Here is a 72,089-nt window from a genome sequence, read left to right as displayed (position 1 = left end):
TTCATCCATCTCATGCTCATCAAAAGGAATCCACTAACAAGGTTGATCAAGTCTTGTTAACAAACTCATTCCGAATAACATGGAACCGGAGAAATTTCGAATAACACTATGTTACCTCAACGGGGATATGCACATCCCCAATAATAAGAATATCATATTTATTTTTGACAGTAGGAAGAAGAAATTCAAAACCTCCAAAAATAATCGATGGAATTTTTCCAATAGAGTTGATACTGTGGACTTAAGGTTGTTTCCTCGGAAAGTGTACCATATGCTCATTACCATTAACATGAAAAGTGACATTGCCTTTGTTGCAATCAATAACAGCCCCTGCAGTATTCAAAAAAGGTCTTCCAAGAATAATAGACATACTATCGTCCTCGGGAATATCAAGAATAACAAAGTCCGTTAAAATAGTAACGCTTGCAACCACAACAGGCACATCCTCACAAATACCGACAGGTATAGCAGTTGATTTATCAGCCATTTGCAAAGATATTTCAGTAGGTGTCAACTTATTCAAATCAAGTCTACGATATAAAGAGAGAGGCATAACACTAACACCGGCTCCAAGATCACATAAAGCAATTCTAACATAATTTCTTTTAATGGAGCATGGTATAGTAGGTACTCCTAGATCTCCAAGTTTCTTTGGTATTCCACCCTTAAAAGTATAATTAGCAAGCATGGTGGAAATTTCAGCTTCCGGTATCTTTCTTTTATTAGTAACAATTTCTTTCATATACTTAGCATAAGGATTCATTTTGAGCATATCGGTTAATCACATACACAAAAAGATAGGTCTAATCATTTCAGCAAAGCGCTCAAAATCCTCATCGTCCTTTTTCTTGGATGGTTTGGGAGGAAAAGGCATGGGTTTCTGAACCGATGGTTCTCTTTCTTTACCATGCTTCCTAGCAACAAAGTCTCTCTTATCATAACATTGATTCTTTGATTGTGGGTTATCAAGATCAACAGCAGGTTCAATTTCTACATCATTATCATTGCTAGGTTGAGCATCAACATGAACATCATCATTAACATTATCACTAGGTTCATGTTCATTACCGGATTGTGTTTCAGCATCAGAAATAGAAATATCATTAGGATTCTCAGGTGTGTCTACAACAGGTTCACTAGAAGCATGCAAAGTCCTATCATTTTTCTTTTTCTTCTTTTTAGAAGGACTAGGTGCATCAATATTATTTCTCTGAGAATCCTGCTCAATTCTCTTAGGGTGGCCTTCAGGGTACAAAGGTTCCTGAGTCATTTTACCAGTTCTAGTAGCCACTCTAACAGCATAGTCATTATTCTTACTATTTAATTCATTAAGCAAATCATTTTGAGCTTTAAGTACTTGTTCTACTTGAGTGCTGACCATAGAAGCATGTTTACTAATGAGTTTAAGTTCTCCTTTAACTCTAGACATATAATCACCCAAGTGTTCAATCAAATAAGCATTTTGTTTTAATTGTCTACCAACATAAGCATTGAAGTTTTCTTGTTTGACAATAAAATTATCAAACTCATCTAAGCATTGGCTAGCAGACTTATAACAAGGAATATCACCTTCATCAAATCTATAGAGAGAATTTACCTTTACTACCTGTGTCGAGTTATCAAGACCATGAGTTTCTTCAATATGTAATGGATTAGGATCATATATTTCTTCAACAGGCGGTAAATTAAGACCATGTATTTCTTCAATAGGAGGTAAATTCTTAACATCTTCAGCTTTAATACCCTTTTCTTTCATAGATTTCTTTGCTTCTTGCATATCTTCAGGACTGAGAAATAGAACACCCCTTTTCTTCGGAGTTGGCTTAGGAATAGGCTCAGGAAGTGTCCAATTATTTTCATTGGTCAACATATTATTCAATAGAATTTCAGCTTCATCCGGTGTTCTTTCCCTGAAAACAGAACCAGCACAACTATCCAGGTGGTCTCTGGAAGCATCGGTTAGTCCATTATAAAAGATATCAAGTATTTCATTTTTCTTGAGAGGATGATCAGGCAAAGCATTAAGTAATTGGAGAAGCCTCCCCCAAGCTTGTGGGAGACTCTCTTTTTCAATTTGCACAAAATTATATATATCCCTAAAAGCAGCTTGTTTCTTATGAGCAGGGAAATATTTAGCAGAGAAGTAATAAATCATATCCTGGGGACTACGCACACAACCAGGATCAAGAGAATTAAACCATATCTTAGCATCACCCTTTAATGAGAATGGAAATATCTTAAGGATATAAAAGTAGCGAGTTCTCTCATCATTAGTGAACAGGGTGGCTATATCATTTAATTTAGTAAGATGTGCCACAACAGTTTCAGATTCATAGCCATAGAAAGGATCAGACTCAACCAAAGTAATTATATCAGGATCAATAGAGAATTCATAATCCTTATCAGTAACAAAGATAGGTGAAGTAGCATAAGCAGGATCATATTTCATTCTAGCATTCAGGGTTTTTTGTTTAAGCTTAGCTAATAATTTCTTAAGATCACTTCTATCATTGCAAGCAAGAAAGTCTCTAGCAGTTTCTTCATCCATAACATAGCCCTCAGGCACAACAGGCAATTCATATTTATTAGGAGAATCTTCATCATCACTTTCATCAATATTATCAGTTTCAATAATTTCATTCTCTCTAGCCCTAGCAAGTTGTTCATCAAGAAATTCACCAAGTGGCACAATAGTATCAAGCATAGAAGTAGTTTCATCATAAGTATCATGCATAGTAGAAGTAGCATCATCAATAACATGCGACATATCAGAATTAATAGCAGAAGCAGGTTTAGGTGTCGCAAGCTTACTCAAAACAGAAGGTGAATCAAGTGCAGAGCTAGATGGCAGTTCCTTACCTCCCCTCGTAGTCGAGGGATAAATTTTAGTTTTCGCGTCTTTCAAGTTCTTCAAAGTGACCAGCAGATATAAATCCCAAGTGACTCAAAGAATAGAGCTATGCTCCCCGGCAACGGCGCCAGAAAATAGTCTTGATAACCCACAAGTATAGGGGATCGCAACAATTTTCGAGGGTAGAGTATTCAACCCAAATTTATTGATTTGACATAAGGGGAGCCAAAGAATATTCTCAAGTATTAGCAGTTGAGTTGTCAATTCAACCACACCTTGATAACTTAGTATCTGCAGCAAAGTATTTAGTAGTAAAGTAGTATGGAAGTAACGGTAACGATAGCAAAGTAATATTTTTGGGTTTTGTAGTGATTGTAACAATAGCAACGGAAAAGTAAATAAACGAAGAACAATATGTGAAAAGATCGTAGGCATTGGATCGGTGATGGAGAATTATGCCGGATGCGGTTCATCATGTAACATTCATAACATAGGGTGACACAGAACTAGCTCCAATTCACCAATGTAATGTAGGCATGTATTCCGAATATAGTCATACGTGCTTATGGAAAAGAACTTGCATGACATCTTTTGTCCTACCCTCCCGTGGCAGCGGGGTCCTAGCGGAAACTAAGGGATATTAAGGCCTCCTTTTAATAGAGTACCGGACCAAAGCATTAACACACAATGAATACATGAACTCCTCAAACTATGGTCATCACCGGGAGTGGTCCCGATTATTGTCACTTCGGGGTTGCCGGATCATAACACATAGTAGGTGACTATAGCTTGCAAGATAGGATCAAGAACTCACATATATATTCATGAAAACATAATAGGTTCAGATCTGAAATCATGGCACTCGGGCCCTGGTGACAAGCATTAAGCATAGCAAAGTCATAGCAACATCAATCTAAGAACATAGTGGATACTAGGGATCAAACCCTAACAAATCTAACTCGATTACGTGATAAATCTCATCCAACCCATCACCGTCCAGCAAGCCTACAATGGAATTACTCACGCACAACGGTGAGCATCATGAAATTGGTGATGGAGGATGGTTGATGATGACGATGGCGACGGATTCCCCTCTCCGGAGCCCCGAACGTACTCCAGATCAGCCCTCCCGAGAGAGTTTAGGGCTTGGCGGCGGCTCCGTATCGTAAAACACGATGAATCTTTCTCTCTGATTTTTTTCTCCCCGAACACGAATATATGGAGTTGGAGTTGAGGTCGGTGGAGCTCCAGGGGGCCCACGAGGCAGGGGGCGCGCCCAGGGGGGCAGGCGCGCCCCCACCCTCGTGGCAAGGGTGTGGGCCCCCTGGCCTTGATTCTTTCGCCAGTATTTTTTATTATTTCCAAAAATAATCTCCGTGGAGTTTCAGGTCATTCCGAGAACTTTTGTTTTCTGCACAAAGATAACACCATGGCAATTCTGCTGAAAACAGCGTCAGTCCGGGTTAGTTCCATTCGAATCATGCAAGTTAGAGTCCAAAACAAGGGCAAAAGTGTTTGGAAAAGTGGATACGACGGAGCCACCGCCGCCCGCGGCCGGCCGGCGCCGCCACGCCGCCCCGCCCGCCCCGAAACCACTCCTCACCGCCGGTCCGCCGCCGCACCAGCCATCCCTCTAGCCCCCCCCCCCCCCGCGCCGAGCTTTTTCTCCGGCGATCCCCACCCCACCGCCCAATCAATGCGCCCTCCCCTCCGCCGGCGAATGCCTACCAGAGGTCTCACGACTTCGAGTACCCACCGCCACTAATTTATTACCATTTCTGTCCTTCATATATGCGCTGACGGGTGGGCCCTATGGTAATGTGCGCTGCTGAATGTGGACCGTTTGAGTGGTCAATTGATCGTGTCATCAACAAATTACGGAGCTGTATGGTGAGCCAGTGACCGTATGATCACCCTAACATGTACTCCGTATTTTATTAACACAGTACAGACTCAAACTACCATTTCTTTCTTTCATATATGGGCTGATAGGTGGGCCCCACGGTTACGCGCCCCGATGGTGCAACACTAGTTGCGCCACGTGGAACGTTTGACTGGTCAATTGATTGTGTCATCAACAAAATATGGAGTTGTACGGGTGAGCCAGTGACCGTATAATCATGACATGTATTTTTTAACACTGTACAGACGCAAGGGCTCATATATACGCGCAGGCACTCACTGCTATAATAGCACACACGCAGACCCTACCACTATGAGCACCTTCGAGAGAGTGGGCCAACATATGATCTTGAGATTTTACGAAGTCACCATAGGTGCCTCGTAGTCGAGTGGAACCTCTCCTCCCACTGAACGCACATCGCCGGAAAATACTGAAATTAACCCAGGATAAATGCGAGCACCTGGACTTTAACCCTGGTGGGCTCGAGAAACCACTGTCCTCCTAACCATCCAACCACATGTTGGTTAGCACGACAAAATGTATGTGGTGACCGGTTTGAGCTTATTCTGAAGTCCAGTGACCATATCGTGCTTTCGCTTCAAATACAATGACCGTAAGTGTCGTCAACAAAATACGGAGCACGCATCAAATGCAAAGTCCGTCAGTGTCATCAAGGAAATACGGAGACGTATCATGAGCTAGATACCGTATGATCACCACGAGAATGTATACGGTGACCGTAATGAGCATATTCTGAACTCCAGTGACCGTATAGTGCTTTAGCTTGAAATACAGTGACCGTCATGCGTGAATGTGTCATGGGCATGCATACTTTCAGAGGGCCGAGAGATAGTTTGTGTGCGTACGTGAAAGTGGTGTAGAAAGAGGGGACGTCCGGTGGAGACAAGGAGAGATATTCCCTTCGTTTCTCTTTCCCGTGACTAATATTTTAGGAGAATATATAAACATTCACAATGCAATGCACCATGCAATTAAATTTCATGTATAACATTGTACTATTGTATATGCTTATTTTCCTAGTGGCCGATTGCGTGTGTGGTGTGGTGGGCACATCATTTCTAGTTGTGGTGGGTCAACATGAGGACTCATGGGTCGGTTCCATCCTGCGCCACATAGGTTCGATCGAGACGCGTTATACGAAGACCCATGTGGAGGACTTGGCGTACAACACGAAGCTAGCTACCAGAGTCGCGGAGGACTCTATCCCCACTGGTGATAAGCAGACTATATATGATTTGTAACCCTAGGCCCCCAGTATGTTATAGAAGCTTGGGGGCTAGTTCGTCGATAGTATACACACACGCACAATGCCTGGTATTCACGTGTACTTTGTACACACCCCTATCACTAATATACAGTACCAGGAGTAGGCTTTTTCCTCAACTGCAAGGCTTCGAACTAGGGTAAAACTTTGCCTCGTATTACCATCCAGCCTAACAGTCAGGGATATCCTACACAATGATATGATGGAATCATATCTGCCATCTACTAAGAGAGAGGTGTGTCTGGGGGGGCAATGTGTGCGAGAGAGGCCTAAAGATAATGTGCGTGCGGGAGACACGTAGGCACATATATGTGCGTATAGAGGGCTAGTAGAGACCGTGCGTGTGTATATATGCATGTGAGAGAAATAGTATTTTCCAACTGAGATTAGTGAAAAGAGTGTACATAGTAGTCAGAAAGGGAGAGAGAGATACAGAGAGAGCATGTGCGTGAGACTCCCCGACACCCCGAGAGAGATTGTGAGCATGTGTGAAAGAGAAATGCCGATGCATATAAAGTGTGTGCACTTATGCGGTAGATAGAGAGATATATAGCGTGTTTTTGAGAACGGGCCGAGGCATAGTGCATCTACGTGTAAAAGGCGGTTCTACGCAATAAATTAAAATATAAATGGCATCAATATTTTTGGATGAGATCATGAATTTTGCAAATTGCGTATGGACGAAAATTGGTCTATCAGACACCCATACTCTATTGAATTCTAGCATGTGCATGTGTTTATTTCATACTTATCCATAGAGTGAGAGCGGTTTGAAATACATGCAATGGATGCTTTTGCAATTCATATATAAACATTAATTAGTGCACTCCATGTTGTTAGTGTGAAGCACTTTATACATTTGTCACTTGCATGGATACATTCCAAATTGCTAGCTACGAAATAGAATACATGTCGAATTCAACATAAAGGGGGTTTCAAAGATTCGAATTCATAGGAAGTGCATTCATCTATTTGAACCCGAGATAATGGCATTTGTAAATCAGATGTAAAAGGGGGCATCAATCTTTGTTGTGCGTTTGAACATGCTATATATGTTCATACGCATGTCTAACTTTTTTTTGCAACCAAGGAGATTATATCTGGAACCATGCATGAACTGAGGTAAGTTGCATATTTTTTAATATATACTCGTGTACAATGTATATTCAAATGTACCACCTCCATTCCAAAATAATCGTAGCTTTAGGATTTTCAAGAGTAAAGATTTGTGAAGTTTGACAAATCTTGAATGTTCAATTCAAGAGAACCGAAAACGTTAATGCTTCTGCTCCCAAATATTGAACGAAGCGCCAAATAGGCCTCTGGTCACCCGAAACCGCGCGAGACTAATGTTTGGTGGTAGGAAATTACTATCCTGACTCTGGCCCGTGTAGCCTATCGGCCCGATCTTCAAAGGTCTAAACCGGGGTAGGTTTGTAACTTCACCAAGACGCCAGTCTCAACTGCCTCCGAGAAGCATTCATACGCCGCGGGCGCCTAAACACCCATGCGCTCGGCCGAAATCTATCCCGCCCACATTTGGGACACCTGAGATTACTGTCCTACCCCCAACCCACAATATGTCCAAAATTTTAGATGGGGGCAAAGTTTGTAACTTTCCCCAAATTTCAAACAAGCGCGTCCCAAACCGAAACATTGTTCCCCCTTAGTTCCCCGCCTCCCTCCGTTTCCCCATTCATACTCCGTGGGCGCCAAAACGCCCTCTCCACCAGCCGCGAAACCCCAGCCTCCTCCGTCCTCCACCCCATAGCGCCCAATCCACCGCCGCCCTCCTCCATCACGCGGAGCCGGTACCCCGACGTCGTCTTCCAACGCAACCGCAACTGCAACACCCTCAAGGACTTAGCAGCTGAAGACGATGTAGAGCTGCCTCCACGATGCCGACGCCGACGTGCGCCGTACCAGAACTACTCCGACCATGCCGTCCTGCGCCTCACTGTTGCCGCTCCACTGTCGCGACCGTCCACCGCACCGGAGCTGTTCCCGCTACGCCGTCATTCGCCGCCTCGGATCTGCTTCCCCGCCGCCGACAGACGGCCACCGCACCACACTCAACAACTTGGCCATGGGTTCTTCCAAGGCTTCACCATCCTCCACAACTTCTCGTTTCCAGTGAACCACAAGAAGATCATTGGAAAAACAGAAGGAGGACACAGCAGTGCCAGCAGAAAGAGGTACTCCTCTTCCCTTATTCGTGCAAACCTTACGTCTCTGCTCACACCGTATTCATCCCACGAAAGAAACTAGTTGAGCGCTTCTTACTGCATCTTCTTCGTGATACTAAATGCACAAGGTTTCCTCCCTTTACTATTTCACCTTTGCTAGAGGTCAGTGGCCCGCCTGGATTTCAATTCAGGGTCAGTCGAACCGCAATTAAAAGAAGCAGCACCCGCTTAGGCGCGCGGAGCACCTAGTCCGCCTGTTCGCCAGGGAAGCGGCGCATCGGTGTCTATCATAGGGGTGTGGGGCGCAGGAGCTGCTTGCGCCCGATCTGGAGGTCGGTGGGGCTTGAATGGATTGCCGGGGGCGGTGCCAAGCACGGCGGTGCGGTGAGGTCGAGGGGAGGGCGCAGGCAGGGGACTGGGCCGGTGGTCGCTGCCGTTTCAAGGAAGATCGTCAACACTGACTGGCTGGAGGTAGATGAAGGCGATCTGCCCGTTCTTTGTACATCGGACGGTGCAGAAAAAATGGACTGACCTATTTGTTTTCAGTCGAATGTTATTTTCATAGAATCATGTAGTAATATAGTGTGCAATGCATGTTGTAGAGCTATCATATGTCTCCCATCATTTATTTCTCACCGACCTGCTATCTGCTACCTTTACACTGTACTAATTGCGCACACACTTCACCCATACTCACACTATTTTTTTTATGCATGGGTATTTCAGACTCTAACGCAGTGTTGATGAATGCTGAAAAGAAAAGACAGAAGTCGCTCCAGTGTAATTCGAAGATAAGCACTAAGCGTTTCAGCGCTCTAAAGGATGCAGTGTCAGCAGTTGGAGACAGTAAACATAGCTCTACAGTTGATGATCTCAATTGCCACACACAACCATCACAGGTGCTTGCTTTAACTTCGCGCTGTCAAATGTGGTTGCATGTTGCATATGGTGTCTAGCTTGTATTGCTTCCAATTTGGTTAAATTGCATCTGCTTACTTTACACATTATACCCTTGATAATGACATGCCTTCCTATTTTTGATACATACTACATATGTCTATTAACCATGTTCGTACATCAAACTAATGCTTTTTTGTATCCCTCGTCAATCACTTATGATGAGACAGTCACCCGGGTGGGTCACTGTGAGACGCCATACTCGTTTAAAGAGTGCAGTGTCATCCTCCCCACATGATTCTCAAGAAATAGCAAGGCTAAATGAAGATAGTCAACGTAGCTCTCTAGTTGATGACCGCAATTCCCCCACACCACCATCACAGGTGCTTGCTCTAACTTCGCAGTGTGATAAGTGGTTGCATGTTGCATACGGTACCAAAAATAGGACCGCAATTTGTTGAAGTGCCTTCTGCTTAGTTACCACATCATAGGTGTGAATATGTCAAGCCGTCCATTTTTTCGTACATATTCCATCCTCGTATCATGACTTTGCCTTTCATCAGAGTAGTGTTCGTTAGTATCATGCATGAATGAGTTCTGAAGAGCGAATTATATTCCTTTTTCTTGTCGGTTTGACCTCATAATGCAAAATCAATAAAGCTGAAGGAAATTGGCAAGGCATTGGATGATGGTGGTCCTTCCGAGCAACTGAAACGGAGGTTCTTGTTGCGGAACATAGTAATTTCAAAAAAATTCCTACGCACACGCAAGATCATGGTGATGCATAGCAACGAGAGGGGAGAGTGTTGTTCACGTACCCTCGTAGACCGAAAGCAGAAGCGCTAGCACAATGCGGTTGATGTAGTCGTATGTCTTCACGATCCGACCGATCAAGTGCCGAACGCACGACACCTCCGAGTTCAGCACACGTTCAGCCTGATGACGTCCCTCGAACTTCGATCCAGCCTAGTGTTGAGGGAGAGTTTCGTTAGCACGACGGCGTGGTGACGATGATGATGTTCTACCGACGCAGGGCTTCGCCTAAGCACTGCTACAGTATTATCGAGGTGGACTATGGTGGAGGGGGCACCGCACACGGCTAAAAGATCAAACGATTAATTGTTGTGTCTCTAGGGTGCCCCCTGCCCCCGTATATAAAGGAGCAAGGGGGAGAGGTGCGTCCGGCCAGAAGGGGCGCGCCAGGAGGAGTCCTACTCCCACCGGGAGTAGGACTCCCTCCCTTTTCCTTGTTGGACTAGGAGTGGAGGGGGAAAGAGGAAGGAGAGAGGAAGGAAAGGGGGGGGGGGCACCGCCCCCCTCTCCTTGTCCTATTCGGACTAGGGGGAGGGGCGCGCGGCCCTACCCTGGCTGCCTCTCCTCTCTTCCACTAAGGCCCACTATGGCCCATTAAGCCCCCGGGGGGTTCCGGTAACCTCCCGGTACTCCGGTAAAATTCCAATTTCACCCGGAACACTTCCGATATCCAAACATAGCCTTCCAATATATCAATCTTCATGTCTCGACCATTTCGAGACTCCTCGTCATGTCCGTGATCACATCCAGGACTCCGAACAACCTTCGGTACATCAAAACATATAAACTCATAATATAACTGTCATCGAAACTTTAAGCGTGCGGACCCTACGGGTTCGAGAACTATGTAGACATGACCGAGACACGTCTCCGGTCAATAACCAATAGCGGAACCTGGATGCTCATATTGGCACCCACATATTCTACGAATATCTTTATCGGTCAGACCGCATAACAACATACGTTGTTCCCTTTGTCATCGGTATGTTACTTGCCCGAGATTCGTTCGTCGGTATCTCAATACCTAGTTCAATCTCGTTACCGGCAAGTCTCTTTACTCGTTCCGTAATACATCATCCTGCAACAAACTCATTAGTTGCAATGCTTGCAAGGCTTAAGTGATGTGCATTACCGAGAGGGCCCAGAGATACCTCTCCGACAATCGGAGTGACAAATCCTAATCTCGAAATACGCCAACCCAACAAGTACCTTCGGAGACACCTGTAAAGCACCTTTATAATCACCCAGTTACGTTGTGACGTTTGGTAGCACACAAAGTGTTCCTCCGGTAAACGGGAGTTGCATAATCTCATAGTCATAGGAACATGTATAAGTCATGAAGAAAGCAATAGCAACATACTAAACGATCGAGTGCTAAGCTAACAGAATGGGTCAAGTCAATCACATCATTCTCCTAATGATGTGATCCCGTTAATCAAATGACAACTCATGTCAATGGCTAGGAAACATAACCATCTTTGATCAATGAGCTAGTCAAGTAGAGGCGTACTAGTGACACTTTGTTTGTCTAGGTGTTCACACAAGTATTATGTTTCCGGTTAATACAATTCTAGCATGAATAATAAACATTTATCATGAAATAAGGAAATAAATAATAACTTTATTATTGCCTCTAGGGCATATTTCCTTCAGTCTCCCACTTGCACTAGAGTCAATAATCTAGTTCACATCGCCATGTGATTTAACATCAATAGTTCACATCACCATGTGATTAACACCCATAGTTCACATCGTCATGTGACCAACACCCAAAGGGTTTACTAGAGTCAATAATCTAGTTCACATCGCTATGTGATTAACACCCAAAGAGTACTAAGGTGTGATCATGTTTTGCTTGTGAGATAATTTTAGTCAACGGGTCTGTCACATTCAGATCCGTTAGTATTTTGCAAATTTCTATGTCTACAATGCTCTGCACGGAGCTACTCTAGCTAATTGCTCCCACTTTCAATATGTATCTAGACCGATACTTAGAGTCATCTAGATTAGTGTCAAAACTTGCATCGACGTAACCCTTTACGACGAACCTTTTGTCACTTCCATAATCGAGAAACATATCCTTATTCCACTAAGGATAATTTTGACCGCTGTCCAGTGATCTACTCCTAGATCACTATTGTACTCCCTTGCCAAAATCAGTGTAGGGTATACAATAGATCTGGTACACAGCATGGCATACTTTATAGAACCTATGGCCGAGGCATAGGGAATGACTTTCATTCTCTTTCTATCTTTTGCCGTGGTCGGGCTTTGAGTCTTACTCAATTTCACACCTTGTAACACAGGCAAGAACTCTTTCTTTGACTGTTCCATTTTGAACTACTTCAAAATCTTGTCAAGGTATGTACTCATTGAAAAAACTTATCAAGCGTTTTGATCTATCTCTATAGATCTTGATGCTCAATATGTAAGCAGCTTCACCGAGGTCTTTCTTTGAAAAACTCCTTTCAAACACTCCTTTATGCTTTGCAGAATAATTATACATTATTTCCGATCAACAATATGTCATTCACATATACTTATTATCAGAAATGTTGTAGTGCTCCCACTCACTTTCTTGTAAATATAGGCTTCACCGCAAGTCTGTATAAAACTATATGCTTTGATCAACTCATCAAAGCGTATATTCCAACTCCGAGATGCTTGCAGCAGTCCATAGATGGATCGCTGGAGCTTGCACATTTTGTTAACACCTTTAGGATCGACAAAACCTTCTGGTTGCATCATATACAACTCTTCTTTAAGAAATCCATTAAGGAACGTAGTTTTGACATCCATTTGCCAGATTTCATAAAATTTGGCAATTTTCTAACATGATACGGACAGACTCAAGCATCGCTACGACTGAGAAAATCTCATCGTAGTCAACACCTTGAACTTTGTCAAAAACCTTTTTTCGACAAGTCTAGCTTTGTAGATAGTAATACTACTATCAGCGTCCGTCTTCCTCTTGAAGATCCATTTATTTTCTATGGCTTGCCGATCATCGGGCAAGTCAACTAAAGTCCACACTTTGTTCTCATACATGGATCCCATCTCAGATTTCATGGCCTCAAGCCATTTTTGCAGAATCTGGGCTCATCATCGCTTCCTCATAGTTCGTAGGTTCGTCATGGTCAAGTAACATGATCTCCAGAACAGGATTACCGTACCACTCTGGTGCGGATCTCACTCTGGTTTACCTACGAGGTTCGGTAGTAACTTGATCTGAAGTTACATGATCATCATCATTAGCTTCCTCACTAGTTGGTATAGTAGTCACAGGAACAGATTTCTGTGATGAACTATTTTCCCATAAGGGAGCAGGTACAGTTAGCTCATCAAGTTCTACTTTCCTCCCACTCACTTCTTTCGAGAGAAACTCCTTCTCTAGAAAGGATCCATTCTTAGCAACGAATATCTTGCCTTCGGATCTGTGATAGAAGGTGTACCCAACTGTCTCCTTTGGGTATCCTATGAAGACACATTTCTCTGATTTGGGTTTTAGCTTATCAGGATGAAACCTTTTCTTATAAGCATCGCAACCCCAAACTTTAAGAAACAACAACTTTGGTTTCTTGCCAAACCAAAGTTCATACGGTGTCGTCTCAACGGATTTAGATGGTGCCCTTTTTAACGTGAATGCAGCTGTCTCTAATGCATAACCCCAAAACTATAGTGGTAAATCAGTAAGAAACATCATAGATTGCACTATATCCAATAAAGTACGGTTATGACGTTCGGACACACCATTACGCTGTGGTGTTCCAGATGGCGTGAGTTGCGAATCTATTCCATATTGTTTCAAATGAAGACCAAACTCGTAACTCAAATACTCTTCTCCACGATCAGATCGTAGAAACTTTATTTTCTTGTTACGATGATTTTCCACTTCACTCTGAAATTATATGAACTTTTCAAATGTTTCAGACTTTATGTTTCATCAAGTAGATATACCCATATCTGCTCAAAACATGTGTGAAGGTCTGAAAAATAACGATACCTGCCGCGAGCCTCAATATTCATTGGACCACATACATCAGTATGTATGATTTCCAACAAATCTGTTGCTCGCTCCATTGTTCCGGAGAACAGAGTCTTGGTCATCTTGCCCATGAGGCATGGTTCGCAAGCATCAAGTGATTCATAAACAAGTGATTCCAAAAACACATCAGCATGGAGTTTCTTCATGCGCTTTACACCAATATGACCTAAACGGCAGTGCCACAAATAAATTGCACTATCATTATTAACTTTGCATCTTTTGGCTTCAATATTCTGAATGTGTGTATCACTACGATCGAGATCCAACAAACCATTTTCGTTGGTGTGTATGACCATAGAAGGTTTTATTCATGTAAACAGAACAACAATTGTTCTCTAACTTAAATGAATAACCGTATTGCAATAAACATGATCAAATCATATTCATGCTCAACGCAAACACCAAATAACACTTATTTAGGTTCAACACTAATCCCGAAAGTATAGGGAGTGTGCGATGATGATCATATCAATCTTGGAACTACTTCCAAAACACATCATCACTTCACCCTTAACTAGTCTCTATTTATTCTGCAACTCCCGTTTCAAGTTACTAATCTTAGCAATTGAACTAGTATCAAATACTAGGGGGTTGCTATAAACACTAGAAAAGTACACATCAATAACATGTATATCAAATATACCTTTGTTCACTTTGCGATCCTTCTTATCCACCAAATACTTGGGGCAGTTTCGCTTCCAGTGACCAGTCCCTTTGCAGTAGAAGCACTTAGTCTCAGGCTTAGGTCCAGACTTGGGTTTCTTCACTTGAGCAGCAACTTGCTTGCCGTTCTTCTTTGAAGTTCCCCTTCTTCCCTTTGCCCTTTTCTTGAAACTAGTGGTCTTGTCAACCATCAACACTTGATGCTTTTCTTGATTTCTACCTTCGTCGATTTCAGCATCACGAAGAGCTTGGGAATTGTTTCCGTTATCCCTTGCATATTATAGTTCATCACGAAGTTCTACTAACTTGGTGATGGTGACTAGAGAATTCTGTCAATCACTATTTTATCTGGAAGATTAACTCCCACTTGATTCAAGCGATTGTAGTACCCAGACAATCTGAGCACATGCTCACTGCTTGAGCTATTCTCCTCCATCTTTTAGCTATAGAACTTGTTGGAGACTTCATATCTCTCAACTCGGGTATTTGCTTGAAATATTAACTTCAACTCCTGGAACATCTCATATGGTCCATGACGTTCAAAACGTCTTTCAAGTCCCGGTTCTAAGCCGTTAAGCATGGTGCACTAAACTATCAAGTAGTCATCATATTGAGCTAGCCAAACGTTCAAAACGTCTGTATCTGCTCCTGCAATAGGTCTGTCACCTAGCGGTGCATCAAGGACATAATTCTTCTGTGCAGCAATGAGGATAAACCTCAGATCACGGACCCAGTCCGCATCATTGCTACTATCATCTTTCAACTTAGTTTTCTCTAGGAACATATATAAAACATAGGGAAGCAACAACGCGAGCTATTGATCTACAACATAGATATGCTAATACTACCAGGACTAAGTTCATGATAAATTAAAGTTCAATTAATCATATTACTTCAGAACTCCCACTTAGATAGACATCCCTCTAATCTTCTAAGTGATCACGTGATCCATATCAACTAAACCATGTCCGATCATCACGTGAGATGGAGTAGTTTCAATGGTGAACATCACTATGTTGATCATATCTACTATATGATTCACGCTCGACCTTTCGGTCTTAGTGTTCCGAGGCCATATCTGTTATATGCTAGGCTCGTCAAGCTTAACCTGAGTATTCTGCGTGTGCAACTGTTTTGCACCCGTTGTATTTGAACGTAGAGCCTATCACACCCGATCATCACGTGGTGTCTCAGCACAAAGAACTTTCGCAACGGTGCATACTTAGGGAGAACACTTATACTTTGATAATTTAGTGAAGGATCATCTTATAATGCTACCGTCAATCAAAGCAAGATAAGATGCATAAAAGATAAACATCACATGCAATCAATATAAGTGATATGATATGGCCATCATCATCTTGTGCTTGTGATCTCCATCTCCGAAGCACTGTCATGATCACCATCATCATTGGTGCAACACCTTGATCTCCATCGTAGCATCGTTGTCGTCTCGCCAATCTTATGCTTCTACAACTATCGCTACTGCTTAGTGATAAAGTAAAGCATTACAGGGTGATTGCATTGCATACAATAAAGCGACAACCATATGGCTCCTGCCAGTTGCCGATAACTCGGTTAAAAAACATGATCATCTCATACAATAAAATTTAGCATCATGTCTTGACCATATCACATCACAACATGCCCTGCAAAAACAAGTTAGACGTCCTCTACTTTGTTGTTGCAAGTTTTACGTGGCTGCTACGGGCTTAGCAAGAACCGTTCTCAACTACGCATCAAAACCACAACGACAGTTTGTCAAGTTGGTGATGTTTTAACCTTCGCAAGAACCGGGCATAGCCACACTTGGTTCAACTAAAGTTGGAGAAACTGACACCTGCCAGCCACCTCTGTGCAAAGCACGTCGGTAGAACCAGTCTCGCGTAAGCGTACGCGTAATGTCGGTCCAGGCTGCTTCATCCAACAATACCGCCGAACCAAAGTATGACATGCTGGTAAGCAGTATGACTTATATCGCCCACAACTCACTTGTGTTCTACTCGTGCATATAACATCAACGCATAAAACCTGGCTCGGATACCACTGTTGGGGAACGTAGTAATTTCAAAAAAATTCCTACGCACATGCAAGATCATGGTGATGCATAGCAACCAGAGGGGAGTGTGTTGTCCACGTACCCTCGTAGACCGAAAGCGGAAGCGTTAGCACAACGTGGTTGATGTAGTCGTACGTCTTCATGATCCGACTGATCAAGTACCGAACGCACGGCACCTCCGAGTTCAGCACACGTTCAGCCCGATGACGTCCCTCAAACTCCGATCCAGCCGAGTGTTGAGGGAGAGTTTTGTCAGCACGACGGCGTGGTGATGATGATGATGTTCTACCGACGCAGGGCTTTGCCTAAGCACCGCTACAGTATTATCGAGGTGGACTATGGTGGAGGGGGGCACCGCACACGGCTAAAAGATCAAACGATCAATTGTTGTGTCTCTAGGGTGCCCCCTGCCCCCGTATATAAAGGAGCAAAGGGGAGAGGTGCGTCCGGCCAGAAGGGGCGCGCCAGGAGGAGTCCTACTCCCACCGGGAGTAGGACTCCCTCCCTTTTCCTTGTTCGACTAGGAGTGGAGGGGGAACGAGGAGGGAGAGAGGAAGGAAAGGGGGGCGCCGCCCCCCTCTCCTTGTCCTATTCGGACTAGGGGGAGGGGCGTGCGGCCCTGCCCTGGCTGCCTCTCCTCTCTTCCACTAAGGCCCACTATGGCCCATTAAGCCCCCGGGGGGTTCGGGTAACCTCCCGGTACTCCGGTAAAATTCAGATTTCACCCGGAACACTTCCGATATCCAAACATAGGCTTCCAATATATCAATCTTCATATCTCGACCATTTCGAGACTCCTTGTCATGTCCGTGATCACATCCGGGACTCCGAACAACCTTCGGTATATCAAAACATATAAACTCATAATATAACTGTCATCGAAACTTTAAGCGTGCGGACCCTACGGGTTCGAGAACTATGTAGACATGACCGAGACACGTCTCCGGTCAATAACCAATAGTGGAACCTGGATGCTCATATTGGCTCCCACATATTCTACGAAGATCTTTATCGGTCAGACCGCATAACAACATACGTTGTTCCCTTTGTCGTCGGTATGTTACTTGCCCGAGATTCGATCGTCGGTATCTCGATACCTAGTTCGATATCGTTACCGGCAAGTCTCTTTACTCGTTCCGTAATACATCATCCCGCAACAAACTCATTAGTTGCAATGCTTGCACGGCTTAAGTGATGTGCATTACCGAGAGGGCCTAGAGATACCTCTCCGACAATCGGAGTGACAAATCCTAATCTCGAAATACGCCAACCCAACAAGTACCTTCAGAGACACTTGTAGAGCACCTTTATAATCACCAAGTTACGTTGTGACGTTTGGTAGCACACAAAGTGTTCCTCCGGTAAACGGGAGTTGCATAATCTCATAGTCATAGGAACATGTATAAGTCATGAAGAAAGCAATAGCAACATACTAAACGATCGAGTGCTAAGCTAACGGAATGGGTCAAGTCAATCACATCATTCTCCTAATGATGTGATCCCGTTAATCAAATGACAACTCATGTCAATGGCTAGGAAACATAACCATCTTTGATCAACGAGCTAGTCAAGTAGAGGCATACTCGTGACACTTTGTTTGTCTATGTATTCACACAAGTATTATGTTTCCGGTTAATACAATTCTAGCATGAATAATAAACATTTATCATGAAATAAGGAAATAAATAATAACTTTATTATTGTCTCTAGGGCATATTTCCTTCAGTTCTCTACAGATTCTACTCCGCCATCCTCCCAACAAGATTCGCAAGACAACGCAAGGCTAGACAGTCAACGTAGCTGTGTAGATGATGAGCACATCTCCCCTACTCCACCATCATAGGTGCTTGCTCTAACTTGGCACTATTATATGTGGTTGCATCTTGCGTATGATGTCTAGCTTGTATTGCTTCTAACTTTGTTGAATTGCATCTGCTTACTTTACACATAATGCCTGTGAATATGACACGTGTTCCTGTTTCTAGAACATACGTGTACATGATGAGCACATCTCCCCTACTCCACCATCACAGGTGCTTGCTCTAACTTGGAACTGTTATATGTGGTTGCGTTTTCCGTATGATGTCTAGTTTGTATTGCTTCTGATTATGTTGAATTGCATCTGCGTAGCTTACAACTTATACCTGCAACGACCACTTACCCATAAGACACATTTAACTTGGGACTGTGATGTAGGTTGCATCTTGCATTGTCTTCTAGCTTGTACTGCTTCTAATTTCTTGAAATGGCACTTACGACGAGACACTTTTTACCTGATAGAGTGATATTGGTTGCATGTTCATATGGTGCCTAGCTTTCATTTCTTCTAATTTTGTTGAAATGCCTTCCGCTTACTGTTTTTTCATACATATTCCATCCTCCTATCGTACGTGTGAATATGAAACACTGTCTTTTTTTGTATATATTCCATCCTCCTATCCCGCGCTTGCCTTACATCAAAGTAGTGTTCGTCTGTATCATGCATCAACCAGTTATGCAGAGCTAATTTTATTCATCTTCTTGTGGTTTTGACTTCATAAGGCAATATCAGAAAATAGGAAGGAAAAGAGTAAGTTAGGGGATGTTGGTGGTCCTCCGCACCGACGCAAACAGAGACTCTCTAGATTTGCCACTGCTACTGCTAATGAAGTTGAAGTCCCAAGTCTACATGATGAGTTCATCTCCCGTACTCCATCGCAGGTGCTTGCTCTAAGTTGACAGTGTGATAATTGGTTTCATGTTGCATATGTTGTCTAGCCTGTATTTCTTCTATTTTGATTAAATTGCACCTGCTGAGTTCATACGTTATACATGTGCATATGACATGGCGTTCTGTGTCTAGAATACACTTCATCTATCTATCATACCATGTTCTTACATCAAAGTACTGCTGTTGTGTATCCCGCATCAGTCACTCATGATTGGACACTTTTAACATGGCAGTTTGATTGTGGTTGCATCTTGCATTGATTTCTATGTTGTACTGCTTCTAATTTTTCGAATTGCCACTAATGACAAGACACTTTTAACTTGGCAGAGTAATATTGGTTGCATCTTTCATATGGTGTCTAGCTTGCATCACTTCTATTTTCTTGAACATCCTTCTGCTTAGTTTACACATCGTAGCTGTGAATATGTCATGCCGTCCTATTTTCCTTACATATTCCATCCTCATACAGTTGTCTTACATCAAAGTATTGCTTGTTTGTATCATGCATCAATGAGTTCTGAAGAGCGATTTTATTCTTTTGTGTTGTGGGTACGGCTTGACATGGCAAATTAAAAAAAGAGCAAGGAAAATAATATAGTAGGGAGTGGTGTTACTCGTCGGGTGAAACGGAAAAGGATCGGCCGTCCAGATTCTGCTGGTACTTATAGTGCAGTAGAAGGTCCAAGTCCACCGGCTAAATCTACAAACACAGTATCACCTGCTCCACTAGTTGCAGCATCCGCTTCAACTGTACCAGCATCTCAACGAGTTACTCGTTCGTTTGCTCCGGAACTGGCCAGTTCCCAAGCTGCCTTCACACCTAATACTACTTCCGAAGCACTGCTGACACAACAGGACTTGGCAAGATCAGATGAACCTCATGAGCATCAACACCAAGACGGTACTTGACCGAGTCAAGTTGCTGTTGCATGCTCCTTTATATGTACTCTCACAGTTTGATGTACACTAACACTTTCCATATTCGTTGTTGAACTAGCACCACGACGCAAGCGGAAACAGACATCAGGGATAATGCTTGACAGATTAACAAAATCTAAAGGAGGAAGAATGGAGATCCATTTTGAGGCAGGTTTAAAAAGGCCACATGATGCTACAGAGTCAGCCAAGTTAGTATCAGAGGCAGCCGTTGTCGTTAGGTGTCATGCACGTATCCTCCCAACGTGGATCCAGTACAGGAATGAGAAAGACAATACCCAGTTTAACACCTTCCTTGACCATTTATCCGTAAGTAATGTTATTCATCGCAATTAGTAATATTGTCTTGCTCTGTCCCATACTTTCTAGCTTCCTCCTAATAAGACTCACATTCTTTTTTCAACAGATGAGGTTCAAGTTGGATCTGAAAGATGATGCAACTAAACAAGCATGCACTCATGTTTTTCAGTCTGCTCTGCGACAGTATCGGTACCACCTTAGAAAATCTCACTTTGAAGGCAAGGCTAACAATGAAATCGCCCAAACATCTCAAGTGGAATATATTACAGATGAAGACTGGACAGCCCCTCGTTAAACACTGGTCTGATCCAAAGTATCAGGTAGGCTATATGTATTTGATCAAACCACATATTGAACTTGTATTTATGTATGTGCCTTACAAGTGTATCTTTTTCTAGGCTAACTGTTTGAAGAACAAGACCAACCGTTCTAAAGTGAAATTCCAACAGACCACAGGATCTCGTAGCTATATTGCACACTGTGAGGCTCTTGTAAATAGCTGCTACTTCCTTCTTTTTTCTGTGCCATATTATCGTATCTATATTGACTTGTTCCAGATACAGAGGAAAGCCTGTGCGGACCAAAAAGAACCTGAACCGAATGCAGTGCAAATCTTCAAGGATTGCCACACCAGCAAGATGAAGGGCATGAGCACACCAGTTCAAGCCGCTGTTGTAAGTCCTTACTCCTCCTGCCTTTGAACTGATTGGTACTGTGATGTGTTCATTTAACTACTTGGTTTGCAGCCAATGTCAGTTACTCTGTTCACTTTTATACACAGTTGTCTTAACGTATCATTTCACCTTACATGGTTTAAAAGAGATGAAGGATAGTTGTTATGTTCACGTGCGCACACAATGATAAAATAGCCTGTTTGTTTTATATCTATTTGCCCATGATATGAATGATGTCATACTATGTTCATCCTACTTTAAACCATGTCTCTTTATCCTTAGATGTCAACGAGTGTGAGGAAATAGACAATACAGTAGGCATGCTACATGGACATATGTTCCGAAAGTGATTTTATTATGTAGTTGGCACTACAATACATGCTAATGTATTACAGTAGTTCACCAAAATAAGTTATGTATAAACGTGTAACCTACTTTGTTTGTTTTTGTCTCATTAGTAACTTATCTGATACACTAATCTACAATTTCAAACTTTCAGGAAGCTATGGAAAAAATGATTGAACAGCCACAACCACCTGAAGGTGATGAGGCTACCACAGGCACAATGTCACCTCTTGCTGCAGTGCGTCAGTACCTCTCCACTAACAGTGCAAAAAGCACCTTCCTGCGTAATTCTGGGTTGGTTGTCAAGGTAACCTCGTCCAAATCGCCTAATGAACAAAATCTTCCTGCTAGACAGAGTGATATATCTGTGCTCCAGACACAAGTCCAATCCCTAATGGACGTCGTTTTGGAAACAAGAATAGTGGTTGACAAATGTCGTCAAGATATGAATGGTTTTGAAACCAGACTATCAGACATTCGCTTCGTTGTTCAAGAGCAATGGCGGAAAAAAGGTGAAGATCGTGCTGCTCCATCAGATTCTACAGCCTGAAACATTAGCACTTAGGTCAAATGATCTGTGCTTCTATACATCTGATGGTGCTTTTATCTGCAAGGACTATAAACTTTATGCCAACAGGCCTTTTGTTGTGATACAACATTTATGCTGCTGCCAAAGGTTGCAATAATTACGACGCTATTTTTGTATAGTGTAGGTTTATCTTAGTAATGTATTCGGCCGAAAGCTTCGTTGGAGCCCAACATGCCAACATTCGTCGGGCCCATTCCAATTGGGCTAAAAACGATTATGGGCCGAAATTTTCATGTAGCCCACTAAAAATATCTGGGCCTAAATCAGCATAAGATTTCATATTTTTCTGGTAGGCCTGTGCCCATAGTGGGCCTTTAACAGATCTAAACATAATTTGGGCCCTCAGTAACAATAGGCCGTTTACAGGTGTAAATATCTCGAGCCCATAAAAAACATGGGCCTTTAAAAGACCGAAAGTGAGATTGGGCCCATTTACGATGCAGATCTTTCACAGACCGAAATTCGGACGGGCCATAAATGCGCCGACCTAATACACGGGCCTTTAACAGGCCGGAAGTTCGGTCGAGCTAAATTATCCTCATTTTTATATGGGCCGTTAATGGGCCCGATGTGACGTTGGGCCACATATGGCCCATGGATTTCGTCCGGCGTTAACAGGCCGAAAGTGGCCCAAATCTATAGTGGGCCGCTAACAGGCCGAATGTCAGATATGGCCGAATATGACCCAAATCCTTCACGGTCGTTTATGGGCCGAAAGTTTCAATGGCCTGTAAATGGGCCCAAATGAAGCAGGACCTTTAACAGGCCGGAAATACACCGGGCCGTAATTCGGCCCATATACTTAGCGGACTGTTAACGGGCCAGAAGTGATCATGGGCCGCGATGATGACAAGTTTAGGACAGGCCGTTGACGGGCCGATTTGACACTAGCCGTACGGGCCTTAACTGAGAATGTTGGGCCTTTATCTGGGCCGGCCCATTATGGTCCGCAAAATCTCGCGGGCCTTTAGCTGGGCTGGCCCATTATGGCCCGCAAAATCTCGTGGGCCTTTAGCTGGGCCAGCCCATTATGATACGAAAAATCTTGTGGGCCTTTTGCTGGTGGCCCATTATGGACCGCAAAATCTTATGGGCCTTTAGTTGGGCCGGCCCATTTAAACTTTGTGGGCCACTTTTGGGTCGGTCCACGTGTCAGCATATCATAGGCGCATCTCGCCCATTGGATGAGTGACACCTGTGCCAACGCAGAGCTGACACGTGTTTCCGTCAGCCAATCAAAATTTTACACGTGGAAAATCCCCATTGGTCCGGGCTGTTAACGGGTTATTGGATCCAAAACCAGACCCGATAGCTTAACGGCGTTCCGTTATAGTGGATGCCACGTGTCGGTCACCCTTGACGAAAGCACTTCTGTGACGCGTGATTTATCGTCATGGAAGTGGACACTTCCGTGATGATAATTTTGGTAATGTCATGGAACACTTCTATGACAGCACAGGTATGACTATCTTGATTTTGTCATAAATTTGTCATGGATGTACGTGCATGACAGAAAATGTGACCTACTGTGACAAACACGTATCATCACGGAAGTGTATTTTTTTGTAGTGCCAGCATCCGCGCCCGCCACCCGCCACAAGGCAATGCCTGCCCACCATGGACGAGGCCGCCGCCTCGGATACGTGAGTCACTCCTAGCATGCTACCACCGGTAGCATGCCACAAGCACGCAACCGGCCAGCCCAGCTCTGGCGCCGTTGCAACTCCATCTTCAACCCACCTCCTGCACAGAGCCCCTAGCCATGGCCGTGACCCGCACACAAGCAAGACCCCCTATACCAGATCTGGACGGTCCGAACACAGCTTCAGATCCGGCATCAAGACGTCGAGGATGAAGCTAAATCTGTGCAGGGCTGGGTCGATGTCATGGTTCATACTATTCGAGGAATCACATATTTGATTTTCAAATATGCTTCTTTGTTGTTCCCGTTATTGTATATAGAAATAGACCAGCAAGCTGGCATAATATGGATGTCAATTTGCTCTCTTATTGATAGTCCAATTCATGAAAGAAAATGTGTCCTATTGAGATGATATCCAATATTTCTAACATTTTAGCACAACATATATTTCTAATTTCTTAAGCTACTACCTAGAGAATATGTTTCAATACAAATGTATTTTCAGAGAAAGCCCGTGCAGCCGCACGGGTTGACGGCTAGAGCTGGATTTTGAATATTGTATTATTGAAGTACCATCGCATTTTAGTGTCTGTATGTACCCGTGTGACAATCTTTATAGAAGTTAGAAAGAGTTTATCTTGAAAACTGAATGCACGTTCATCTCTCGCTAGACATCTGGTAGCTCTTTTTATTATATTTATGAGAGATGGCTAACCGGATTTCGACAAGACACTTAGTACTATCATGCAAGGTGGAGCCTGAGGAAGAAGACACGGAGGAGAAAGGACCGTGGAAGGAAGTAGAGTGCCACGTGGTCGCCGAGAAGAGAGGGGGGGGGGGGGGGGGCGAGGACAATGATGAGGAGATGCGTTTATCTACCACTTCAGGACCATGAGATATCATCCCATGTGATTAGTCTATGACTCTCATGTCATATGACATTTTCCTTTGTACACATATTTTGTTAGCCCGTGGCAACGCATGGGCATTATACTAGTCAGACCTAGCGTAGTAGTATATCACGCGGCAAGGGTGATCACCAATCTACAAATCAAACCTGACGTCGCCACCGTAACTCCGGCATGGCACCTGACACGCCGACGGCGGCCAAGAGAAGCAAGCAAGCGCCATGCACCGCGGCCAGCCTGCCGGAAGAGATCCTGTCCGAGATCCTGCTGCTTCTCCCGTCCAGGTCCATCCTCCGGTTTCGCGCCGTCTGCCGCTCATGGGCCGCCCTGCTCTCCTCCCCGGCCTTCAGGGACGTCTACGCTGTCAAGGCCCATGCCCGTGCCCGGCGCATGGACAAGTTCGTCGTCTTCGCACCATCACCCAACGCAAACGGGTCCATGGCGGTTTACTCCTGCGCCCAAGGCGCCTCCGACGCAGATCCTCTCCTTACCGTCGACCGTGTGCACGTCGACTTCATGTGCTTGTCGAGCAAGCCCTGCCATGGCACCATGCTCTTCTCGGACACACTCTCGGACTTCACGCCGGAGAGTGTGTCCCCTTGCCAAAGCAGCGCCGTGGCTTGATGCAATCGAGCGCCGGCCTGGTGTACGATGATCGGACCAAAGAGCGCAAGGTGGTCCATCTCTTCAAGGATAGGACGCATTTCGGGTGCGAGATTTACACGCTATGCAGCCCTAGTCGACAGTGGAGGCCGGCCAACCAGGACATTCGACTCTTGGGATTCAACATACTAGGACTTGGTGACCAAAGTACCTCCGGTATTTGCACATGGATGTTTGCATTGGCTAGCCTACCCCGACAACGTGGACACCCCGGACGGTCAGGAAACTATCCTTTGCTTCTCCGTCAACACGGAATCTTTCACCCGGCTCAATGCACCTTCAACCGTGCATGTGGCAACAGAATATAGAGAACTGGACGAGAGCTTGCCGGCGGTCCCAATGCACCTAGCAGAGTTGGAGGGCTCGTTGTGCCTCGTCCATGATCTCCGCCGACGAGGCCAAGATAGGAGCTGGCTGGATTTATGGATGTTCCGGGATCGTGCTGCCAGTGAGTGGTCACTTGACTATCGCATCGCTGTCACACCTCTCCTGGCACGCGATCCACATAGCCCTCGGTTCATCACTGTTCTCGGTTGTTCTAGTGGCGACGAAAGTTGTGCGGGCAATGAGCAGGAGAGGAAGAAGATATTGATTGCTACGTCACAACACCGGGTCCATGCTTACGATCCAAACAAGGGAGGTATCCAGCTTGTCTTCTCCGCTCCTGAGACTAATATCCGGACCGGACAAAAGGAGGCAGCTGCCGCGCTTTGGCTTGGTCTCTACGAGGACAACTTAGTCCGGGTTGAGGGAGAAAATCGTCAGGAGAAGAAGGTATTATCAGCAGTCACCAAGATCCTAGTGCGGCTTTTCGGTCAAATCTATCGCACGGTCCATGCTGGTATGCAGGCAATGGCGCTCACTCATCGAGAGTGAAAGTTTTATGGCATCACACATGTCAATGCAGAAGCCCATGAGGATTTTTATGGCCAATAATGGTTGTTCTCGACGTGCTTTCTTTGACTTTGCCTCGGCGGAGAATTGGCTTCAAGATGCAGGTCCCGCTCTTGCTGGCACTCTTGTCAACGACAAGATCATCTCCTCTAAACCGTGCCGCGGGCTCAACTTGATTAGCACCAACACGGATGACTTTCTGTGCAACCCATGCACCGGTGCCATCAAGTGTCTGGGAAGATATGGCAAATCACACTTTATACCGGCTGGACATCATCGCCGTCACGCATTCTCGATTGGTAGAAACGTCGGGTTGGGTTTCGACTGGTCAACTGGAGAGCATGTTGTGGTCGAGATAGGCTACATCTGCGGAACTTTGGCTTGCATGATCAAAACGAGCAGTGAAAAGCAGTGGAGTTGCATTGGCAAGCCGCCGAGGATGATGAGTGATATGCCACCGGCGCATGTAAATGGGACACTCTACTGGATGAGCAAGCCCAGACATGAGCGCGCCATTGTTGCCTTGGACATCTCCGCTCGTGCGTTCAACATCCTTCCGTGTGAACAAAGCTTGATGAATGACTGTCGCCATGCGTTTCTTGTCGAGCTAAAGGGAATGCTCTCGCTCGTGGCCGTGAATGCCAGTTCGGGAGAGATGGGCATACGGATGATGCCCAAGAACGTGTCCTCATGGGTTGGTGCATACAAGATATGCCTCAACCACCATCCTGATTATTCACTCGCGAAGGGTCAGGTGGTAATGCCGGTGGAGATAGATGAAGGCAACGATGGAAGGATCCTACTCAACACGGGACGGGCTTTAGGGTACTACGACGCCAGTACAGGAGTGTTGGACAGCCTGTACTCGTTGGACCAACTGAAGCTTCCCAGGGACAGTTTGGCATCCCTGTCTTGTGCCAGGAGAGCCTGACGCGCATTCAAGATGATGAACTTCCCAGCTGCGTCGCTCCCCTAGTTCGCGACGAAGGATGCAGGCGCTGCGAGCATCCCGAGCACGCGGACACAACGCCAGGGCAAGGACGACACTTGCTGCCAAGTGTGAGGGCAGCGCTTGTATTGATGTTGCAGTCTTCTATCGGAGTTGTTGTAGGAGGCTGTTCTGAAGAGTTGCCAAAGCCGCTGTGTCGAGCACTGCCAGACACATGCCCTATGCCGTGATCCCATATGCTCCCACCTGGCACTTTTGATTGGACCATTATAGGCCCGGACAGTACCTTGCCATTTTGCCATCCATCCGTGCCAGGTCCAGAGTACTGCTACTATTACACGACCATGGAGGAAGATGTGGTCCGCCATGTCTACATGTCTCTTGTTGGGGATATTATCACTGGGCGTAAACCGGTCAGGAGAGGCCGGGTTAACCCCATAAGTAGTTCATGTGTATCTGAAGTCCATGAAGACAGACGGTGGCGCTTTATGAAGGCCCAGGGCCCAAAGCCGGTTTAAGGCCTGTAGACATAAACCGGCATTGATATGTAAACTTGTGTTGTAAGATAGAAGTAGCAGAGACCGAGCCGGACACGATTATGAGCCGGCCTCGGGATTCTGTAAACCGACGGGCGTCAACCCATGTATATAAGGGGACGACTCGGCGGCGGTTCAAGGACAACAGACAACAACTCGAGACTCAGGCAAAGCGTATTCGCTCCCTGGTCATCGAAACCCCAGCAATTCCATCACAACTAGACGTAGGCTTTTACCTTCATCGTAAGGGGCCGAACTAGTATAAAACTCTCTTGCGTCCCTTGTCCGCTTTAACCCCTTTAAGTTAACCCATAGCGATGGCTCCACGACTAAGTCCTTTCTCTAGGACATCTGCCGTGACAAAACCACGACAGTTGGCGCCCACCGTGGGGCTATCGCACGATGGTTTCAAGTTTTTGGAGGGCAACTTCGAAGGACTCAAGGGTTACGCTGTGGGCCGGATGACCAAGAGTCGTCGCGGCAAGCTCTACATCGACGATGCAGGCTCGGGCCCCGAGGCCGGCTCAATCGAGTACGGGTACCGGGTCCCCTTTGATGGCATACACGTTTTCATTGGCAAGATCGGCGAACCGGGCCCTGAGCCGGACATCTGCACCGACCTCGTCAAAACGGCTTAGCGTGCGAGATCTGCCCGGGTCAAGCCTATCATGAAGCGTGCCTTCGTGGGAGTTATCCATGGAGAGGAATATGAGGATAGATCGGAATCTGGTGGTGAGACCGTCGTTTATTCCGGCGACGAGTCATCGACCGGAGAGACCGAGTCGTTATATCTGTTACAAGATGGCCGGATTGGGGGCTGTTCCGATGGCGACAGTATTCCGGACCCCTTTGATCTGCCAAACCGGGTTGCGATCTTCATGGCCGGTACACAACCGACGCTCCACTCTTCGACCGCAGCGGCGATGATTTCCGGATCGACAGCGGCAACAGCGGCCGGGGCAGGAGCCCTGTGCGAAAGCCAGCTCAGGTTCTATCTGATTTGTTTGACGTGTTGGCAACGCTGATGGCGGAGGTTAACCCGGCGGATCAGGATGCACACAATGCGGAAATCGCGAAAGTGAAAGATCAGATCACCTAGGCCAAAGCCGACTTAGCAGCTGAGGATACCAGGGTAGCCGCGGAGCGGGCCGCTTTGGATGCACAAGCTTACTGGATTATGCTGGATCAGAGTGCGTCGAACGAAGTCCTGAAGAGGAGGTACCAATCTCGCCTGCCGCCGATTTATGACGCTAGAAATCTTTTTAGCACCCCAGGAGCAGGGACCAGTAATCTGCCGGTGGTAAACCGGGCGGAGGCACCTGGAGCAGGGGCGCCGGTTCAGCCACGTTTGATGGATCCGCCTCGTCAGAACAACATTGTAACACCGCATGTCCCCACGCCACCGGGTCATTACTCTAACCCGATGGACAACATTGTCGCTGCCGCTTCACGGCTGGCGGCCATCCCGATCGAAGGCGATTCTCCGACGGCGGTCGAGACGCGTCGGGTTAAGGAGCTTCTTCAGACAGCCTTGGTTCAACAGGAGGCTTATTCATATAGTCGCGATCGGATTCATTCCACTCCCCGTCCAAGCCGGAGTTACAGCAGGCGTATGGATGAACCGGCAGTGTCAAGCAATGCGCGGAACCGTGATCCGCCCCGTGGCAATAACCCGACGGGTGGTGCTGGTGATGCTCAGGAGGTGGTGGACCGGGCTCGGGCACGCACAGAAGCCGAGTTAGCGGCGCAACATGAAGCCCGTCAGCTTACTCCGGTTCGTCCAACCACATCGGTGGAACCAGGGGTTACCTCTAGTTCTTTGGGAGTGCCGTGTCTCGTCCCGGCGTTGCGCAATGTGCGCCTGCCCAAGGATTTCAAGGCCCGCGCAAGGTGCCGAATTACACCGCCGATTTATCCCCTGAAACATGGGTCGAAAGCTATGAGATGGCCATGGAGATGCTGGATGTGGATGATGCGGCATGTGCGAAATACTTCACCATGATGCTAGAAGGGACGTCCCGCACTTGGCTAAAGAGCTTACCGGCTAATTCTATCAGGTCATGGGCCGAGTTGAGAGCCCGGTTTATTCAGAATTTCAAGGATACATGCAAGCAGCCGATGTCAATTGTGGACTTAGCTGCCTATGTCCAGGAGGAAGGAGAGTCAACAACCCATTGGGTGCGCCGGGTTTCGGAGATTTTGCATTCATCGGACCGCATCAACGCTGACACCGCAGTTTTAACATTGAAGGGCAATTGCCGGTTTGAACCCCTGAAGTTGAAGTTGGGACGGCTCAAACGTCATTGTAATGACATGGGAACCCTCATGGCTGGACTGGTGAAGTATGCCGACTCTGATAGTACCAAGGATCCCGAGTCTGACGATGATAAGACAGGGAAGGGAAAAAAGAGCGGCAACGCCAAGGGGCAGCACCACAACCCCGCGGGTCATGAAAACGGCGGCAAGCGTAAGGCGGACCACGGTTTAGACTTTGTGGCTAATACTAATACACATGACAAGGGCCAGCGGCGTAAGGGTAAACCGCCCCGGCGCAGTGGAGGGCCAAGTCCTAATCCGGACTGTTGTCTTATCTGTTGAACCTGCCCTGTCCAAAGCATGGGACGAAGGAGATCCCGTCCACGCACCTCTGGAAAGATTGTTACATCATGCAAGAGTTCAAAAATTCCGATTCTTTCTGGTATGATCATGGACCAGGAGGCGGTTCGGGCCCCGGGTCTCATGGGCCGGGTTATGGTGGAGGAAATTCCGGTTCAGGCTTCCACGACAATCAGGGTGGACATAACAATCAAAGTAATCAGGGTAACCAAGGTGGCTATAATCATCAGGGCAATCAACAGCAGCAGCAGCAGTCGAGTTACCAGAGCAACCCAAAGCAGTTGAATAGCGGACAGTATCATGTCTTCACCACTAGCTTGGACAAGCGCGATCAGAAGCTTCATAAAAGGGCGGTGAATGCCGTTGAACCGGCGGTGCCCCGTTATTTGTGCTGGTCCGAGCAACCGATTGTGTGGAGTAGAGAAGATCATCCACCCCGGGTTGACAATCCGGGTCATCTGGCTCTGGTGGTGGCACCTCAGGTGGGAGGTTATAAGTTCACTAAGGTACTCATGGATGGAGGGAGTAGTATCAATATCCTTTATTATGAAACTTTCCGTCGCATGGGGTTAACAGATAAAAATCTTAAACCGTCCAATACGGTGTTCCATGGTGTGGTGCCTGGTAAGTCGGCATATCCTGTTGGTAAGATAGCTCTGGAGGTGGCTTTTGGAGATGAGCATGACTCGAGATCAGAAACCTTGACCTTTGAAGTGGTGAAAATCAGAAGCCCATATCATGCCCTATTTGGACGGCCAGCTTATGCTAAGTTTATGGCACGACCTTGTTATGTCTATCTGCAGCTCAAGATGCCGGGTCACAAGGGAACTATAACCGTGCATGGGAGCGGCAAGATTGCTCTGGAGTGTGAAGAAGGTGATGCGGCTTATGCTGAGTCGGTTTGTGCGACAGAAGAGTTGAAGTTTTACAAGGACAATGTTGATCCAGTAGATATGACTTCGTTGAAGAAACCAACTACAAAGCATGATCCGGCTCTGAAGTTTAAATCGGATGATGAGACTAAGCTTGTTGACTTCATGCCTGGCGATTCGTCCAACCAGTTTAGCATCAGCGCTAACTTGGATCCGAAATAGGAAAGCGCGCTCATCGAGTTCATCCGTGAGAATCGGGACATCTTTGCATGGAAGCCTTCTGACATGCCAGGTGTACCGAGAGAACTCGCTGAGCACACTCTCAATGTTGATCCCAAGTATAAACCGGTCAAGCAGTTTCTCCGCCGGTTCAATGAAGAAAGACGCAAAGCTATTGGAGAAGAGGTAACCAGGCTCTTGGCGGCTGGGTTTATCGTTGAAGTATTCCATCTTGAGTGGTTGGCTAATCTGGTGCTGGTCCTTAAAAAGAACGACACTTGGCGTATGTGTGTGGACTACACAGACCTTAACAAAGCTTGTCCAGCAGATCCTTTTGCCCTCCCTCGTATTGATCAAATTATTGATGCTACGGCGGGTTGCGAGCGTTTGAGCTTTTTGGATGCATATTCTGGTTATCATCAGATCAAAATGCCAGTTAAGGACCAGGAGAAGACAACCTTCATAACTCCCTTTGGAGCCTTCTGCTATGTGTCCATGCCCTTTGGGCTCAAGAGTGCCCAGGCGACTTATCAACGGTGTGTGCAGAATTGTCTTCATAAACAGATCGGCCGCAATGTTCACGCCTATGTGGATGATATTGTGGTGAAATCAAGGAAGAAGGAGACATTGATTGATGACTTGAAGGAAACCTTCGATAACCTGCGGGTTTACAAAATGATGCTTAATCCGGCCAAGTGCGTCTTTGGTGTACCTGCAGGCAAGCTCTTGGGTTTTTTGGTGTCTAACCAGGGTATTGAAGCTAATCCGGAAAAGATTAAGGCCATCACCTCCTTGTCCAAACCAAAGTGTATCAATGATGTTCAACGCCTGGCAGGACGGATTGCCGCGTTGAGCCGGTTTATCAGTCGCCTTGGCGAGAAGGCCATCCCTTTGTATCAGATGCTGAAGAAAACGGATAACTTCGTCTCGAGTGACACCGCTAATGAAGCATTTGAGGACTTAAAGCGGCAGCTGGCTAATCCGCCGGTTCTCGCTGCTCCGGTTGACAAAGAGCCATTGTTGCTATATGTGGCAGCTAACGCCCGGGCTGTTAGTGTGGCTATTGTGGTGGAGCGCAAAGAGGCCGGAAAGGAATATCCGGTTCAACGGCCGGTCTACTATATTAGTGAGGTACTTATTGAGTCCAAGCAGAGGTACCCGCATTGGCAAAAAATGGTGTACATGGTTTTTATGGCAAGCCGGAAGCTTAAGCAGTATTTCCAAGGTCATCCCATCACGGTGGTCAGCTCTGCTCCGTTGGGAGATATAATCCAGAACAGGGAAGCAACTGGCCGGATTGCTAAGTGGGCTATAGAGCTCGGGCCTCACGGGTTGAAATATATACCCCAAACGGCGATCAAATCTCAGGCACTTGTGGATTTCATCAATGATTGGACAGAATTACAAGCGCCAGAGGAGAAGCCGGATCATACTTATTGGTCTATTCATTTTGATGGGTCCAGGCAATTGGAGGGCTCGGGGGCTGGAGTCGTATTAACTTCCCACGAGGTGATAAGTTTTGTTATGTTCTCCGTTTAATGTTCCCTTGCACTAACAATGCAGCTGAATATGAGGCTTTACTCCATGGTCTTCGGATGGCTAAGGAGACGAACCTAAGCCGAGTTAAGTGCTTAGGTGACTCGGATCTGGTGGCTCAACAAGTGTCCGGCACTTGGGATTCCAAGGACCCACTAATGACAGCATATCGTCATGAGGTGGATATTGTTGCAGGTCACTTTAAAGGTTATCAGGTGGATCATGTGGACCGGCGGAAGAATGAAGCGGCGGACGCTTTAAGCCGCCTGGGTTCCAACGTAAACCGGTTCCACCTAATGTCTTCCTGGATGTTTTGCATAATCCGTCCGTCAAGCTCCCTGGTGAAGAGGATTTGGTTGTTCCTGATCCGGAGGCTCAATTGGTGGCGGCTCTTCATGTTATCCCGGATTGGACGGTTCCATATCTAGCGTATATGAACCGGGGCGAGTTACCAGAGGATGAAACTTTGGCCAGGTAGATAATCCGGCGGTCCAAGTCCATGACTATTATCAATGGAGAGTTACATCATTGCAGTGTGACAGGGGCGTTTCAACGCTGTGTGTCTCCTGAGGAAGGCCGTGAAATTTTGCGTGAGATCCACAAAGGAGATTGTGGTCACCACGCCGGTTCAAAATCTTTGGTGGCCAAGGCGTTTCGTCGCGGTTTCTATTGGTTGACAGCTCATGCTGATGCCGAGGACTTGGTCAAAAGATGTGATGGCTGTCAGAAATTCTCAAGGCGCGCTCATGTACCGGCTCAAGAATTGAGGATGATTCCAATCACCTGGCCGTTTGCAACTTGGGGCCTGGATATGGTTGGGCCTTTCAAGAGATCCAAGGACAAGAAGACCCACCTTTTGGTGGCGGTTGATAAGTTCACGAAGTGGGTGGAGGCAGAGCCAGTTAGTAAGTGTGATGCAGCTACGGCGGTTCAATTCATCAAAAAGGTGATCTTCCGGTTTGGCTTTCCACACAGCATTATAACAGACAATGGTACCAATCTGTCAAAGGGTGCCATGAAGGAGTTCTATCAACGTGAGCACATCCGGCTTGACGTGTCATCAGTGGCTCGCCCCCAGTCCAATGGTCAAGCAGAGAGGGCCAATCAAGAGAACTTGAGAGGCATCAAACCCCGGCTTATGGTTCCTTTGCAACGGACGCCGGGTTGTTGGGTTGAGGAGTTACCTTCTGTGTTATGGAGCATCAAACCACACCCAACAGATCGACAGGATACACACCGTTCTTCATGGTTTATGGAGCGGAAGCGGTTCTTCCTAGTGACATCCGTCATGACTCACCTCGTGTAGCGGCATATGTTGAAGCTGACAACGAGAAGGCATGGCAGGAATCTCTTGACCTGTTAGATGAGGAGCGTGACATGGCGGCAGCCCGTTCGGCAATTTATCAGCAAGATCTGCGTCGTTATCATAGCCGCCGGGTTAGAACCAGAACCTTTCAAGAAGGCGATTTGGTGCTTCGACTCATCCAGGATCAGACGGACATGCACAAGCTATCCCCCCTTGGGAAGGACCCTTTGTGGTCAGCAAGAATCTACACAACGGGTCATACTATCTAATCGATGTTCGAGAGCGCAAAGACTCACGTAAATCGGAGGAGGAGACCAACCGGCCGTGGAATATTGCTCATCTTTGGCCTTACTATAATTGAGCCATAGGCTCTGCTTATGTACATATTATGACAATGTGTATATTATGATCAATATAATAAACCGGAACCTCAGCTAAAGCGGGGTATCTATTGATTTTCTTACATCATGTGTGGTTACATGGAGCTTCTGTTTATAAAGCGGTGTCCGGTTTACCCCTTGATTCAGCTTCTCAAAGCTTTATGTTACATCACTTGGGGGCTTGGTCGTATCCGAACCATAACTACACCTCTTGATCGACGCAATGCCACAACATCACTTGGGGGCTTGGTCGTATCCGAACCATAGCTACACCTCTTGATCGACGCAATGCCACAACATCACTTGGGGGCTTGGTCGTATCCGAACCATATTTACACCTCTTGATCGGTGCAATGCCATAGCATCACTTGGGGGCTTGGTCGTATCCGAACCACAGTCACATCTCTTGATCGGCTCAAAGCCACATCAATCCGGGGCCAAAGAGAGTGTTGTAAAACAACAGCTCAAACATAGGCACCCACTGAGCACAGCTCACAATGTTGCTTGGGGATTCTTTGTTGTCGAAATGAACTAAGAATCTACACTTGTAACAGGCTATCAAGCCATGGCTTGGAAGCCTGGTGTATACACCTAAAACCCCAGGTTAACCTGCCTATTTAAGTAAGTCACTCCGCCCAGGTAAACCTGGTATGACCCTTCGAACTTTGACAAGTTACTCTAAAATGAAGACCCTGAACTTGTCAAGTTAAAACGATGATTGGTTAAGGATTGAGGACCATCTTAAAAGGCTTTGCAAAAATGGTTTAACTCAGTGGCCTGGCAGCCCATGAAAAGCCTCGAATTTGGGGCCTGGCAGCCCGTGAAAAGCCTCGACTACAACGGTTTTATTTGCCGTTTGCTAAGTTTTTCTTTCTTTTGATAAGATTTGTGATGTTTTCAAACCGGTGTTTATCAACCCGGTTAGGCTGTCAACTACAAGTTGTCAGTACATGATCAAGTTATAATCCGGAGACTATCAGCCCGGTCTGGTTTTGACTCAAAGTCACCAGTATAGAATAAACCGGTGTTTATCATAACCCGGAACAGTTTTATTGTCAACCAATATCATATAACAGGAGTTACTTATACTCCAGATTAGGGTTATGACCCTCACTACAAAGTTGGTCAGCCAACATTATGCCTAAAGGTCACAGGTATCATATATTTCCATATTTGGTTATCTTTACAACCTTGGTTATAAACCTTGGTCATATATATGTATTTGGGTATCATGACCCGCCCGGTGGTAAACCGCCAGGGCGCTTTAAGCTTCTTATCTGCAGGAACAGCTTGAATAAATGGCTATGGATTATGAACATCATATCTTAAGCATGTCGGATTAAGCAAGCATCAGTCGCAGATAAATATGCACGAAGGCATAACAGACCAAGTGTTTTAACTAGCCTATTACAAGGTGTTTCAGTGCCCAAAAGGATAATGGTTTTCTCAAATACGTGTTGCAGCATGTAGAAGGCTAAACCGGCCTCCGGATTATGATTGATCACCAGCTTGCCCTGACGGCTGCGGATCATCTTGCACCGGTTCATCCTCTTCGTCTCTACCCAGCGGCTGGAAGTCAATAGTTGTCCAGTCGATTCCAGTTAACGCTTGGAACACAGCTTCGTCGCTTATAAGGGTGGACGGTTCAATATCAGGGGCATAAGTGTGCTTACGGATTGGAGGATCAGATTTTGCGCTTCCGGAATTGGTGCAGCAACCCGTCTGTTCTTGTCATCATAACTTGCCTGATAGTATGAGAGATCAGCTTCTTCAGCCAATTGACAAGCTAGTGGACGTACTTCCCGGTTTATGGCGCGGAGATCCTCCTGGCCAAATTCTGATCCGTCTTCTTTTAAGCTTGGGAAGCCTTTAGCCACGTCCACCGGATCAAGATCAGGCACCCACGCCTTTGCCCGAGTTAGAGCGGTCAGAGCTCCGGCCCTTGCCGCAGCTTTCTTTAGTTCTTCAACCTGGGCAAGCAGCATGGATAGCCTTTCTAAGGTGTCCTTGATCAATGTTGGAGGAGGTTTATTGTGTGAAGCGGTGCAGATGATCCGCTGCGCACCGGTATACAGCTGCTCTATCAGAGTATAGGCCGCTTTCAATTTCTTCTGTACGTCAGAGCCCAAATGGCTAATACGAGTTCCTGCATCATTATAAACGTCAGTAAACCAGCAACACATGGGAAGATATGTTAAAAGTATAAAGCAAGGATGCTTACCAAACACAGCAGCGATCATAGCATGTACTTGCCGCTTTACACCAGTCAACTCGTCTACCACCGGTTTGAGAGCTACTTCGGCGTCTTCAGCTCTTTTCTGCAAAGAGGATTTCTCTGTGTTCCAATCCGCCCGCTCCTTGTTGAAGCCCTTTTTTCAGTTTCTCCATAGCGCCTAGAGCGCTCGTCAATTCTTCCTTCGCTTTGGAGGTTTCAGCTTGCTGGGATTTGAGGTTCTCTTGCAGATCAGCGGTTTGGCTTTCCTTCTTGCTCAGTTCAGCCTACAAAGAGACAGATATATAATGAGTTGACAGTACATATTTGAAGTACCAAGCACATAAACCCTTAGTACTTGGGGGCTATGCATATTTGCTCTTTATCAGAAATTTTTACAAGTCCCAAGCACAATACAAGTATTAAGCTTGGCACTTAGGGGCTAATGTGTATTTGCTCATAAAATGCTGATATGGGAATTCTTCTACAAAGTCCCGGTTCATCTTTATAAAGTTAAACCGACCCTTGGGGGATACATCAGTGAAGTTAAGATGCATTGTTGCAAACAGGAAATTGTTACTAAGTCCCGGTTTAAATTGGTATCTTAAACCGTCACTTGGGGGCTACTGAAGTTGATAAGCTGCAATTAAATATAAGAGAGAAACACTTATGAAGTTACCTCATATCGCTCCTTCATCATATTTACCAAACCGGCTTCATAGTCACTGCTGGTGTACAGACGGTTCAGAAAGCCAGAGTGAAGGTCTTGAACATTCAGATGGGCATAATTTGACAAATCGGCGTTCCATTTGCCTTTGCCAATTGCAGAGAGCTCATCTTTGGCAGTATGCTTTGACAAAGCGACAGGATTGCCCGGAGCGGTATGGCCAATGCCAGTAATCATAATGTCATCATCTTTGTCATCAGCAGCCGTTACTGGGGTTGGCGGTTTGTCAGTATTTTTAACTGGACTTGCCGGTTTATTGTCAGTTCGGACAGGGCTGGTTGGCTGGTCAGCATGGCTTGTGGTGTCAACTTCTGCCTGCTCAGCAACGAAGTCATGATCTTGAGGCGGTGGGTCATTCAGTATGGCATCAATGTTGGTCTCTTCAGGATCTGGAGTTTTCTCCGGTTCAACAGCCACGTCTTCATCAGCCGGTTTATTCAACCGAGCTTTCTTGCTGGGTCTGGGCTTGGCGCTGAGAAAAATAAACATGAGGATCAGTACAGTATATCAAAATAGCAACATCAAGGATAACAACAAGTGTATAGCTCACCCAAGAACCGTTTTGAGGGGTGGAAGTTTTGTGGCCGACGATTCGCCAGAAGATGAGTGAGAAGTACCCTGATAATTTGAATCAGACGGGTTAAGAGGCTGGCGGAAACAACCTGCTTTGGGGCATGAAGTATCAATGGGATAAGAGACCTCTGATCGGCGTTTCCGAACCGGACTGTTCGGTAAACCGGCGGAGGTAACTACCTGGCCGCTGTGCCGGGTTGTGCGGCGAGCCTCGTGCTGCTGCGTCTTCAAAAGAAAGTTTGGGTCCAAGTAAGCAAGGGGGTGAGAAAATTTTACTTTCCGGTTTGCTTGACGGATTTTTGATGTTGGCAGAGGATCTGAATCGGAGGAAAGAATGGTTACCTCTACGTCATCAGCATGACTGCCTTCAGCGTCGTCCTGATAATAATCATTGTCAATGAGATGTACGAAAAATGAACCAAGAGAGTCAAGTTCTACCTCTGATTCCGGATTACCCACATCGTCATCAGCTGGTAGCTCGGAGGATGCAGTGGTCCTTTTCTTGGCAGGTTTTTTGATAACCTTGGTCTTTGGACGAACTGGCTTGACCGGTTTATCTTGCGGCTTGACCGGTTTGTCTTGTGGTGGTTTCTTGTTCCAGAATGGATCATCACCCTGTCAGAAAAAAATCACACTTTCAGAGAATATTTGGACAAAAGCAACTTCAGATAAAAAGATTATATGATTCTTACAGCTGGCGGTTTGTTGAAAGCGCAGAAAGGGAGTAGTCCGGTTTGGGCACAGACAGCCTCCGGTTCGTTCAGCATTTTCTTTACAGCCTCAGTGACTTCTGCATCTGTAAGCTGAATGTCAATGTGCCGCTGAGCATCCTTCAAACTCCCCGTATACTCACACATCAAACCGGAGCGCCGGCTTAAGGGCAGAATACTCCAGCTTATCCAGCAACGAGCAAGATCAACTCCTGTCAAACCGTTCGCCATGAAGGCTCTAAGCTTTGATAATTGGGGAGCATAGTTGGCCCTTTCTTTTGCCGTCAACCTCTGAGGAAAAGGATGTGTGTTGCTAAGGCGTTCAGGGCGGTAACCCGGCAGGGGGTTTTCATCAGGTGGAGATGTATCCATGCAATAAAACCAAGTCTGGTTCCACTCTTTGGGGTGACTGTGGAGTTTGGGATGAGGGAAGGTGACTTCCTTCCTTTTCTGAACCGCCATTCCGCCCAGTTCCGTATTGGGTCCATCCGAGAACTCTGTGCGACGGTTTAAGTGAAAGAAATCCCTAAACAGTTCGACTGTAGGTTCCTCTTGCAGATAAACCTCACAGAAGACTTGGAAGTGGCAGATGTTGGTCACGGAATTGGGACCGATGTCTTGAGGGCGCAGCTGAAAATTGGCTAGTACATCTCGGAAATTTTTTGAACCAGGAGGGCTAAAACCTCGTCCGAGATGATCAGCAAACACGACTACCTCTCCGTCCTTGGGTGTAGGAGGACTTTCCGGGCCAGGGACCCTCCAGTGGATGACATCTTTTTTGGCTAAAGCGCCCGTTTTAACAAGATTGTTTAACTGCTCTTCGGTTACTCGAGAGGGAGCCCAATTGCATTCATAGACTTGCTTGGCCATGGCAATGGAAATCTGAAACATGATTATTGCCGGTTTAAGATTTACAGTGGACAACTATACAGCAGTATAAGGATACAAGCATATTGATAAACCAGATTTGGTTATTCGTAAACCGGAGTCTGACAATGGAAACAGTATAATGATGAATGCATTGGCGGTTCAACAGGGGACTAATGGTATCTACTGGGTTATCATTTTATCTGTGAAGTTAAACCGCCTAATTTGGCATTAAAGGTATAACTATAAAGATGTATAAGTGAAGGGAAAAACAAGTTTCACAGTTTGGCATGAGAATTTCAGATCTGTCGTGCATTGGATAATCAAAATATACTCTGGTCTAATATCAAGCGCTCAAAAAGTTCAGTGAGTTCAGATGAGTTGGATATCAAGCAAGTGCCTTAACAAGAAGAAAGGAGTCTAAACTACAAAAGGCGCTGAAAATAGTCAGATCTAACCGGCCATTGATGCTACCGAAGGAAGAACAGCTTCAAGCTATGAAGAACACCGAACCCTAATGGCGGATCTAGGGCGAGAAGAAGAGAGACTTACTGGTGCAGGAGGAAGCAGCGGAGGATCACCGCTTTTCTCTGATACGATCAGGTTGATGCAGCGGCCTTTGTCGAAGCAGAGGCGAAGGACGACGGCGGCGGCAGAGCTGGAGGGTCGGTCGGCGCGAGGAAGACGACGACGCGAAGAGGCACAAGGGGGAAAATGGAAAGACCCCCTGGCCCTATTTATAAGGGCAGAAAGATAAGCGTCAGGCACGAAAATCGAGGAGCCTAAATTTTGGATATGAGGCGGAGTTGTCGCCTCGATTGTCGGAGGCTCACTAATGAAGGTGGATTATACACAGTTTTAAATAACAGGTGACATCACGGCGGTTTACCATGGTCCTAGAAGATGATGTCACGGCGGTTCACAAGATCATGTGAAGATGTTGAAGAAGAAATTTTCTTAAGTATTGAGGATTGACATGAACCAGTTCAAATCAATATCAATCTGGGGCCTAATGTTGGGGATATTACCACTGGGTGTAAACCGGCCAGGAGAGGCCGGGTTAACCCCATAAGTAGTTCATGTGTATCTGAAGTTCATGAAGACAGACGGTGACGCTTTATGAAGGCCTAGGGCCCAAAGCCGGTTTAAGGCCTGTAGACATAAATCGGCATTAATATGTAAACTTGTGTTGTAAGATAGAAGTAGCAGAGACCGAGCCGGACACGATTATGAACCGGCCTCGGGATTCTGTAAACCGATGGGCGTCAACCCATGTATATAAGGGGACGACCCGGCGGCGGTTCAAGGACAACAGACAACAACTCGAGACTCAGGCAAAGTGTATTCGCTCCCTGGTCATCGAAACCCCAGCAATTCCATCACAACTAGACGTAGGCTTTTACCTTCATCGTAAGGGGCCGAACTAGTATAAAACTCTCTTGCGTCCCTTATCCGCTTTAACCCCTTTAAGTTAACCCGTAGCGATGGCTCCACGACTAAATCCTTTCTCTAGAACATCTGCCGTGACAAAACCACGACATCTCTCAAGGATTACATGCAAGGGAAGCAGTCATGTCGCTGGGTGGAGTGTGGATACAGAACAGAGGGGGAGATGGTTAAGGAGACATGGGTTCAGAGCTACCTCAGGCTGTGAGAGCAATTCTCCTATTTTTGGAGCGTTTATTGAATACGAAGCTGAATTTATTCTGTGTTTCAGACCATTCATATCACCCTTTAGATTTCCACAACATGACCCTTCTTTCTGAAATCTCAAAAAAAAAAAACAAGTGTCAAACATAAGCGATTGTAACTAAAAGAGTTTTCACGTGATTGTACATTACCAATGTTGACGTTTGAATATCCAAACAGTATATATTCTGTGTTCCAGACCATTTATATCGCCCTGTAGATTTCCAATAACATGGCCCTTCTTTCTGAAATCTCAAAAAAAAAAATCAGGTGTGAAATAAGCGATTGTAAGCAAAGGAGTTTTCACGTTTATTGTACATTACCAATGCTGACATTGGAATATCCAAACACCATATACTACTCAAGAACTTGTTTTCTGTTTCCTTATCCAAGCATAGCAATCCACAAGTCCAAAATAAGCATAACAGCGCAGTTTTGACGGTAACAGATGCCCAATTATTGGGATGCATTGGCACCTGTGGAAGGAACGAAACTGCAGAATCTTCGACGGCGTCTCAATGAACCCGGCTGCTGTTCTTGACATGATCATCGAGGAGGTGCACACCTGGAGACAAGCGGATTGCTTCACCTCGGCTCTAGTGATCTAGTGGGTTGATGTTGTGTGTGGTGTTAGCGTTCCTCAGGGGCTTGGTGTGTTCATGGTGCTGGGTTGTTCTATGCTGTAACATCGCCCCAGGGGCATCCTGGTGACCGGTGCCACTTTGTAACTGCTCTCTCTATCTTAATAAAGATCGGCCTACGGCCCTTCAAAAGCCTCAAGCGGACATGCTTTTTTCGCAAAATCATTCGGCTTGTACTATGCTCGTTTCTTATTGACAGTGAAATGAAAGCCCATGTGTTCTCAATATTCACCTGACCTGCTCCCTGCCTCCCTGGCACAAGTGGCATCAATATAGGCCACTATCCTCGCATATTTGGCCACTGAAAGTCATGTAGGAAAGATGTGGGTACTCAGTTTCTCCAGGGTCATTATGCTATGAGTTAATATGATTAGGGGTGTCCAGTCGTAACCATGGCGGCAATTCACTATTGCAGAGCATGAAAAGGTTCACATGATTTATTCTTCCAGGAAATTTCAGGGCTGATTTGCACAAGAGAGCATATTAGAAAGAGAATATAGGATGCGAGCAAAGTAGACACCTCAACCGAAATATTTATAGCAATCTATTCTCATGTACCTTTGCAGATGGTGCATGGAGGATCAGGTCGTTTTGGTATCTCTCCTAACATTCGACTGTATCATGGTTACAACTACGATATCCGAATACCTGGCAATAAACATCTAAAAAAACATCTTATATTAAGTTACGGAGGGAGTATTATTTATCAGCATGCCAGGTCACATACAGATTTAGCTAGTTGATTAAAAGAGAAACCAAGTACACTAAAAAAGCCCTCTTTCACTACCACTGAACACGGCTGCCACCTTCCAGTTTCATGACTGGTGTAGGTCTAGATCAGAGATTGATGAATAAAGGGTGCCACAGCTAAATCAGACATCGTTAGCCTTTTGGTGTAGGGCATTTATAACAACCTAAAATATGTAAATCACACGAAAATCCTAAACATAGACTGATTAAGTAAGCCTAAATTGTCTAAACTGAATGTTGTTCGGTTGTATAGCAGAAAATAAAATTTGATTGCTGGATTAACTACCTATAGTAATCTCCAAGAAAATGATTGTAAAGTTTGAAGGGTGCCAAGGTGTTGACTAATAAATGAAAATCTACAACGGTGCAAGCTGGTCAAGCTTGAGCTTAAGTTTACAGATGTGAAGAGGTTTGAATCTTTGGAATTACGTACTTCGCATATCTGTTTTATAAAGAACAATGGCTGTCACAATCTTACTTCTCTTCCACTCGGTAAGGTAAAGATAAGATGGCTCCTTCTCCCATTCTTTTTCTCTTCTGCTCGATATGGGGAAAAGGTCAATGCCACTGATGTTGGACACTAAACAGATCGCCGCAAACTAACTGCCATTCAGTTCAACAAGCAGAAACATCTATATGCTCACGCTGCCGTTTGCTGCTTGGGTGTGTTCATCTCATCTCGTGTGTACGCTTGTCTGACACTGGCAATAAAGCGTTGTGTGCACCGGAGTGATTGAAGATGAAATCCTTTCCTGAAAATTCCTGCTCAAACCCACCTAGATAGTTGTCAAACTGACAAACATGTCCAGCCCTACCGTCTGCTTTATCAGCCACAGCATCGCAGACTGGGTGCAGCGCAGCAACGTGGACCAAGTGAGTCAACTTGCGGTGAGACGCACAGCTGCAGCGGCAACTCTTTTGTAGCAGCAGCACTGACCAAGAGAGAAATGTGGCCTCGGCTGTTCTGGGCCTGGTTCGTCACATGTATAGCAGAGTTCTTAGATTTCACGAAAATGGTTTCACAACCTGCCAAGGGGCACCCTATTGTGCTCTCTCTTCTGCGATTTAGACGCTGAATTCTCGTCCAGCCTGCCGAGGGGCACCCTATTTGGTTCCCTATTCTGCATTTTAAAAGCCAAGATTAGTACACAAAATCATACATGCACTTAAACATATTTAGTATATAGATGGAGGCGATTTGGTGGTTACCTTCTGGTCATTCAGTGTCTCCTTGAGCTTCAGTCTAAGCCTCCTTAGGCTAAACGTATCCAATGGCTTCTTCTTCCTTGTACCAGGCACCGTTCCATAGGCTCAGGCTACCCAGTGCTTCAGATTGGTTAGCCTTGCTTCAATTCTCTTGCTCCACTGCCACAGGTTCAGTAACTTTCTTCGCAGCAGCAGCTTCAGGAACCGTTGTTGCCTCCACGGTGATGGAGTCCGTGGATAGGGACTTGGTGGCATCCTCAAACAAGCTTGGAAAACATGACCACTGACCACGGCAGTCTCCGGCATCGTCGAAAACCGGTGAGCAGGCGAAAGCATTCTCCTTGACTGCCCATTCGTCATCTGTTACTTTGGCTTGTGACAGGTTGTTGTCGACGGTGGCTGCTTCCTGAACATTCTCTTCCAATGTTTCTGGGCTCTTTGGCATCTCGTCAGCGGCGGCCACCACTTCCTCCTCTTAGACGGACACATCTGCGAAGTCATCTGTTGCTGTGGCTTGCGACAGGTTGTTGACGGTGACGACTTAACTCAGCACTCTCCTGAAACACCGCTGGTTCCTCAAACAAGCCTGCAAACAGCGGCGAGAAGTGATGTGATTACTGCAGTCTCTGACAGCGTCGACGGCCTGTGAGAGGTCGCCGGTGAAATCACTCTGCTTGTCAACCCCTTCGCCTTCTGTCACTGTGGCCTGCGACAGGTTCTCGACGGTGACCACTTCCTCAACAGTCTAATCCACCATGGCCGAGCTGTGTGACACCTCGGCGGCCACCACTTCGCCCTCTTCAATGGACACATCTGTGAGGTCACCGGTAAAACCACTCCGTCATCGGCGGCCACCACCACCTCCTCTTCAAAGGACACATCTGCGAAGGCACTCTCCTTGACTGCATCGGCTACTGTGGCTTGCGAGAGGTTCTCGAGGGTGACCACGTCCACATCCATCCTCTGTGAAACCTTGTCGGTGACCATCACTCCCTCCTCTTCAACAGGCTCTTCTGGGTTATGCTGCACCTCATCAACTTGCAGATTTTCCTTGTTCTCATTGGCCTTGGCTGCGCTCTGAAACAGAGCACCAAAGAATGACACTTCATTCTCCTCCACTGCAACAGACTCATCAACAAGCAGATCTTTCTTGCTCTCACTTGACTTGGTTGCGCTCTGAAACAGAGCACCAAAGAATGGCACTTCATTCTCCTCCTCTGCAACAGACTCATTAACAACAGATCTTTCTTGTTCTTACTTGACTTGGTTGCGCTCTGAAACAGAGCACCAAAGAATGGCACTTCATTCTCCTCCTCTGCAACAGACTCATCCATGCTATGCTGCACCTCATCAACAACCAGATGTTCCTTTTTCTCATTGGGTTTTGGCTGCGCCCTGAAACAGTAACCAGGGAATTAAGTGTCAGGAGATGGAGCAAAACAGAACCACAGGTACTACTGGCAGTAGCAGGGCAACATAATAGTGGCATATGACCTAGGAGCCAAGTACATGAACCCTAGGGTGCAGGGAGGATTAAAATTAGGAAATAATTAATGCCCTTGGGGATATAACCAGCACCATGGCCAATAGCAAGTCCAGGTGTATGGATTAAACTCTAAACAGAGGACATATAGACCAACAGGAGCAGGACCAACCCAAATCCATTAAGCCAAGCACTAGCAGACTAAGATCATATAACCGGTGCCTCCAGGAACCTAGAAGAGTACCATGTATCTACAGACAGGAATAGGATTTCGGTGTGGCCTGCAGCACCGCCTCGTCGATGGAGACCATTTTAGTCTCTTCACCGGAATGATGAACCTCCTCAGCTTCCTCCTCCTCATTGGCCTCACTGGATTTTGGCGTGGAGTTGAGCTGCAGTCTTGGTGATGTGCGCCACTTCCATCTCTTCACTGGACTGATGAATCTTGCCGGCTTCCTCAACGGGCACCATTTCTGTCCCTTCACTGGACCTGTGAATCTTGTCAGCTTCCTCAACGAGCACCACTTCTTCAGTCTCTTCACTGGACTGATGAATCTCCCCAACTTCCACGGGCAATGGCATCATTTCAGTCTCTTGAGTGGACTGGCTTCCTCAGCGGCCTCATCGACGGACGGACGGGGCATGATTTCTGTGTCTTGACCGAAACGATGAATCTCCTCGTCCAGTGGCCCCTCGGCGGAGGCAGTTTCAGCCAGGAAATGGCTTAACTTTCCTTCCTGGCCAACAACATTGCTCACACCGCTGGACTGGACATGGTCCTGCTGCTCTTCCAGTTCCACTGATGAAACAATCTTGTGCCACTGGCACTGCTCCTTCCACTAGTTGCGGGGCTTGTCTGTACATCCGTGGCTAACCCTGCAATTTCAGAGAGCCGGACACATAGATAATAATTTGGCTACAGAAAACGTGGGAGAAGAAGCATGGATTTCAAGTTGCTCTCCACCTGGTCTCACCTCGTGTCTTCCTGGCCCCACTCCTCAGCGAGCTTGTTCCGCCCCTCGTTCAGAGACCCCAGTTCCAAACTGGTTCCCTCACACCACACGCGGGGTAGGAGGCGGAGGCGGATGCCCCTCCGCCGCCGCCGCCGCCCGCACTCCTCCTCGCGCCGCCCGCTCCCCTCCCCTCCCCTCCGTCTCCGTGCCTAGGGCCTCCGCCACCCGCACTCCTCCTCGCGCCAGCCCCAGCCCGCTCCCCTCCCCTCCCCTCCCCTCCGTGCCTAGGGGCTAGGGCCGTAGGTAGTAGGCTAACCGCTAGGCCCCCAAAACTTTCCATACGGAGCGGAGACCGCGATGGGCCTGGGCCTGGGCCTCCTGTCGCCGAATCAAATAGAGAGTTCCTTCTTCCCTCCCTCGCCCCTCCCTGCTTTCTTCTTCTCCTCCCCGCAGCGAGAGGCAGAGCCCCTCGCCCCTCCAATTCCTCCCCCTCCCCCTCCGCCTGCAATTTCCTCCGCTTGCCTTCTCCCATGGCTTCTAAGCTTGACCTGTCGCCGACGGACGGGGCGCCGGAGGACAGCCCCCTCCCCGCATCATCCGACGACCGGGTCGCGATTGGGTCGACTTCCGGGCCTGGACGTTCGACGGCCGCAGACCACGGCGCGCTTCTACCTCCTGGTCCGTGGGATTCTGCACTTCTTCACGCTTTCTTGCTGTTTCTTCTTCTCTTCTTGATGTTTCTTCTTCTTCTTCGCTTCTTTCTCGTCAACCAATGGTTTCTTTGGTTCCCTTCTTGCAGCCGAGGGTTCTCTCCCCGACATCACTAAGGCGATCCGGGTTGGGGCGGCGATCATGAACGGCGAGGACGGGATCACCTCCGTGCACGACGCTGGTATGTCCCGGATAGGGATAGCTTCTTGGTTTTGCTCTTCTACTGCTACTTTGCTACTAAGAATGGCGTTTCTTCGATTCTTGCAGCAGGCGGTGGTTTCAGCGGCGGCCATCAGGCGGGGGCAGCGACGACGCGGCCTGGAGGCCTCACCACGAGGGCACCCGGGGACGACGCCCTGTCACTTGAAGGTGCAGTCTGCGATTCTTTTTCGATTCCGTTGGGTTCTTGAATTGAATCTTGTTGCCTGCAATTTCTTGGTTTCTTGCAGGCACGGAGGTGGCGCCGCCCTGGAAGCCGCAGCAAAGTCAGGCGAGCACCGCGTGCACGTCCTATCACCCTTCCCCTGCGAGCGATACTCTCCCCGTCCCCCATCCGCAGCTGGAGAAGAAGATGGCGACGGCGACAACCCTCGCCGGCAACTCAGCCCGCGCGCCCGTCGTCCCCAGCACTGGCGATCGAGGTAATCCAACAGAAACAAGCGCTCCATTGTCTAATTGGTTCTTGCATTGTGAATTTTTGACGCTGCTGTTCATTGGATTGTTTTTCAATTCGATGGGTTCTTGAACTGAATCTTAGTTGGCTGCACGATTCATGGTTTCTTGCAGCCACGGAGGTGGCGCCGCAGCAAAGTCAGGCGAGCACCAAGTGTACTTCCTATCACCCGTCCCCGGCGAGCCATACTGTCCCCGTCCCCCATCCCCAGCTGGAGAAGAAGATGGCGACGGCGGCAACCCTCGACGGCAACTCAGCGCGCGCGCCCGTCGTCCCCAGCACTGGCGATCGAGGTAAACCCAGCAGAAACAAGCGCTCCATTGTCTAATAGGCCCTATGGTTCTTGCATTGTGGGTTTGTGACGTTGCCATTGATAGATTCTTGCAGCATCAAGCAGCACGGAGAGGCAGGATGCAGTTTCGACAGGTTGGTCCCTTTCCTGTCTCAGTTCCTTTTCTGTTCTTAGTTTTGTGCGGATGTTCTATTTGCAATCAGGTAGTAATTGGGTTAGTCATTACTAGTATGTGGCAGAATGTTACATTCTTACGGACATGATCTTAGAACAATGGAGGTTATTTTTTTTAGAAAAGGAGAACAATGGAGGTTATGATTTCATCTAGTCGATTGGCGAAATTTTGTCGGTCCAGGAAGTTTTGTAGCTTCACCCATCTCAGTTGTTCTTATGTTCTGCTTTTGTGCAGATGTTGTGTTTGCAATTAGGTGTTAATTCGATTAATCCTTACTATTTGGTGGGGTTTAGGGTAGAACGTTGCATTCTGATGGATTTGATCTTACAACACTGGAGGTTTTGCAGCGTCATCTAGTTAATAGGCGAAAATTTGTAGGTTCAGTAGGTTCTGCAGCTTCATGGTCTGCATATTGCTTAGTAAATGTGTTTTGAATCTCAATAAATGCTGTTTAGTGTGCCATCAAATTTATAACGAGTCATTCAGAAGTGAACATCTTATAGGCAGCAAATGGGTTGATCATTCATTGGAAATGACTCAGGCCTCTAGGATTTTGATTCAATAAAGAATGTTACACTAACAAGCTATCGAGGTGATAGTTAAATAGTGAAAACAAGCACCATGCCAAGTATGATTATTCATGCAAGCTATGTTATTTAGGCCTATCTCTAATACAACCCCTAGGTAGAAAGGTAGGTCATAGGTACTGTAAGCACACTCACAGGTGATAGATCAAAAGAAAAAGAATCAGCATCTAGATGATGTGTAGCATACATATATAGGGGAGATTGGATTAATTTTGCTCCCAACCTATTCGCATGTTGAATGCACACTGTTGCACTGCTGTTATGAAGGAAGATGGTTGCGTGTGTTTTTCTGAGATTTTGAGTGCTTGGATTATGCTATGCAAACTCCGAACTTTGTTTTATTGCAGCTGAAGATCACAAAAGGCCCAAGCGCAAACGAAGCTCTGACAGAAAACCCTGGATCCGATGTCTGCCAGATGACGTGGTCGAGAAGATGCTAGTTCATCACACGATGCAGACTGATCTGAATAACATCATGGCATCATCCTTCTTCTTTTTGAGAGTGGCACTCTTGCCCTGTCCCTGCCATAATCTTGGAGGACGGCCTCGACTCGTCGCTACTTTGGTGCAGACTATGAGAGGCTTGCTTAAAGTCGCTGCTCCAGACGGGCCACGCTTAAGATGGCTGGAGCCCGCGGCCAACATGCTTAAGAAGTTCCTTCATCTCGTGTTCCACTCACGTGGATGGGTAAGAGCGGTCGACTGTCGAGCAGGGACAATTGCCGTTATCAGAGACACACAAGGAAGGGTTGTTGAGCTCCTCAGACCGTTCCAGGGTCAGAAGATTACCACACTACCTGAGGCTCCTTGCCACAATGCGGATGAACTACTCACTGGTGGGCTGGTTCCAGGGGAGGCTGGCGCATTCAAGTTCTTCCTTCTGTTCAGAGGCATAGGACAGATGGAGCAGCTGTCTCTGAAGACATTCAGTTCTGTTACAGGACTGTGGGAGGTGCAGCAGATGGGCTCCGCATTTATGCTATCCACAACATTGGCACCCAGGGCTGTGTTTGCATCAGGGAGGCATTATATCCTTGATCATCAGAATATGAAGCTATTAGTTGTGGACATCGAGAGCCATAGGACAGGTACACAATCTTGAAAAGCATCTTCTTTATACTGTCTTCTTTGGATCATAGTATTATGGTGTGAATCTGCAATTGTTTCAATTAATAATTATGTTTCCTCGACCATAGATGGTCAAAATTAGAGAGTCAACACAGAATGATGTCTCTTTCCTGATTCACTATTATCTTTGTGATACAGATACCATTGCGCTCCCTGCAAACCAGGTCCAGAACAAACTGTGCGATGATAACAATACACTTGCTGTCTCTAGAGGGGGGGAGCTCTACTGGGTTGTGCTGGATGGATTCTTCATCAAGTTCTTGGTGTTGAGTGGTTCCGAGTGGGTCCCAAGATGGAAGAGGATGATACCGGACCATGTCCCTAGCAACACTCGTCCAGTCCAGCTTGGTGGGCATGCTGCGAGCAGTGGGGTCGTTCTTATGAGGTGCTCCCGCCAGGTTTTCGCCATCGACGTCGAGGACGGCGGTCTGGTAAAGTTCAAGGACTGCCCGGATGATAGCGACACTTTTTTCTCATTCGAGGTGATTCGTCATGTCATTGCCGACCACGTGCGTCGGATGTAAAACTCTGCTTTTGGGCTCAACTTCAGTTACTGTGTTGTCACCTCTGAAGCAACACAATTTTGTAGGAGTAGTAGTATGTTGCTGATTCGCATGTAACTCTGCTCTCGCTGAAATTCAGCTACAGTGGTTCCAACGAATTGTGTATATTGCAGTATGTAGTGTACTTGCTTGCAATCTACTAGTGCCTGAATCGTAATAACTGTACTGTTGGAGCAGGTTTCTGGCCCTTGGTGCATTGCCCGCCTGATTCTCTTTCTGAGTTTAATCATCTGAAGACGCTGGTGACTGATGATTTGGTTCTGTCTGTGAATGCATGAGCTCCAGGACTGGAGCTGCAGTTGCACTCCTCTCAATGCCAAAACGGCACCTACCTGCACCTGGTGACGGCCTGAATGAGGCGCGGCGTGTTGGGCGGCTTACGGTGGCGAGCATGGTGGAGGCGGTGGTGACGGCCGAAGTCATTGACGGCGATGCGGATGAAGCTGAGGTTAGGAGGGATGCAGGCGAGGACCAGGTCGGCAAGAGATGTATGCTCAGTCCACGGAGGAGGAGCGCGAGCGCGGACGGACGGCGGCCGGAAACTGGCACGCGCAACGCGAGGATCACAGAACCTGCGTCTGCGTGGACCACCTGCTGGAGCGTCACCGTGGCCAGCTGACCACGGCCGGCAAGCCCGAGCCTGGAGCGGCTGGCGGCTGCGGTTGCTCTTCCTTGCCGTACGCGAGCTCCTTTGCCGGCGTACGCGTGACAGTAACCTTCGACCGCTCCTCTCTCTGTGTCCGGGGGCCGTCGGTGTCTGGCTGGCGGGCCCGTAGCCACCCCATCGAGCACCTGCTGCAGAGCGTGTGGGCGTGTGTGCGGCTGCTCGTGCTCCCGGACGGGCATGAGCAGGCATGCCTCGTTCGTGCCATCCGTGCTCATGCCGAAGAGGAAGCCGGCGTTGGCGCACACAAGGTGCTCGATAGAATGGCGCGCACACGGTGCTCGACAGAATGCACGCGAGCACATAATCACGTCAAAACTTGCTCCGACCTATGTTAATTTCATCATTATGTGAAACTCCTATATTCTGTTTGAATATGATTCAACTGCTATATCGAGCTGACAATGCGGCGTTATGCCAATACATGTGTCTCTACATAGCGGTGACGCACACATCCACACATCATGTCTACGCACCACACACTCTTCGTGCTCCTCGCCCGATGGCTCGCGTCTTGCACACCCTTCTCGCGCCCTCCCTCGCTGGTCGGCAGCGCCCTCCGCGAGTGCTCTCTCCCACTCACCTACCTAGATGCCCCGTGCCTCGATGCCTCGCCCGTCTAGGGCGTCATGTTCTACCCCGTTGGCACAAGCGGCGACGTTATCTCCAACCTCAGAGCACTATAGCAGAGTCGGCAAATCGACATACCTCCAAACTCGTTTTGGACCGTACTTAAAAATAAAATTGAAGGCTGACGAGCTTACGTGCAAACTCACAAACACACTCCGACCCCCCCCCCCCCCCCCTTCTCCCTCTCATTTCTCTCTTTTGTTTGCATCAACTCAAATTTTGTAAACTAAACTCCGGTCGGATCATCGTCAAACACATTGCCAACTAGATAGTTCATCTGTATATGGGGCTATTAGTCACTTATTAGCGATATTTTAGAGAAGGGGAAATGTCGACAGGAACTTCGTCTTACACAACTCTAGATGATGCATGACGAGCCCATCTAGAACCTGCCGGGGCAGTTGTGGCCTTGGAGTCGCGGGCGAAGGCGTGTGTGATGGCCTAGCGGGCATGGAAATGTGTGAGGGTGTGTGCCTTCCATGTCAGCCATGGGTCTTTCTCAGCGTCGAGGGAGATTTCACGAGAAGTGTGTGGTCCCAAATGATGCTCTCTCTCCCTCCCTCCATTTCCCATGATGCCACCATGGTGGCATCGTTTTCCGCCCGGCCCACGTTCTCATCAAATACCTGAGCTGAGGCCTGACGGGTTCTTGAGCTTCCCTACTAGTGGGGGTGCGGTTGTGGCATGACGTTGGCGTGTCGACGGACGACATCCCTTACGACCCAATTTGAACCACACTCCATAATTCATGGTGATTTTTTATCAAGTTGATGTTCAAATGATGTCTTGCTTGTCGTTAATGTGACCCTCTAAATACAAAAAAGAAAGGATGGCAACACATCGTTATGAAACACAGTCACCGATCTTGAGCAAGTCATGGTGACTAAACATTCTCGTTGTATGTCAGCCAGACATGTCACATACACACGCTGGCTCCAAAGAGCAAAGTGTAAACTGGGAAGCGTCTCACCCTCCAAGGAGGGCCCCATGGTGTATATATTGATCGACGGGGCTTATCACATATCTGCATACATTGTTCGGTTGCAACAGAACGAGGAGATAAAGATAGATTACATGGACATAATAAACTCCTAACTAATCAGTTGATCTATGACATGCTTACTACTCCTTCTGGAACCTTCTCGACATACTTCAACACCATCCTTTAATCATAATTTGGTTAAGTTGATATTATGCTTGAATTCTTCTAGTCCTCATTCAAGCAATGCGTTTGTAAAGCCATCTCCAACTTGATCTTTTGAATGCACAAATCTAATGTCTAGTTTGTTTGCAATTCTTTCTTTGAGAAAGTGAAAATCAATTTCTATGTATTTTGTTCTAGCATGAAAACAATGTTACCTGACATATAGGGCAGCACCCAAATTATCACACCAAAGACAAGGGGTTTGGTTTTGTTTTAGTCCAAGTTCACCCAGCGGTGATTGAACCCAAATGATTTCATTTGTTGCTTTTGCCAGATATTCTGCTTCAGTACTTGACCTTGACACAGTAGTATGTTTCTTTGCACACCACAAAATAATGTTAGGTCCAGAAAACACAACAAAGCCTCCAGTGGATCGCGTGTCATCAAGACACCTACCCAGTCCGCATTAGAAAAGGCACTCGCCAAAGTGGAGGGTGACTTTATGAAGGTCATTGTTTTTAACGTATCGGAGTATATGATTTGTTGTTGTCCAATGTACAGTAGTGGGTGCATTAATACATTGACATATCTATAATATATAATCTATACCAATATAAAAAGACCCAAAGGAGCAGATCCAACTGATCTCGGCCATCTGCCTGCTCTGTTGCGGGTCCTATGACCAAATCGGACACATTTCGTGCGGTAGGGTTGGCCACCCTAGCGCCAGCGTTCATGGAGGTAGGGTTGGTTGAAGGAAATATGCCCTAGAGGCAATAATAAAGTTGTTATTTATTTTCCTTATATCATGATAAATGTTTATTATTCATGCTAGAATTGTATTAACCAGAAACTTGATACATGTGTGAATACATAGACAAAACATAGTGTCCCTAGTATGCCTCTACTAGCTCGTTAATCAAAGATGGTTAAGTTTCCTAGCCATAGACATGTGTTGTCATTTGATGAACGGGATCACATCATTAGAGAATGATGTGATGGACAAGACCCATCCGTTAGCTTAGCACTATGATCGTTTAGTTTATTGCTATTGCTTTCTTCATGACTTATACATGTTCCTATGACTATGAGATTATGCAACTCCCCAATACCGGAGGAACACTTAGTGTGCTATCAAACGTCACAACGTAACTGGGTGATTATAAAGATGCTCTACAGGTGTCTCCGATGGTGTTTGTTGAGTTGGCATAAATCAAGATTAGGATTTGTCACTCCAATTGTCGGAGAGGTATCTCTGGGCCCTCTCGGTAATGCACATCACTATAAGCCTTGCATGCATTGTGACTAATGAGTTAGTTGCGGGATGATGCATTACGCAACGAGTAAAGAGACTTGCCGATAACGAGATTGAACTAGGTATGAGGATACCGACGATCGAATCTCGGGCAACTAACATACCAATGACAAAGGGAACAACGTATGTTGTTATGCGGTTTGACCAATAAAGATCTTCGTAGAATATGTAAGAGCCAATATGAGCATCCAGGTTCCGCTATTGGTTATTGACCGGAGATGTGTCTCGGTCATGTCTAAATAGTTCTCGAACCCGTAGGGTCTGCACGCTTAACGTTCGATGACGATTTGTATTATGAGTTATGTGATTTGATGTACCAAAGGTTGTTCGGAGTCCCGGATGAGATCACGGACATGACGAGGAGTCTCGAAATGGTCGAGACGTAAAGGTCGATATATTGGAAGGCTTCGGACATCGGAAAGTTTCCGAGTGATTCGGAGTACCGGGGAGTTACGGGAATTCGCGGGGAGAAGTAATGGGCCTTATTGGGCTTTAGTGGAGAGAGGGGAGGAGGGCCAAGAGGTGGCGCGCGCCTCCCCCTGCCCAAACCGAATTGGACAAGGGGTGCCCCCCCTTTCCTTCTCCATCTCCCTCTCTTTCCTTCTTTCCTACTCCGAATAGGAAAGAGGAGGGGAATCCTACTTGGACTAGGGAGTCCAAGTAGGATTCCCCACACCTTGGCGCGCCCCCTCTAGGGCCGGCCTCCTCTTCCTCCCTTCTTTATATACGTGGGCAGGGGGCACCCCAAAGGCACTCCAAGATTTATCTTAGTCGTGTGCGGTGCCCCCCTCCACAGTTACACACCTCAGTCATATCGTCGTAGTGCTTAGGCGAAGCCCTGCGCCGGTAACTTCATCATCACCGTCGCCACGCCATCGTGCTGACGGAACTCTCCCTCGACCTCAACTGGATCAAGAGTTCGTGGGACGTCATCGAGCTGAACGTGTGCTGAACACGGAGGTGCCGTACGTTCGGTACTTGGATCGGTCGGATCGTGAAAACGTACAACTACATCAACCGCGTTGATTAAACGCTTCCGCTTTCGGTCTACGAGGGTACGTGGACAACACTCTCCCCTCTCATTGCTATGCATCACCTAGATGGATCTTGCGTGTGCTTAGGAAATTTTTGAAATTACTGCGTTCCCCAACAGTGGCATCAGAGCCAGGTCTATGTGTAGATTTTAGATGCACGAGTAGAACACAAAGAGTTGTGGGCGATAATAGTCATACTGCTTACTAGCATGTCATACTTTGATTCGGCGGTATTGTTGGATGAAGCGGCTCAGACCGACATTACGCATACGCTTACGCGAGACTGGTTCTACCGACGTGCTTCGCACACAGGTGGCTAGTGGGTGTCTGTTTCTCCAACTTTAGTTGAATCGAGTGTGACTACGCCCGGTCCTTGTTGAAGGTTAAAACAGCACACTTGACGGAAAATCGTTGTGGTTTTTGATGCGTAGGTAAGAACGGTTCTTGCTATGCCCGTAGCAACCACGTCAAACTTGCAACAACAAAGTAGAGGACGTCTAACTTGTTTTTGCAGGGCTTGCTGTGATGTGATATGGTCAAGACGTGATGATATATAAATTGTTGTATGAGATGATCATGTTTTGTTAAAGTTATCAGCAACTGGCATGAGCCTTATGGTTGTCTCTTTATTGCATAAGATGCAAGCGCCATATAATTGCTTTACTTTATCGTTGTGCGATAGCAATAGTTGGCGAGACAACCATGTAACGACACGTTGATAGAGATCAAGATGATGGAGATCATGGTGTCATGCCGGTGACGATGGAGATCATGACGGTACTTTGGAGATGGAGATCAAAGGCACAAGATGATGATGGCCATATCATGTCACATATTTTGATTGCATGTGATGTTTATATTTTATACACCTTATTTTGCTTAGTTCGGTAGTAGCTTTATAAGATGATCCCTTACTAAAATTTCAAGGTATAAGTGTTCTCCCTGAGTATGCACGTTGCGACAGTTCTGTTGGGGAACGTAGTAATAATTCAAAAAAAATTCCTACGTGTCACCAAGATCAATCTAGGAGATGCTAGCAACGAGAAAGAAGGAGTGAATCTTCATACCCCTGAAGATCTCTAAGCGGAAGCGTTACAAGAACGCGGTTGATGGAGTCGTACTCGCGGCGATTCAAATCGCGGAAGATCCGATCAAGCGCCCAACGGACGGTGCCTCCGCGTTCAACACACGTACAGCCCGGGGACGTCTCCTCCTTCTTGATTCCGCAAGGGGAGAGGAGAAGTTGAGGGAGAACTCCGAAGCACGACGGCGTGGTGGTGGTGGAGCTCGTGGTTCTCCGGCAGAGCTTCGCTGAGCACTACGGAGGAGGAGGAGGTGTTGGAGAGGGGGAGGGCTGCGCCAGGGGAAGGGTATGGCTGCCCTCCCACCCCCTCATTATATATAGGGGAATGGGAGATGGGGAGGCGCCCTAGGGTTTCCCCTAGGGGGCGGCGGCCAAGGCAGATTGGATCTCCCTAGGGAAACCCTAGGGAGACTTGCCCCCGAAGCCAAGCCAGGTGGAGGCTTGCCTCCCAAGCCAGGTGGAGGTGCCCGACCTCTCCAAGTTATGTGATATGGGGTGGGAGGGGTGGACACCCCCTTAGTGGGCTGGTGTGCCCCCTCTCCTTGGCCCATAAGGCCCCTCAACGCTTGTCGGGGCCTCCGAAACCCCTTTCGGTCACGCTGGTCGTCACCCGATACTCCCAGAACAATTCCGGACTCCAATACCCTTCGTCCAATATATCAATCTTCACCTCTGGACCATTCCGGAGTTCCTCGTCACATCCGGGATCTCATCCGGGACTCCGAACAACCTTCGGTAACCACATGATATTTCCCATTACAACTCTAGCGTCACCGAACCTTAAGTGTGTAGATCCTACGGGTTCGGGAACCATGCAGACATGACCGAGACACCTCTCCTGCCAATAACCAATAGCGGGATCTGGATACCCATATTGGCTCCCACATGTTCCACGATGATCTCATCGGATGAACCACGATGTCGGGGATTCAATCAATCCCGTATACAATTCCCTTTGTCCATCGGTATGTTACTTGCCCGAGATTCGATCGTCGGTGTCCCCATACCTCGTTCAATCTCGTTACCAGCAAGTCTCTTTACTCGTTCCGTAACACATGATCCCGTGGCTAACTCCTTAGTCACATTGAGCTCATTATGATGATGCATTACCGAGTGGGCCCAGAGATACCTCTCTATCATACGGAGTGACAAATCCCAGTCTTGATTCGTGCCAACCCAACAGACACTTTCGGAGATACCTGTAGTGCACCTTTACAGCCACCCAGTTACGTTGTGATGTTTGATACACCCAAAACACTCCTACGGTATCCGGGAGTTGCACAATCTCATGGTCTAAGGAAATGATACTTGACATTAGAAAAGCTCTAGCAAACGAACTACACGATCTTGTGCTATGCTTAGGATTGGGTCTTGTCCATCACATCATTCTCCTAATGATGTGATCCCATTATTAACGACATCCAATGTCCATGGTCAGGAAACCACAACCATCTATTGATCAACAAGCTAGTCAACTAGAGGCTTAGTAGGGACATGTTGTGGTCTATGCATTCGCACATGTATTACAGTTTCCGGTTAATACAATTATAGCATGAACAATAGACAATTATCATGAACAAGGAAATATAATAATAACCATTTTATTATTGCCTCTAGGGGCATATTTCCAACAGCCTCCCACTTGCACTAGAGTCAGTAATCTAGTTCACATCTCTATGTGATTAACACAGTTCACATCGCCATGTGATTAACACCCAAAGAGTTTACTACAGTCAATAATCTAGTTCACATCACCGTGTGATTAACACCCAAGAGTTTACTAGAGTCAATAATCTAGTTCACATAACCATGTGATTAACACTCAGTGAGTTCTAGGGTTTGATCATGTTATGCTTACGAGAGAGGTTTTAGTCAACGGGTCTGCAACATTCAGATCCGTGTGTTCTTTGCAAATCGCTATTTCATATTGTAGATGTTGCTACTATGCTCCACTTGGAGCTATTCCAAATGGTTGCTCCACTATACGTATCCGGTTTGCTACTCAGAGTCATCCGGATAGGTGTTAAAGCTTGCATCGACGTAACCCTTTACGCCGAACTCTTCATCACCTCCATAATCGAGAAACATTTTCTTATTCCTAAGGACAATTTTGACCGCTGTCCAATGATCCACTCCTGGATCACTCTTATACCCCCTTGCCAAACATGTGCCAAGGCACATCGCGGTACATAGCATGGCATATCATATAGAGCCTATGGCTAAGGCATAGGGGACGACTTTCGTCCTTTCTCTTTCTTCTACCATGGTCGAGCTTCAAGTCTTAACTTCACACCTTACAACTCAGGCAAGAAATCCTTCTTTGACTGATCCATCTTGAATTCCTTCAAGATCATGTCAAGGTATGTGCTCTGTGAAAGTCTTATCAGGCGTCTTGATCTATCGCTATAGATCTTGATACCCAACATGTAAGCAGTTTTACATAGGTCTTCCTTTGGAAAACTCCATTCAAACAACCCTTTATGCTTTCCAGAAATTCTACATCATTTCCGATTATATCATCCACATATACCTATTAGAAATGTTGTAGTGCTCCCACTGACTTTCTTGTAAATACAAGTTTCTTGCAAACTTTGTATAAACCCAAATGCTTTGATCACCTCATCAAAGCGTATGTTCCAACTCCGAGATGCTTGCTCCAGTCCATAGAAGGATCGATGGAGTTTGCATACCTTTTAGCATCCTTAGGATCGACAAAACCTTCTGGTTGTATCACATACAACCTTCCCTCACGGAAACCGTCAAGGAAACTTTGTTTTGACATCCATCTGCCAGATTTCGTAAATGAAAATGCAGCAACTGCTAACATAATTTTAACAAACTTTAGCATCGCTATGATTGAGAGAGTCTCGTCACAGTCAACTCTTTGAACTTGTCGGAAACTTCTTTGAGACAAGTCGAGCTTCATAAATGGTGACATTACCATCAGCGTCTGTCTTCTTCTTAAAGATCCATTTATTCTCAATGGCTTGCCGATCATCGGGCAAGTCCACCAAAGTCCATACTTTGTTCTCATACATGGATCCTATCTCGGATTTCACGGCTTCCAGCCATTTTTTGGAATCCGATCCCACCATCGCTTCTCCATAGCTCATAGGTTCATCGTTGTCCAACAACATGACCTTTAAGACAGGGTTACCATTCAGAAGTTGTACACACCCTTGTCGACCTACGAGGTTCGATAGTAACTTGATCCGAAGCTCCATGATCATCATCATTAGCTTTCTCTTCAACTGAGGTAGGTGCCACAGAAACATCTTTCTGTGCTATGCTACTCTCTGGTTGAAGTAAAGGTTAAATAACCTCATCAAGTTCTATCTTCCGCCCACTCAATTCTTTTGAGAGAAACTCTTTCACGAGAAAGGACCCGTTCCTAGCGACAAACACTTTGCCCTCAGATATGAGATAGAAGGTATACCCAATCGTTTTGTTTGGGTATTCTATGAAGACACAATTTTCCACTTTGGGTTCGAGCTTTTTTGACCGAAGCCTATCGACATAAGCATCGTAGCCCCAAACCTTAAGGAACACCAACTTAGGTTTCTTGCCAAACCATAGTTCATACGTTGTTGTCTCCACGGACTTAGATGGTACCCTATTTAAAGTGAATGTAATTGTCTCTAATGCATAACCCCAAAATGATAGCGGTAGATCGGTAAGAGACATCATTGATCGCACCATATCCAATAGGGTGCGATTACGACGTTTGGACACACCATTACGCTATGGTGTTCCAGGTGGCGTCAACTGTGAAACGATTCCACCTTGTCTTTAGAGATTGCCAAACTCATAACTCAGATACTCTCCCCTTGATCAGATCGTAGGAACTTGATCTTCTTGTTATGATGATTCTCAAATTCACTCTGAAATTGCTTGAACTTTTCAAGCGTTTCAGACTTATGCTTCATTAAGTAAATATACCCATATCTACTCAATTCATCGGTGAAGGTGAGAAAATAATGATATCCACCGCATGCGTCAACACTCATCGGACCGCACACATCAGCATGTGTGATTTCCAACAAGTCACTTGCCCGTTCCATTGTTCCAGAAAACGGGGTTTCAGTCATCTTGCCAAAGAGGCATGGTTCGCATGTGTCAAGTGATTCAAAATCAAGTGACTTCAAAAGTCCATTAGCATGGAGGTTCTTCATGCGCTTTACACCAACTAGAAGAACGCCCGTGTGTTGCAACGGGGCCACATTAACTTTAAGAGTTCAATATTAATATTCTCATACATATCAAGTGACATTGGCGACCTTTTTTGCCATCAAATCCTCACACACACACACTCTCCCTCCCTCTTCCTCACTCTCTCTCCCCCTCTCCCTCTCTCTCTCTAACACACACACATATCCATCTTATTGGGTACGGGACCATAATCCATCTAGTTCACACACAGACACACACAAACACGCTAGTGCATAACAATATGGATTATGTGTATTATATTTGCCACCACAACTGAGGGAATTAATTTCATGTAAATCGGCCAGCCACAGCTCCAAGAATACGTGGAGGAGGTGGCCCGGGTCGGCGTCGGTGCCGTCCGGCGAGGGCCACGGGCCCGCTTCCAAGTGCGTCTGCGCGCCGGCCACCCACGTCGGGTCCTTCAAGTGCCGCTTCCACCGCACCAACTCCCAGGGCCACGGCCACGGCCAGGGAAGCCGCCCTTCTTCGCCCCCTTCACTGGCTGCGGCCAACACGGTGCCGCGGCACCCGACCTCGCCGTCCTCGTCCTCCTGCACCGTCGCGACCCAGTGACGCAGCCCAAGCATCGGCCTCGAGAATCAAGAACGCTCGACAACGGAGAGGGAAGGGAACATCATATACATGTCATAAGAAAGGGAGTTTATTTACTGCTCCCTCGATGTATTGTTTCCTTTGTTTGGAGATTGATTACCATCCATGAGTTAAGGTAAGGTTAATGTGATTGAGCGATTTTTCTGAAAATCAAATATTTGTTTTCTAATTAATGTGATTAGTGATTTAAGGTAAGGTTAATTAATTTAGATTTAATCTTTAAAGATTGTTCGTGATTGATTCTACATTACTAAATAACTTGCGCTAGTATGGAAAGTTGTGATCTGTTCAGATTTCTTTCGTTGTGTGAGAGGGTGACGTGAAAATAAACCGATGAAGTGGGGGGAGGGGACGAAAAAAAATCTATGAAAAAAACCAGCGAAGGTGGGAGGAGGTACCAAAAAAACCATGGGAGGTGGGACGAAAAAAACCTGGAAGCAAGACTACCAACTGCTCCATTAGGAGTAGAGATATGACCTAAGCGGTAGTGCCACAAGAAAGTGGTACTATCATTATCAACTCTACATCTTTTGGCATCAATGTTATGAACATGTGTATCACTACGACCGAGATTCAATTCACATTGGGTGCATGACCATAGAAGGTGTTATTCATGTAAACAGAATAACCATTATTCTCTGACTTAAATGAATAACCGTATTGTAATAAAACATGATCCAATCATGTTCATGCTCAATGCAGACACCAATGCAAACAACATTTATCTAGGTTCAACACTAATCCCGAAGGTAGAGGGACCGTGCGATGGTGATCACATAAACCTTGAAAACACTTCCAACACACATCATCACCTTGCTCTTAGCTACTCTCCGTTTATTCCGTAGCTTCTGTTTCAAGTTACCAATATTAGCAACTGAACTGGTATCTAATACCCAGGTGCTACTAGGAGTACTAGTAAGGTACACATCAATAACACATATATCAAATATACTTTTGTTGAAGTTGCCAGCCTTCTTATTACCAAGTATTTGAGGCAGTTCCGCTACCAGTGACCGTTCCCCTAATAGAAGCACTTCGTCTCGGGTTTGGGTTCTTGGGTTTCTTCACTGGAGCGGCAACTGGCTTGCCATCATGAAGTTTCCCTTCTTGACCTTTCCCTTCTTTGAAACCAGTGGTCTTGTTAACCATAAACACTTGATGCTCCTTCTTGATTTCTACCTTTACGGCCTTAAGCACGACGAACAGCTCTGGGATCATCTTCCCTTTCATGTTATAGTTCATCACAAAACTCTAGCAGCTTGGTGATAGTGACTGGAGAACTTTTGTCAATCACTCTCTTATCTGGAAGATTAACTCCCACTTGATTCAAGTGATTGAAGTACCCAGACATTCTGAGCACATGCTCACTGGCTGAGCTATTCTCCTCCATCTTCTAGGCAAAGATCTTGTCAGAGGTCTCAAACCTCTCAACGCGGGCATGAGCCTGAAATACCAATCTCAGCTCTTGGAACATCTCATATGTTCCATGGCGTTCAAAACGCTTTTGGAGCCCCGACTCTAAGCCGTAAAGCATGGCGCACTAAACTATCAGGTAGTCATCAAAACGTGTCGGCCAGATGTTCACAACATCTACATACGACGCCAGAGGGGTCAGCACACCGAGCAGTGCATCAAGGACAGAAGCCTTCTGTGTAGCAGTGAGGACAATCCTCAGACTACGGCCCTAGTCCGCACAATTGCTTACAATATCTTTCAACTTAGTCTTTCTCTAGGAACGTATTAAAACAAGGAGCTAAATCGCGAGCTATTAATCCACAACATAATTTGCAAAGACAATTTAGACTAGGTTCATGATAATAAGTTCATCTAATCAAATTATTTAATGAACTCCCACTCAGATAGACATCCCTCTAGTCATCTAAGTGATACATGATCCGAATCGACTAGGCCGTGTCCGATCATCATGTGAGACGGACTAGTCATCAACGGTGAACATCTCCAGGTTGATCGCATCTACTATACGACTCATGTTCGACCTTTCAGTCTCTCATGTTCCGAGGCCATGTCTGTACATGCTAGGCTCGTCAAGTCAACATAAGTATTTTGCATGCGTAAATCTGGCTTACACCCGTTGTATTCGAACGTTAGAATCTATCACACCCGATCATCATGTGGTACTTCGAAACAACGAACCTTCGCAACGGTGCACAATTAGGGGGAACACTTTTCTTGAAAATTTAGTGAGGGATCATCTTATTTATGCTACCGTCGTTCTAAGCAAATAAGATGTAAACATGAAAAACATCACATGCAAATCATAAAGTGACATGATATGGCCAATATCATCTTGCGCCTTTGATCTCCATCTTTGAGGCGCGGCATGATCACCTTCGTCACCGGCATGACACCATGATCTCCATCATCGTGTCTTCATGAAGTTGTCTCGCCAACTATTACTTCTACTACTATGGCTAACGGTTAGCAATAAAATAAAGTAATTACATGGCGTTTTTCATTGACACGCAGGTCATACAATAAATTAAGACAACTCCTATGGCTCCTGCCGGTTGTCATACTCATCGACATGCAAGTCGTGATTCCTATTACAAGAACATGATCAATTTCATACATCACATATATATAATTCATCACATCCTTTTGGCCATATCACATCACATAGCATACCCTACAAAAACAAGTTAGATGTCCTCTAATTGTTGTTGCATGTTTTACATGGCTGCTATGGGTTTCTAGCAAGAACGTTTCTTACCTACGTAAAAGCCACAACGGTGATATGCCAATTGCTATTTACCCTTCATAAGGACCCTCTTCATCGAATCCGATCCGACTAAAGTGGGAGAGACAGACACCCGCTAGCCACCTTATGCATCAAGTGCATGTCAGTCGGTGGAACCAGTCTCACGTAAGCGTACGTGTAAGGTCGGTTCGGGCCGCTTCATCCCACAATGCCGCCGAATCAAGATAAGACTAGTAATGGTAAGCAAATTGAACAAATCATCGCCCACAACTACTTTGTGTTCTACTCGTGCATAGAATCTATGCATAGACCTAGCTCATGATGCCACTGTTGGGGAATGTAGTAATAATTCAAAAAAAATTCCTACGTGTCACCAAGATCAATCTAGGAGATGCTAGCAACGAGAGAGAAGGAGTGCATCTTCATACCCTTGAATATCGCTAAGCGGAAGCGGTACAAGAACACGGTTGATGGAGTCGTACTCGCGGCGATTCAAATCGCGGAAGATCCGATCAAGTGCCGAACGGATGGCGCCTCCGCGTTTAACACACGTACATCCCGGGGACGTCTCCTCCTTCTTGATCCAGCAAGGGGAGAGGAGAAGTTGAGGGAGAACTCCGGCAGCACGACGGTGTGGTGGTGGTGGAGCTCGTGGTTCTCCGGCAGAGCTTCGCTAAGCACTACGGAGGAGGAGGAGGTGTTGGAGAGGGGGGGGGGGCTGCGCCAGTGGAAGGGTACGGCTGCCCTCCCACCCCTCACCATATATAGGGGGAAGGGAAGAGGGGGAGATGCCCTAGAGTTTACACTAGGGGGCAGCGGCCAAGGCAGATTGGATCTCCCTAGGTAAACCCTAGGGAGACTTGCCCCCCAAGCCAAGCCAGGTGGAGGCTTGCCTACCAAGTCAGGTGGAGGCGCCCCACCTCTCCAAGTTACGTGAGATGGGGTGGGAGGGGCGCACACCCCCTTAGTGGGCTGGTGTGCCCCCTCCCCATGGCCCATAAGGCCCCTCAACGCTTGCTGGGGCCTCTGAAACCCCTTTCGGTCACGCTGGTCGTCACCCGGTACTCCGAGAACAATTCCGGACTACAATACCCTTCGTCCAATATATCGATCTTCACCTCCGGACCATTCCGGAGTTCCTCGTCACGTCCGGGATCTCATCCGGGACTCCGAACAACCTTCTGTAACCACATACTATTTCCCATAACAACTCTAGCGTCACCGAACCTTAAATGTGTAGACCCTACGGGTTCGGGAACCATGCAGACATGACCGAGACACCTCTTCGGCCAATAACCAATAGCGGGATCTGGATACCCATATTGGCTCCCACATGTTCCATGATGATCTCATCGGATGAACCACGATGTCAGGGATTCAATCAATCCCGTATACAATTCCCTTTGTCCATCGGTATGTTACTTGCCCGAGATTCGATCGTCGGTATCCCCATACCTCGTTCAATCTCGTTACCTGCAAGTCTCTTTACTCGTTCCATAACGCATGATCCCATGGCTAACTCCTTAGTCACATTGAGCTCATTATGATGATGCATTACCGAGTGGGCCCAGAGATACCTCTCCGTCATACAGAGTGACAAATGCCAGTCTCGATTCGTGTCAACCCAACAGACAATTTCGGAGATACCGGTAGTGCACCTTTATAGCCACCCAGTTACGTTGTGACGTTTGATACACCCAAAGCACTCCTATGGTATCCGGTAGTTGCACAATCTCATGGTCTAAGGAAATGATACTTGACACTAGAAAAGCTCTAGCAAACGAACTACATGATCTTGTGCTATGCGTAGTTGTAACATCCCAATTTTCAATTTGGATGTTATACATAGGTCATCATATGCATATCATATTTTTATTTGCATTTTGTTTGTGATCCTGGAAATCTTAAGCAACTCAAGGACCCACGGAGAGAGTTGGGGATTTTATTTATTTTCATATTTGAATTTTCCTCAAAATTTGAAAAGAGGATCATTTTGGTTTTAATAATTTTCTCTCCGAAATAGTTCCGATACTAAAGTAAAAGAGACAAGATAATATGACTTCTTCAAAAAGAGAGAAATATTGGAGGAAAGATTTTAAAATCAAATAAAATTTTATTTGGATTTTATTCGAGATTTTATTTGAATTAGAAAAATATGCATTTTTAGTCCAGAAAAATGTTCACTTTGTTCTAAATATTTTACTAAGACGGCGAAAATTGTTTTTGGCATTTTTAGAATTTTTTAATATTTATTTAGGATTTTTCTTCGACGGAATTTATTTATAAAAAAAGTTCTGGGCCGACCCGAGCCGAGCCGGGCCAAGCCCACCCGCGCCGCCGCCTTGCCCGCGTCGGCCGCCGTGGAGTCGCCGGAATCCCGAAGGAGTCCACCTCGCCGCCGCCTCGCCGACCCCCTCTCCAAGTCGGAGAACCTGGGGGGGGGGGGCTTTATAAGCAGCCCCGAGGCCGCCGCCTCCTCCGCGTCTCGCCACCGCAGCCCCGCCGCCCGCGTCGCGGCGCCGCCTCCCCGCACCATCGCCCCGCCTCGCCGTCGCTAGCCGTCGCCGCCCGCTGCCGGATCTCACCGCCGGTTTTCTCTGGTTAAATGGTATATAAAACGTTTGGTTTTTTCGTTTTATTTTTTTAGATCGGTTTAGGTTAGATCGGTTTTTTTATTATGTTCGTTAATTAGCGAATGTTTGTCAGATTAGTTTCTGTAATGAACGAATTTGTTCATTTAGTTCTGTTAGCAAACGTTCGTTCGTTATCTTCAAAACATCGCAGTTTTTCAACCGTTCATCCAAATCTAGTGAAACCAACGCCAAAATCTTCGTCTCGAACCCCTCTTTCCAGTTAATCAACTTGAACATGATTTTGACAATTTAAAATTTGGTTGCAAGCAGATTTGAATACGAACTTCTTTTGATCGTAGTTTGAGTTTCGTAGCTCCGATTTGAGCGATTCGTTTTGCAAATCAAAGCACTTAAGTTGAACTTTCAGTTTGGAATTTCTAATCTGAGTTTTACCCTTGCATCTATGCTTGAGTGCTTATGTATGATATTATTTGTTTGCGATAGAATTTCTGGAGTGTGAAGCGTGCTACTACGAGTCTCTAGGGTTTGCGGATCGTCAACAAGGCAAGTAACACTTTGATCATACCCCTTTATTACCCAGTTTTCATGCATTAGTTACAACCCTCAAACATTGCATGAGTAGGATTGATAACATGTGTGTATTGGGAAGTAGATGATGATGTAGAACCTATTGTCCTTTATATCAAACCCTGGGAGTTACTTCTACGTTATGCTTATACTGCTATGCTATGCTAGTAGACGTGGTTTGGGTTTGAGAGATCCATGACAGATGTGAGAGTAGTATTAATGGTTAAACTTAAGGTGGCTACTTTAACACACATCTGGGTGGATTGGTTGCGGGCACCTGGAGAATCTAGTGTTGTCCTAGGATATCCCGGAGTACCCGTGTGATCATCCTATGTTTCGCCACCCAGGCTCAAAGGGATCATAAGTTTATTCATGCTAGAAACTTCCATGTGCAGCAACAAGCCATTATGGGCTCTGGCATAGTTGAGTATGTTGTGTGACCTCTTTCAGTGGTAGGCTAGCAGATGTAGGGGAAAGTAGGTGGTACTATCTACCCAGAGTAAAGAGTTAATGCTTCTGAAAGACTATGTCTTGGTCATCCGTTTCTCAAACACCACGTAGTGCGAGAAATCCAACGGAGGAGATCGAGTCTTGTGGGGAAAAGTGCGCAAACCTCTGCAGAGTGTACAAACTAATCATGGTTAGCCGTGTCCCCGGTTATGGACATCTTGAGTATCTGGTTCTTGAATTATTGATTTGATCTCATCACTCTAAATTAATTTGTTGGGTTCTTAATACTGTTTAATTGGGATTGAGTTGGAGGAACCTTCTCAATATTTATCAACTACCATGATTGTTAAACAAAATATATTCCTTTGTTGTAGGGGAAGATTGGCTTTTCGCAAAAAAATGATAACCATAGAGCCTCCACCAACCATATATGCATATAGTTATAGCCATTACCTGTTCATTGCTCTACAGTGTTATTTTGCCAGCATATTCCATGTGCTGACCCGTTTTCGGGCTGCAACATATTATGTTGCAGACTTTTCAGACGAAGAGTAAGGTGCGCTAGGTCGTTGTTGTGCACTCAGCTATGCCGTTGGAGTTGATGGACTCATTTACCTTTGATGCTTCCGCAGTTATCTTATTTAGATGGCCTTCAGCCATATTATAGTAATAAGTTCTCTTTTGAGACATTCGATGTAATAAGTGTGTGATTGCACTCTGTTATAAATCTTTCAAGTACTATGTGTGTCAGCATTACCGATCCAGGGATGACACTTATGCACAGAGATTTGACCGTTTAAGGTCGGATCGCTACAAGATGGTATCAGAGCACACGCTGATTGTAGGACGCGACCACTAAGATAAGCCATAGGTCACTCTTCTCTACTCATTTCTGACTCCTCTCCATTTTCCACTCTATAGATGGCGGACCCAAGGAACAAGTTTGCTCAACCGGATGAAGACACACCTTTTGGACGACACTTGAAGGAAGTCACTAGGTACGTGAACATCGGAATACCAAGCCTCACCGGGACCTACACCGCCACTTTACCAGAAGAGGAGCGTTGGATGATTCGAGTTCATGTTCCAAGAAGGACATTCACGCCAGTTACTGACCCATAGAGTTTTCCTTTGATGCACCAACCTGGAGCCTAGGAAAGAGCATGGCAGCCCACATCGCCATGGGACGCATCGGCGAAGTTTATCACAAAGATCTTAAGGACACCATCTACCAGATATGTGGGCGCCGAGATGAGCAATGGGAGATGATCAACACCAGGAGGGACAAGTCCATTGCAACTTTCATCCAGGAGTTAAACCAGCACATTCATCGCCAGGAGAACCAAATGTGCGCAAGCATGATAGATCTGAAGAAGGTGATGACTAGGAACATGGAGCTTGAAGAGGAACTCAAGTCTACATGGGACAGATACGAGGAGGAAATCGCAGTACTAATAGAAAAGAATGACGACCTGACGAGGAAGCTAGGAGTATTCATGGGAGACCCCGCGCCAGGAGGAGACGACGACCATCCCGAGGACTACATCATCATCGATGACACCGACTCCGACCCCGACAGTAGTGATGATGATTACGAAGACGAAGCTGGAGCGGATATCATGGAGTCTTCCACCGATCAAAACTTCTAGTCGACCACCATATTATCAGTAGCAATCCCCCCATGTAAATAGTAGTAGTCCGAGTATGTTTGTAACGACAGTTAGATCATTTTTATGCCCTTGTTTAAATTGAGTGGTGTGATATGAATGTGTTTGTCTCATGTGCATAATGGGTAGTGCATTCTCTTTAGTCATCTTTCTATTCTAATCTCTCCCCTCTAAACTCATCAAATGCCTCCGAGACGTGACCCCGGATTTGTCTTCCCATCGGAGCTCACCCAGTTGATCCAACAACAGAATGCCTTGATGCAGTTGCTAGTTCAGAACCAAGGCAACAACAACAACAACCCACCGCCACCACCTCCAGTTGACAACTTAGCCCGTTTTCTGAGGTTGAATCCGCTGGTGTTTTCCAGTAGCACCGAGCCGATTGTTGCTGATGACTGGCTACGCAGGATTGTAAGGGAGTTGACCACCGCAGGTTGCACAGATGCTGAGAAGGTGCGTTTTGCCGCACACCAACTGGATGGACCTGCAGCCTCATGGTGGGAGAATTACACAACCACATTCCCCATAGCCAATGTCACTTGGGATCAGTTTCAGTAAGCGTTCCACACTGCACATGTCTCAAATGGAGCTATGATCTTGAAGAAGCATGAGTTTTGCAACTTACGCCAGGGAAATCGTACTGTGGGGTAGTACATGGATGAGTTCAGCAAGTTAGCTCGCCATGCCCCAGATGATGTGGCCACAGATGCCGCGAAGTAGGAGAAGTTTATGGAAGGGCTGAATGATGAGTTGAGTATGCAGTTGATGGTAGCAACATTTGCTAACTACTAGGAGTTGGTAGACAAGGCTCTTATGATTGAAGGGAAGCAGCAGCAGATAGAGAGCCACAAAAGGAAGTATGGACAAGGGAAGTATAATTCTGGAGCTCAGTAGAAGCCTCGTTTTACCCCGAACTCGGGAGGATATACCCATAACCATGGAGGCCACACTCACAATGGAGGAAGTTCGCATAACCACAGTGGCCCCAAGAATGGGAATGGGAATGGAGGAAGCAGCAGCCAGAACCGTTCCAACCCCACCACACCCGCCAAGAAGGATCTAAGTCACATTACTTGTTTCAAGTGCGGGAAGACTGGGCACTACGCCACTGAGTGTTCTGAAGCCAAGAATGGAAATGGCAATGGATGTTCAGGGAAGAAGCCCAATCCCTTCACCAGAGGTCAGGTGAACCACATCAACGTGGAGGAGGTTGAAGATCAGCCTGATACAGTGATTGGTAAGTTTTTGGTTAAGTCATTAACACTCTCGTTCTTTTTGATACTGGTGCATCACATTCATACATATCAAGGGGATTTGTGGAAAAGTTTAAATTGCCAACCCTAGCCCTTAGGTCACCCATGTTAGTGAGCTCGCCAGGAGCAGAGTACATGGCCAGCCGATGGTGTGATCGGTTACCCTTAACCATTGGTAGCCATGTTTTCCCCTCCGACGTAGTAATTTTGGAGTCACAAGGATTGGATATAATACTAGGCATGGATTGGCTATTGAAGTATGGAGGAAACATCGACTGTGCTAGTAAGTCAATTCTGCTCACCACCCCGGAGGGAAAAAGGATCAAGTATGTATCCAGGCATGCGCCAAGAAGGACCCAAGCAAATTCCCTCTCAGGAGTTGTTCAGGAGGAAGTGCCTGTAGTGAAGGATTACCCGGATGTATTCCCAAAGGAACTACCAGGCATGTCGATGGATCGGGATATATAATTTTTGATAGAGCTATTGCCAGGCACCGGACCGATATCAAAGAGACCATACTAGATGCCCGCAAATGATCTAGAGGAGATTAAGAAGCAGATTAAGGAGTTATTGGAGAAAGGTTACATTCGACAAAGTTCATCACCGTGGGGAGCCCCAGTGCTCTTGGCTGAGAAGAAGGATGGATCCTTGAGAATGGTTGTTGATTATCGTGCATTGAACGAAGTGACGATCAAGAACAAGTACCCACTGCCGATGATCAATGATTTGTTTGACCAGCTGCTGATAACCCACAAGTATAGGGGATCAATTGTAGCTTCTTTCGATAAGTAAGAGTGTCGAACCCAATGAGGAGCTAAAGGTAGAACAAATATTCCCTCAAGTTCTATCGACCACCGATACAACTCTACACACGCTTAACGTTCGCTTTACCTAGAACAAGTATGAAACTAGAAGTACTTTGTAGGTGTTGTTGGATAAGTTTGCAAGATAATAAAGAGCACGTAAATAAAAAGTAGGGGCTGTTTAGATAAAGACACAACTAAATTAGTTTTAGTAGAGAGCTTTTTGTCACGAGAAAGTTATTTGCCCTACGTAATCGATACTAGGTAATCACTATTGCAATTTTATTTGCAGGAGAGACATAAGCTAACATACTTTCACTTCTTGGATCATATGCAGTTATGATTGGAACTCTAGCAAGCATCCGCAACTACTAAAGATCATTAAGGTAAAACCCAACCATAGCATTAAATTATCAAGTCCTCTTTATTCCCATACGCAAACAACCTACTTACTCGGGTCTGTGCTTCTGTCACTCACGTCACCCACCATAAGCAAATCATGAACATATTGCAAACCCTACAACGGGGATCTCTCACGCTTGCGCGACACAGAGAGCACCATAGGACAACACCAATAATAAAACGTACAACTCAAACCAATCACGGTCATCAATTAACCCATAGGAC

General features: G+C 46.3%; 2 protein-coding genes and 2 long non-coding RNA genes across 6 annotated transcripts; 2 read left to right on the top strand and 2 right to left on the bottom strand.

The window, feature by feature from the left end:
* Window positions 1-41,339: 41,339 nt before the first annotated feature.
* LOC123054528 (uncharacterized) lies at window positions 41,340-42,756 on the bottom strand. Its single transcript, XR_006426223.1, has 3 exons — window positions 41,879-42,756; window positions 41,708-41,800; window positions 41,340-41,628 (listed from the first exon to the last, which is right to left on the bottom strand). It is a non-coding gene; the product is annotated as an uncharacterized lncRNA (long non-coding RNA).
* A 594-nt stretch (window positions 42,757-43,350) lies between these two features.
* LOC123054527 (uncharacterized) lies at window positions 43,351-46,780 on the bottom strand. 3 transcript variants are annotated; one of them, XR_006426221.1, is made up of 4 exons: window positions 46,610-46,780; window positions 45,808-46,511; window positions 44,156-45,547; window positions 43,351-44,067 (listed from the first exon to the last, which is right to left on the bottom strand). It is a non-coding gene; the product is annotated as an uncharacterized lncRNA (long non-coding RNA). The 3 variants fall into 3 exon arrangements; XR_006426220.1 differs by having other exon boundaries at window positions 45,880-46,511; window positions 46,610-46,778; XR_006426222.1 differs by having other exon boundaries at window positions 45,880-46,511; window positions 46,600-46,776.
* A 216-nt stretch (window positions 46,781-46,996) lies between these two features.
* Window positions 46,997-49,506, top strand: LOC123054526 (uncharacterized protein PB18E9.04c). The gene is made up of 7 exons (XM_044478310.1): window positions 46,997-47,266; window positions 47,388-47,480; window positions 47,567-47,668; window positions 47,749-47,940; window positions 48,086-48,265; window positions 48,350-48,398; window positions 49,374-49,506. Exons 1-7 carry the CDS (start codon window positions 47,119-47,121, stop codon window positions 49,375-49,377), a joined length of 768 nt encoding a protein of 255 aa, XP_044334245.1. The 5' UTR covers window positions 46,997-47,118; the 3' UTR covers window positions 49,378-49,506.
* Window positions 49,460-50,858, top strand: LOC123054525 (uncharacterized). The gene is made up of 2 exons (XM_044478309.1): window positions 49,460-50,114; window positions 50,293-50,858. Exons 1-2 carry the CDS (start codon window positions 49,460-49,462, stop codon window positions 50,676-50,678), a joined length of 1,041 nt encoding a protein of 346 aa, XP_044334244.1. The 3' UTR covers window positions 50,679-50,858.
* The last annotated feature ends 21,231 nt before the right edge of the window (window positions 50,859-72,089 follow it).

Source organism: Triticum aestivum, chromosome 2D, assembly GCF_018294505.1.
Source record: "Triticum aestivum cultivar Chinese Spring chromosome 2D, IWGSC CS RefSeq v2.1, whole genome shotgun sequence".
Taxonomy (NCBI): Eukaryota; Viridiplantae; Streptophyta; class Magnoliopsida; order Poales; family Poaceae; genus Triticum; species Triticum aestivum.
The sequence above is the reverse complement of the archived record's forward strand: the minus strand, read 5'-3'. Positions and strand labels throughout refer to the sequence as shown.

Bases quoted from the DNA above. Each gene is read 5' to 3' on its own strand.
- LOC123054526 (XM_044478310.1), top strand. From the start codon at position 47,119: ATGGCTTCTAAGCTTGACCTGTCGCCGACGGACGGGGCGCCGGAGGAC. The intron at 47,669-47,748 runs GTGCAGTCTGCG...GGTTTCTTGCAG, and splicing joins CGACGCCCTGTCACTTGAAG to GCACGGAGGTGGCGCCGCCC. The intron at 48,266-48,349 runs GTAAACCCAGCA...TGCCATTGATAG, and splicing joins CCCCAGCACTGGCGATCGAG to ATTCTTGCAGCATCAAGCAG.
- LOC123054525 (XM_044478309.1), top strand. From the start codon at position 49,460: ATGCTAGTTCATCACACGATGCAGACTGATCTGAATAACATCATGGCA. The intron at 50,115-50,292 runs GTACACAATCTT...TTTGTGATACAG, and splicing joins CATCGAGAGCCATAGGACAG to ATACCATTGCGCTCCCTGCA.